The 72,089-nt window shown below is 42.6% G+C and overlaps 1 protein-coding gene across 1 annotated transcript; it reads left to right on the forward strand.

Moving 5' to 3' along the window:
- Positions 1-8,998: 8,998 nt before the first annotated feature.
- Positions 8,999-36,480, forward strand: LOC310939522 (heparan sulfate glucosamine 3-O-sulfotransferase 3A1-like; the record flags this gene model as incomplete). Its single annotated transcript, XM_083904290.1, has 2 exons — positions 8,999-9,576; positions 35,859-36,480. The coding sequence occupies exons 1-2, from the start codon at positions 9,029-9,031 to the stop codon at positions 36,478-36,480; spliced, it is 1,170 nt and encodes a 389-aa protein (XP_083760416.1). The 5' UTR covers positions 8,999-9,028.
- Between the last annotated feature and the right edge of the window lie 35,609 nt (positions 36,481-72,089).

Below are 72,089 nucleotides of genomic sequence, written 5' to 3' on the forward strand. Positions count from 1 at the left end.
TACGATTTTTTTGGATCTTTGGCTCCAGCCCCGGCATGCAATTGAAGTCTGTGGTAGGCGATCGAATCAGGAATTCTGGAATTACAGGATGCTGGCCTGTTTAAAAGCGACTAATTAAAGAGTTTCCATGCCCCGACATAAGTGAAGGGCTGACCTGTAAGAAGCACTATGAGCACCGGTGCACTGGTATTACTCGGGGCAGACAAATACTACATCCTTCAAACCAAAACAATCATTCTGAAGCATTGATGGCAATGAAGAGGTTAGGGGGAAAAAAAGCACTGCTTTTTGATTATGTACCGCAGCTAACAAGGTATAATTCAAGCCTCGGCTGTTGTTATTGAGTCGTCCCAGGCAGAAATTTAATTAGACCTCGGAGGCGTCTGAGGAAAATGAAGTCAAAGATTCACGGAGGGCTTGGATTATTTCATGGGGGGCACAAACGGGTTAGATGCTGACATTAACAAATAGCGCTGGCGCTACATTTTCCATCTGATCAGTAGATGTAAATGTCGCCCAGTGCGGGGTGAGAGGTTAGTGCTGCGCCTTGGAAAAAAAAAGCTGCCTTATTGGCAGTGAGAGATGACAAGTTTATTGTCCAAGTGACAAAGAAAAATGACCTCAGAATATAATTTCCTTCTCATCAGCCGTGTTCACTGATGTAATTTAAAACCAGAACAAGGTTATATTTAATATAATCAAAAAAAAAAAAAAAAAAAACTTGAGGCATGCATCTCCCTAGATCAGATCTAATATAACAAAGTGATCAAATAATTACCTTTGAGACATTATTTTAATCACTTTGTTATATGTTGCTTCCCGTTATCAGCGTCGCTAAAAACACATTTGCACATTATTAGTACGGCAACATAATCCAACAGCAATTCATCCAGATGACCTCTGTGACCCAGACTGTATTTTCAAGTTTGTGGGGTCCAGCTGGGACAAAAAAAATCTGACAGCCATAATGGGTTTGAATTCATGTTAAGGCAAAAAAAAATGGAATGTCTTTGAGGTAAAAAATGTGAGCAGATTAATCTTATTCCAGTCACTTCAACTGTCCATTTGTCATTAGCAATGGATCCCTCTCCAGAGGTAAGGCAATATCCGCCATGTCCAGCACCACAGTTTTATATATATATCGCTGCATCTCTGCTCATATACCCTTCAGGGAGGTCATTAATGGGAAGGAGGGTGGGCTAGGATCTCCAAAAACATTCGTCTCTCCCCATTCATCACACTGCACGCCGTCACGTTTCCTGACTCTGACAGCAGCTACACCCTCCAGTCCACGCCTTTGCTTTCACTAAGAATTATTCTTAACTTCCGCCACAATCGCACAAACGGAGGGCCTTTGTTTGTCTTGGGCAGCGTTTTCGACTCTCACATGTCCATCGCGGCGGGAGTTGGGGTTGACTCACACCTCGCTGTGGGCTGAAGACTGCACGGAGCCGAGCTCGTACACACACACACACACGCAGAGGGACACAGTTATCGCTTTCAAAGAAAATAAGTGAGGGGGGGGAATGAAAAGCAGGCGCACCGCAGAGCTTGCCGGTGTTTGATGTGCGCTCACTGTGCATTGTCACACTCCACGAAAAAAGTTGCTTTAAATGAGTCTGATTGCTATGATATCATCAAACAAGTCCCAGTTGTGGCTGCGCAACGTGCCTTAAAACCACAACATCACAAAGCCAATATAATTTCCATATGGCCTGTGATACTGCACTTTGTCAGTGATTTGACATGAAACGTGGTCATTTGCCAAAAGGAAGGTTGTTGCTGCTGCTCGGAACGCGCTGCACTACATCAGGGACTGATCCGGGACTATTTAGCAGAACGCAAGCGCCACAGAAACACCATACCAGCATTGCAGCCGAGCAGAGAAAAAAAAAACACCTGATTCAACAAATCGTCACTTTAATCGATTCTGCTTGGGCTCCATCATCACATTACGACACCGAACAGCATGAGGAGATCCTGGGCCAGATTTCAGACCCTAACCTTCAATTCCACATAGTTTCAGTTCTCATAGTTTCATAGTTAATTGAAACTCACAGTTGGTTAGATCCACGCTTTGTGATTACGCTGCCCTGTTGCGGCTAAAAACAACCCACAGCCCTAGCTGTCATCTTTGGATATATGAGCAGATAGTTATCTACAGGAAATGGCAGATCTCACTCCCACATATTGCTTTTTAATGGACACAGCACGGCGCTGCCCAGCGCGGCTCTAATGGGCTCCTATATGACGCATCATCTGCGCTGGTCATTCAGATGCCAATATCAATCCCGTATCACCCGACACCATGTCCACCAGTTTTTTGGCCCTGTCCCAGACATGAAGCAGGGTCAAAAGGGAAACAGTGCGCATTTGTTCCTGGATTGTGTGTCTCTTTGTGTAACGATGCTATCATCTCCTCCACCAGGCTCGTTATGGAGGACAAAGAGGGTCCAAGAGTCCTGACAGAGACAAAAAGGCATTCACTGATGAACATTCACATTGAATAGAAACTGTCAACGTTTTTTTTATTTTTATTTTAAATTGACAGTATTTTAACAATGATTTGGGTTATTTGTTCATCCTCCTCTCACTGGTTTCAAGTGGACATTTCACAATAGGAAAATGTCAATAGTGCAGACCAATCAAGATTTACTTAATTTAGGGTTAGGGTTAGGGTTAGAGGCTGAGCTGCCTTGGTGGAGGTCTGTACTCTGTAGTGTTTAATGTAATTATGCTGCTGCCCTCTTGGCCAGGTCTCCCTTGCAAAATAGATAGATCTTTGCTCTCAAGGGAACCAACCTGGTTAACCCTTTAAGGTAAGCACCAAGAAAAAAAGCAAAGGAATAATTATATTTTTTTAATTTACTTATAACAATAACCACAGTCAATATTTTTTATTTTTTTTTATTTTTTTTTATTAGACCCTACGGTATTACAGATACATGGCCTCTACCAAACGGTTGAGACGTCTGTTCATAATAAACCTGGTTTGCATAATTCATTCATAAGTACAACATTGATGACAATTTTGTTAGAGCTGTCGTTAATATTAGATTTTTTATAAGAAACAGTGTAATAATAATCTGGTTTAAATAGTTTGCTCCCTAAAATTTCCCATGTGAAGCATTAAGAAGGTTGAGTTTCATTACCATGACATTATTGCTGTCCTGTCTGCGATAGAAGACAAGTGAGCCATATGTGCCATAAACCTTGTCGTACCCAAAGCACCTTGTGTTTAAACCTGATTCCTGGCCTACAGTGATGGACATACACTCTTACAAATAAGGGTTCCAAAAAGGTCCTTCTACAAGACCTGAGGTTCTACCTGGAACCATTTGCTCCTGAAAAACCCTTCAGTGGTAACACTAACGGTTCCAGTAAGAAGCATTTTGATCCAGCGAACCCTTTTAAGCCCCTTTCCTGAATAAAGGGTTTTAAAAGGGAAGAACCACCAAGAACCACACATAAAAAGGTTCTACCTGGAGCACAAAAAGGGTTCTCCTATGAGGACAAGCCGAAGAACCTTATATGGTTCTACTTAGCACTTTTATTTCTAAGAGTGTACAGCCACACAGTCCTCTAACATGAACAGTTGCCTGCTGCCTGGCTCATTATCAGCAGCATCCTACTGCCTCTTGGAGGAAGGAATGTGACACAAAACATAGGCCCATGTGGAAGTGGCATCACACATTGTGTAAAAAAAAAAAAAAAAAATAGTGTGTTGTTTCATCACAGCTGAGATTCAATCTTTCCCCGTGAAAACAAATATGCGTATAAACTCTTGGATTTATAACAGAGCCGTAGTTGATGCAAAACAAGAAAATCAAGTCCTCGTGTGCTTGTGGCAAACGTCGAGTGACAAAGCGTGAATAAATGGAGCGTGTAGCTGCTCGTGTGCGTGGACATGTGGCCGTTTTGAGGCTATCTGGAGAAACAGCCCACTTCAGATGAACATTTATCTGATTAAGAGCCCAATTTATTTGTGTTTCTGTGCTCAATAGAAACCCTTCCTGTTCAGCGTGCAGCCTGCCAGTGAAGCCGAAGAGCCCGACCTCGATGAATGGCCAACAGCTGTGTATATAGAACGGGTACATTTACTCTCACGGTGAAGATTTTTTTTTTTTTAAACTAGACCCCGTTTCTGTAAAACACTGAGTCACTGCATGCACATTGTATACAAATGTACAATAAGTTTGAAGTAACTGTGTGTTTTAGTATATATTTTACATTTTCTGTTACTTACAAACTGCTGCAGCCAGGAAGTTTGGCTGGTGTGGAAAGTTGTGAAGCTGACCATAGTTCAAAAAATACAACAATACCATTTCCAACATGTACTTTGCGGGTTTTTTTTCTTCTTTTTTTTTCTACTAGCCGCATCTGTTTCTTGCCCATGTTTGCCCCCACAGAGCATGCACTCCTTTGACAACACGATCCTCCGTGCAGTTAAGTCTTTTGCAACTTGTTAAATTTATGCACCGTAAAAAAAAAAAAAAAAGGGTGAGCTCTCCAAGGCCGGGGGGGTGAATATTGCCCTGAAAATTAAAAAGAAACAGGGTTTTTATCACCGTAGACTTTAGGTCGAGAAACGTAAAGCCATAATATTGGCAATAAAGTTGTCTCCTCGAGACTGACAGCTCCCAAACCTCAGTTCATAAACCTGTCTTGAGATTATGTGCACGGCTGAGACGCGCAGTCTAAATAGTTGGCCCGCTCAGCAGTGGAAAGCGTTTCTGCATGACTATATTCTCACTGTTGATGGCGCTTTTGAGAGACCTTAAAGGACAAGAAACACGCAATCGCGCTCGGATCGTTTTTTTGCCGCTCCTTATTTGGCTTCGCCTTGGCACGCGCACGCTTTCCCATGGCATGCCCATGAGAATTTACTCAATATGCAAAGCAAATGCATCTTTGTATTCAAACGATAATAAACACTTTGTGTTTGTACTCCTATTTAAACTTAAAAAACCCCAACTCTTGCCTCCAAGATTCCAAAAAGGCTGCGTCAATGTAACCATGGCGCTGCAATTTGGATAAATGGTGAAGATGAAAGCCGAATTACGTTTTTACATGCCTTCTAGACTGCTTGCACATTTTTTCGAAAAGCACCAATGTCTGGGGTGTGTAATTACACACTTTTTTTTTTTTTTTTTCTCGAGGAAGTGTGTGTTGCTGCACAAACATTAAACCCCGATCGACTGGGTACAACATTGCACCAGGCACACCCGAGATTTAGAGTCCCTGCTAAGACGCCACTGAGCACAACAGTGCTATTAAACTAATTGATGGTCTTTATCAGCAGTTCCTGACTTTTTTTTGGCTGACAGCGTGTCCACTTAAAATGAAGCAATGTCTGACCCCCTTCCTCACATAAATGTATTTTATACGAGCAGTCAATAATTAATAATTTTCCGAGGCCTTAAAGGGCACAAACATTTACTCAAGAAGTGAGCTTTTGACATTCTTGTATTTCACCCAGGCACTTCCACAAGTCTGTTTTTATGCTCCTTATACTTTGTGTGATGTCGTATATGTAATGTTATTATGACAGGTATTTTTCTTGTTAATTGTTATACATTGTCTGACAACAGTTACAACAAATTAACAGCTTACATTTATAAGCTGAATGTAGTCCATTATTATATATAATGCTTTTAGGAAATAAGGCTATAGCTATAAATAAGCTGGGACCAGTTGGACCATTCTGATGTTTTAATACACATAATTTAATTGGAAATATTTGTCTTAAAGGTGCATTATGTAATAAATCTAAAGCAACTGGCCATGAAATCTAATAATATGTCACAGAGACTCAGGAATAATGTTCATATAACAAACTGAACTCAACAACAACAACAGTACAGCCAAAATATATGCATAAAAAAAAAATATTTTGCAGACTGCAAATAATGTTTATGTTTTGAAATCACGATTTGGCATGTGGCGCCACCTACCGCCGTCTACTAATCATTGCAGTCAGTAGAGTCTCACCTGCCGAACAACCACGGGTTGCCAGTTACGTCAGAAAACCTAAACCTAAAAGACGTCGGTATTTTGAATTTGAATGTAGTAACCGTTTTTTGGCCACATTCTTACATATGGCACCTTTAAATAAAATGTCCTCCATTTTAGAAAACGTGTAATCGAACAGAAGAGAGAGAAGAAAAAAAACATTACATCGAGTGTAAAGAATGTATTATGTTGTCTTCTTTCCACGTTAATCATGTCTGACCCCTCAAAACCTCTCCTCTGACCTTTATTTAAGGGAATCAGACCAACAGGTTGCATGGGAACCACTATATTACTTTACTGTTACATTGCCCCTTTCCCTAATTGTGTTTAATAATTTTAATTTCTCATGAAAAGACAAAAAAAAAAAAAAAAATATGGAGGCATTTAGCAGAAACGGAGGGAGAAACCATTTGACCTCTGTGAAGGAATGGTGGGTGTTATCATGGTTGTTTGAGGGGGTCGAGCATCTCACCAGTGTCAGGGAGACAGAGAAAAGACACAGGGTGCAGTTTGTTAAATGCGGGACACCCACTTGTATTGTTTTGACAACATGGGGGGGGGGGGGGGGGGGGGACATCTGGCACCGGCAATACAGCCCCACTGTGAAGGTCTCCGTCCTCCTTTTTTGGAGCAGTGAGCTGTGCAGCATTGAAGCACTGCCTGCATATTCTCATGCTAATACCTCCAAAGGCTGGAGCAGATGTGAAACATTTGGTTCTCTTCTTGTTCACTTGTAAAGAAATAATGTGGCCCCGTTATCAGTGTTTTCACTTTTTTTTCCTTTTGTTCTTCGCCGTGTCATAAAAAATGAGTTCATGGCAGAGGCCATCTTCTTTGGTGGCCCCCCGACTTAAGCTGCCCGTGCGTGGCTGAAAAAAAAAAACGACCTCGCTCATGTTTTAAAGATCGGATGAATAATTCCGGCATCGCTGAACATGCTGCTACAGTGGAAAGTTGAGGGACGGGTGCGCTAAACAAACACGTCTAAGATTACTTAACTGCGAGCACAAAGGTTACTTGAATACATTTATATGAACGATTCAGGGTTTTTAACTTTGATATGAGATATTGTGAAATGTAATTCCACTATATTTTTCGAAGGAGCTCAGCATGAAAATGTTGACTCGCGCTCAAAACGGGGGTTGGATTACACGAACAAAAGGGTTTTGCGATGTAGAAAAATCAACAAGTGTGGTGATGTTAATGTCGAATGATGGAGTTGTGCGTCGGAGAGAAACCACTTAATTGTGGTTTTCAAAGTTGTTAAACAGAGAAGACGTTCACACATCTGAGGGGAAAACATCCACAGCAGTTATGTGCTCTGTCTCAAAATATGCACTTTATGTTGATATACTGAACCACTGTTATTTTGATATTGACAAAAACCCTAATTTACAGTAAACCAGGGGTCTCAAACTCAAATGACCTGTGGGGCCAATGCGCACTATTGTGGTCAAGAGGGGGCAGGGCCTAGAGAACAAAAAGTGGGAAAAAAAACAACAACTTTTTCACACTATTGCATCATGATATCACACATATACTATATGTAATACTATTTATAATGTAAAATCGATGTATTAATATCAAAAACAGACTTTTATTTTAAATTACATTAAAGGTGCCATATGTAAGAATGTGGCCAAAAATGGTTACTACATTCAAATTCAAAATCCAGAGGTCTTTTAGGTTTAGTTTTCTGACGTAACTGGCAACCTGTGGTTGCTCGGCAGCTGAGGATCTACTGACTGCAATGATTGGTAGATGGCGGTAGGTGGCGCCACATGCCAAAACATGATTTCAAAACATAAACATGATTTGCAGTCTGCAAAATATATGTTTAATGCAAATATTTTGGCTGTACTGTTGTTGTTGGTGAGTTCAGGATGTTATATGAACATTATTCCTGAGTCTCTGTGACATATTATTAGGAGGATTTTATGGCCAGTTGCTTTAGATTTATGACATAATGCACCTTTAATAATGGACAAGAGTATTTAAAATTCATACCAGGAGCCGTTTCGGCCACTGCCTTTCGTGGCTCGGGCCCTAACAAGTGTATATATGTTTGAATGTTGTATCATACATTTAATAATGGGATAATTATGATTAAATGTCTTCTTATTACTGTTATAAAACAAAACATTGCTAGCAAACATATATGATATTCTATCACCTCACTGGCAGCCGTGCCTTAGCTACACACTGTGGTTAAAAGACCGTGAGGTCGTGGTCCATGTTTTCATTATAACATGATATTAACACACACGTGTGGCCCCTGGGCTGCCAGTTTGAGAGCCCTGCAGTAAAGTAAAGTAAATATTTTGGAAAAGTAAAGACAAATTCTCACACAATAGACGAGACAGTAAATAAATGAGTATAGACATGAAAAGGGCAGTGGAATCAGTAAATAACGGCATACAAAGTAGTCAGATGTCTGTTTAGTTCAGGTAAGTCAGGGCAAGTGTACACAATTAATCCTTCATTAATTAATTGGATGAGTTACACCTGTGTGTTTCCGGCTATCAAAATGGCTGCCGTGCGAAGAGGGCTCACTGTATTACAACTTTATATTTTGCAGTAACATGAAGACTCCCTGTAATTTGGCAGCGATGAACCGTGTCTACGTTCCCGCCTACTCGGACAGACCATTGGCTCGTGTCTCCTTCTCTCGTCCTCTCATTGGCCAGAGAGATGTGTCCGTCAAACCACCTGATACGAGAGAGACAAGTTTACAACTCCGTACACGTGCGGCTGCTACATCAGGACTGGAGTGGTGTGGTGGCATCCTACACACAGAGGAAAGGAAAGAAAATAAAAAACAAAGCCATATCATTAATATCTGTTTATACAGACTCATTTTCCCTGTTTCAGGTGCAGCAGGTATCTTTATTTTCTTTTTTTTGGGGGGGGGGGGGGAGGTAGAGGTGTCCAAACTCACTTTTTTTCTTCATGGAAAGGAGCCTGGACAATGTGCCCATAGCATGGCTGTGGCTGCAGCACCAACCACCCAGGGACCATGGCTTTTAGCCGCATCCATAAACTGGACCCCCCGTCCCGAGGCGTCTTCAGGAGAGCGGCGGTCATGCTCTGCTCCCTCCTCTGCTCTCTCTTCCTCCTGCGCTGCCTCGTCGACACCACCACCGACACCGTCTCCCCTTCGCCGGTCAGAGCCTCCGGGGGTCGGTGCGCGGAGCTTTTCGAGGACCTGCGGTCACTGAGGAGTAAGAGGCTCGTCCACGAGTGGAGCGCCGCCGGGTCGGAGTTGACGGGCTACGGGCGAGCCGCGCAGCCGCCTCCTCCGGCCGCCACGGCGGATGAGGAGTCTGTCATCCTGCCGCCTCCGGATTTAGTTTCCTCCGGTAGAGTGTCGCCGAGGTTCGCAGGTAAACTCAGTCCGCTCGGCGAGGGGAGCAAGAAGCTGCCGCAGGCGCTCATCATCGGGGTGAAGAAAGGAGGCACCCGGGCTCTGCTGGAGTTCCTGCGGGTTCATCCTGACATCAGAGCCGTGGGAGCCGAGCCGCACTTCTTCGACCGCAACTATGACAACGGACTGGAGTGGTACAGGTAAATATTTAAATTACGTGTTTATATATTAAATTAAATGTCTACTTTCTATGTATATATTAAAGTCCATATCAAAATGGGGTTAAAAGTATAAAATACATTAATGTTCCTCATCTCTGTTGTCATTAGGGCATTAAATTGCCACGATGATTGATGGTGTTTTCCTAAAAGTTCATAACTTGAAGCCAATCACTGATAACGTTTGGACTCCACAACCCAGAAATCTTTATTTAACATCTCAACCATGAGAGAAGTGGCCTAATTGCTGCTCGAAGAGGCTCCGCGGACAGTCTGCTGATTTATTACCTTACATTAAGTCTTGCTTTCATTAGATGTTATCAGGTGGCTCATTTTGTTGCACATTTTAGGGTTGACTGCCCTCAAGTTGCTGTATTTAATTTTTTTTTTTTGGGGTCGGGGCCACAGTGGAGTCTCACTGCTTGATTAGTCTGAGAATTAAAAGACAAGGATGAAACCAAGAGGATTTTTACAGGTTTCAAACAAGTTGTAATTTACATTTTCTCTTGTAGAGAATTTAGTGCATCTACCTTAAAACAAGAATCCATGTGTGTGTTTTTTTATTTACATTCTGAATGTGACTTTACCCTACATGAATTACTGTCTGTTTCTAATAATATATATATATATTTAAGTTAAATAAATCCCAAATTAACCTCTAAATTAACAGACATTTTACTGAACTGAATAAGCTTTTTTTCTTTTTTACCACTTCAGAGAGTGTTTTCTTAAATGCACTTCGATGGTTGACTGATTTTAGTTTCTGTCAGAAGTTTCAGTCAAAAGTTTCAGCGTCACACACAAACTTCTAGAGAAAGTGCACATTTACACGCCGTCAGACTCTCCCTGTCCTCGCCGGCGAGAGTGTGCTCCTCCGCTCGACTTGGGTTTTGTGATTGATTTCATCTGTCACCCTGACTGTGTGAGTGAGCATTGTGTTCACATTTCCACAGGCCAGTGGGGAATAATGGCTCTCCCTCTCAGTAGTTCTCTGTCTAATGGGGCATTGCCGACATTGCAGCTCTGTTATTAAGAAGGATTAGGGCCATAATGAAAGGTTACCTGAATGTCTCAGGAGGTATAATTCACCTTCTGATTGAGTTAACACTGCACACAGCGCCCACTAAAAGCCTGGAGACAAAACTTTTACTCTCGCTCACCGACAACTCGCTTCAAACCGCCGCGACTCTCCCCCTTCTTCTTCCCCCACCACCCCCCCCCCCCCACACAACATCCTGGCTCTCTCCCATCTCCCACTCACACACCTCCCTCTTTGTGCTTCTCTGAGTGAACATTCTCTTTTAACCATCACTCTTTCACACCCTTCTGTTTACCTATTCATCCATTGTGAGGTTTTATATCCATGAGGGTCCCATCCATCCCGAGGAGTTGCCAAGATTCTCCGGAATTTGGACCGTGCCTCCAAGGACGGACCTCGGTGCCGCTTCGCCTTAATGCTGTCCATTTAAAACAGAAGGACCTCTGGATTAAAAAAGAGGAATAAATAACTGTTAAAAAACGGCGTCGCCCTCCCCCTTTCTGCAGGAGTTCATCTTGTCACCTATCCTCAACGACGCCTGAGAGTCTTCCTCTTGATAGCTTTTGTGTGTTTTTGGAAGCTGCCGATTGAATCACGTCCATTTGAAGTCATTGTCCTTGAGAACATGAATCAGTGTGTTTTTGTGCGCTCAAGGAGAGCTTGTCAACACCAGGAAATCCATCCGACTGCGATGCTAAATGCGGTCAAAAATGGATACAACCTTGGTTTTTTGGAGGCTGCGTCAACTGTCCTTAGAGCACGACACATTACAGGTCACAAAACAAATAAAAAATAAGAATATAAATAAAAAGAACACTCTGTACAACACAGTGGCAGATTCCCCGTGACGAATCACTGTGTCTAATTTGCTTGAATTATGCAATTCCTTTCATTAACAACAGTGAATACTTAAAACACACAAGCTTCCGTCTCTGGAGATTCTTTGTTTATTGTTGCGGCTGATATGTGTGTCCTCAGCATGAATCACTTGTCTCTGTCCCTATGGGAATGTGTGGAACATACTTTTTTGCACCTCTAAGCTCTTAATGTGACGTGGCAACGGCTCGTACCATCTTTTCCAGCTCCCTCCGAATTATACCCGTCTGGCTTGTTATGGGAATTTCCATCAACTGCCTCTGTCGAGCACTCGGAGCTCTCTAATTCAGGGCGAAGGATGAAAGTTGCTGTTTTGACAGCATGGCTGTCAGAGCGTGAAACATTACATTTAGGCACTTGTAAAACTTTAGACGATTCATTTTTCCAGTATTTTAGATGGCAGTTTTTGTTCCTCAGTAATCATGCAAAAGATATTACATTCTGCAAATTAACTTGCATAGAATTTTAAATAGTACATTGTATTTTATGCATCTTTTGTGCAGAGACATATTTCACTTGTGCAAAATCAGGCCTTTTGTTAAACGGGAAACTAACACCAGTCAGTCAGTCAGTGTTTCACTGCACATTTCTTAGCAGTGTATCTGTATGATCACACACAACCTGTTGAGCTTTTGTTGTGGAAATGGACACTCGGCGTGAACAAGGAGGTCAAGCACAAACACTGTCGACTAAAGCGGAGGGCCATGCCAAATACTAGCTCGCGATTATGTTTTAGGCCTACTTGGGTTACTGAACACCCAGTTTTCACATGTCTAGACCCAGCCGCCGCCGCAGGTCCCGTTTGATGTCTGCAGACCGGTTAGATCAGGCTTCACCAGATCCCTTAATGGGTTAATTACCCTTCCAAAAAAACAAAAAAAAAAACATGTGTGAGCCAGTAAAGACGAGGACAATGTGCTTCAACTCCACCACACGCATATTTATCTTGACGCAGGATGCAGGAATACACACATTCATTTATAAACACACACACACCCTCAACTAGACTTATATTTGCCATACAGACACACTCTCAGCTGAGGCAGGCCAAATAAAATTAAATAATATAAAATAAATCACATTACATTCTTTTTTGGCCTCATTTAAAAAGAAAGTTCTGTAATGGCAATAAAAATAAAGGGCCTCAATCATACAGTAAAAGCAGCAACCCAGTGGGGACTTGTGTCAGAATGGTGTATTCATGTGCTTTGCAGTGCTTCACATGTAGATACACGTAACAAATCAAACATTTTCAGGCTTGTTTTTAATTTTTAGGGATTGCCATTTTCCTACATGAGCCTACCGAGTCAGTAGTGTTGACATAAGTCACATTTGTCAAGTGCAAGTTGCAGAATTCCCAGCATTTACAATAAGGTCCAAACGTTTTTCCAACAGTGGGTGTCAATTAAATGGGTATCCAATTTTAAACTCTGGCCTTGTTTTCAACAACTTTGGAAGTCCAGTGGAAAGCATGACACAACTCCAAATGGGAGAGGCCAGATATTAATTGTTGAAAAAAAAAGAAGCAAAAAGATGATACTTCTCAGTCAGCATTTTTATATAATAAGAAAGTTGTTGCACCAGTCACTATATACTGCACATCTGAACCTAGACCTGTACTATAAATCTGTGTTTGTGTAGTACTTCTGGTGGACAGTGCAGCTCTAGATGTAATCTGACATGGGAATACGGGAATGACCTGTTCCTCAGATATTTATATTTACTAGCTCCCTTGCACCTCTCTATCTATCTATCTAAACTAATCTAATCTAAAATATCTGAATATTTGTATTAATACTAGTGAAACACTCTTGGAACATCCTGGAATGTTTTATTTATCCTTTGTACAAACCCCTAAAATGTATCGCCATGGTCTCTTTATTGAATCTTTGAAAGAGCTATTTGTTTTAGAACTTCTCCATCACACAGTTGAGATTTTAAAAACAGATTTAACTAATTTCCCCTGTTTGATTTATTCGTGCTTTGCCGCAATGATGGAAAATATGAAGCAGTAATGAAATATACTTAAAGGTCCCTTGAAATGGCTTTGGACAGTAAGAGATTTTAATTTAATTCAACATGGAAGCGAGCGTTCCTTTTCTATTGAAAGGAGAATCCAAGCATAGGAAACCTGATGTACCTTCAAGTTTCAACTTTGTACTCTTAAATGTATGAAAGAGCTTTTACAGAATTGGGAACAGAGCATCTTAGGGAATACAGCTTTTCAGGAGTATAACTACATGTGTTGACACGGGGGCAGGTTTTGCGGAAGGCAGGTGGAGTGGAGAGGACTGGCGGAGGTGGAAGGGTCACGGTTAGGGTCGTAAAGGGCACACACACAGCGGACGTAACATGAGCACCGGAGACCTCCTGAGCACGAGCTCTGAGCTGCCTTTGGATTGTGAAAGTGATTATCGTGAGGTATAATTGTAAAACTGGGAAGGCCACCTCCTGCTGAAGGCATGCAAACCACTAACGGCTGTAATCCCCCCCGTCCTCACCAACTCCTTGACCTCCGCCACCCCCTCCAACATCTTTGCGTGCTCTCAGCAGCTGACCCAAGGAGGCCCCATGTCGGGGAGGTAGATCGAAGCAAGGGAGCGCTCCACAGTAGTGCCTGTCAGCAGCTGTCCTCTGGCATCCTGGGAATCTGCCCCCCTGATGGTTGGGTGAGGACAGGCAGCAGGTGCAGGGTGCTCTGTAGACACCACCTGGATCTCCACCAGATGCTCACACCTGATGTATTCACCTGACACACCTAAAATAAGAGCTGTTTGTTGTCTTCATTACAGCTTTGGCAAGATGAAGGGGAGCCTTGTGCTGTAGCTACGTTCGTACAAATACTTCAAGTGTCACGGATCAGGAACTCCAGGAGCTTTGATGAACACGCGAAGAAACCGAGTGTGATTGATCACGGTCAGTAGAGTCATATCGAGGCCTGCCACAGAATGTGCCACCCTCAGAGTTCACAGTGCCAACAGATGGTAGTGTAACATTAAAGTAAGATTTGCTCTTGGGTTCCCCCCACAGTTGGTTGAGCAGTATTGTTTCATGCAACTTTCATAAAATGTATGTTGACAAGCCAACGATGAAGCAGGACTCTTCAGACCAGGTATAGAGTAGCCTTTGCTAAAGCATTTTATACAAATATGACATTGTTTTGTCTTTCAATATATTAATTAATTAAAACTAACCCTGAAGAATATGACAAAATAATGATAGTGCCATAGTTTGCTTTTTCTACCCGGCTTATAGGAACTATTGCTCATTGTATGCACGTTGTTTGAATGGGATGACTTCAATAACACCACCCAAGCTCAAACACACTAGATACAGATGACTAGCAAACTGTTTGCACTTACTAGTCCACCAGGACTAGGTCGCCCTTGGTCAAGTATCCCTCTACTAGTGGAGTGAAATGGAACGCCAGCAAGTGAACGCTGGACCAATGTTCTCCCTTGTCGAGCCTCTAATTCTATCACTCTCCTCTTCGGTAACCCTCTTTGTGTTCTTGTGCTGCCTCTGCCATGACATCCACTCAGTGAGTTGCTCCACCTGTGCGATGCAGACCTGCTCAGGCTTTGACAGACGTGCCATTCACCCCTTTTATAAGTTGATGTGCCATCAAAATATTCTTGGAGCAATTATTTTGAAGGTTGAAATCCTACATTGTTTAGCCTTAAGATCAGGTTACGCTGTTTCTAGGTTTCAGTTGTTTGTTCACTTTTAGTTTTCTGTGTACACTTAGTCAGCAACCTGCTTGTCGTATCTCGTATCTCGGGCCCTTTCAGCTCAGCAGCTGTTGGCACTTTCGAGGTATTGGCCCCCACATTATGAAGCATTTATTCTTGGATTCAAATTTCAAAAGGAGGAATTGAGGTCACTTTTTTTTTATTGTCCTTGACGATGTAGTAATACATTATTCTGGAAAACTACAACGCACTGTAATCATTTCAAACATACAGTTGTGTCGGAAGTTGAGATGTTTGACCTTTTCAAAACATTGAGTTTCACCCCAGCAGCTCAGTGGTCTCTTTCCAGGAGATAACCTGAACAGCTTAGTTTAGTGGTTTCCAAGCAATGCCCATGAACCTCAGCAGTTTATTTTCCTTGAACCTTGTGGAAACCTGCCAGGTAATATTTTCTAATATCACAGCAGTTGTTGTGCCTTCAGGCACTTTACAAGCAGTATGACTGAAATGGAAGAAAAGAAAGAATCATGTTTGCAATTTTCTCCATGTGCCATATTTCTATTCATCCATGTTTCATTCCTTTCTTCTTGGCAGACTGAGGTTGATGGAAGTTAAGTGTTATCCCTCAACAAACAAAGAGAGACTGTAACCCTATCATTTGGCAAGGGAGAGTCGAGGGGCTTTAGACCAAACTGTTTCAGCTCTCTTCCTAGGAGCGAACTAAACAAACCGCAAAACAACCGCCAGAAGTCATGCATATCAAGACTTTCAGGATTTACCAGAGTGCCTTAGGATTTCAGAATTATGCAGCCAAACCCATGTTATTTGGGCACAGAAGGGCTTGGTAAATGATGCATGGATGGAGCATATATGTGTTACAGCCCTCAGTGGTGTGGATTGGCAGGGTAAACCAATGCCTCAGAATGATGGATCTCTCTTTCCCATCTTACAGGCAACAGCTTTATCACAGGATAGGGAGCCCTATGCATTTTCCAACAGAGAGAGAAAGACAGACAGACAGAAAGCGAGGGAGAACCAGAACTGTGGAAAGCCTGGGAACCAATAAAAAGAAGGAAGCCCTTTCCTCTTGGGTCCTCCATTTTCCGTCCCAACTATAGTGTTTTCTGTACCACATATTTACTTTTTTTTCTGGCACACATCTCATTCCAATATTTCAAGTCCCTGTAAAATTAAAAAAACATTTAGTCATTTACTACTCAAGGAAGCCGGCGGTCCATCTTTCTAGCCTTTAACTTCCGGTAACTGAGCAGGAAACTCATTTCAAGAATCTTTACTCTCTTTACTGTGCAAACATAGAAGTTTTTCCCCTTTTCCTTTTCTGCACATGTGCTTAAAGGCACGGGGCTGTGACACACTTGCCATGCGTCCAATCTGCAGCTGCCTGTGTGGTGATACGATGGCGGCACCAAACATCCTATTTCTGTCGCTCCAAAAAGGGCTCGTCCGGTGCCAGTCGCCTTGGCAGAGTCGGCCCTGCAGATATGGGTAGAGGCGATGCCACACAGCACCTCAGGCACAACCTTTGTCTGTATCCATGCAAAATACAGAATTACACTGTAGCTAAGCTTCAGGTGCAGGTGTGTGTGTGTTTGTGTGTGTGTGTCTCTGTCCAAAATGAGGGATTGGCATTTGCTGGCAAGGCTGACAAAGAGGCTAACACATTACTTCCATTTAGATGTTATTCCCCAGCTTTCAGCACTTCCACTGTATTCTGCATATGCCTACGAGGTGTTGAACAAAGAGTTGTGTGGCAGCGACGAGTGAAATAAAACATGTTGAAGATTAGGGTCTGGCAGTACTGTACACCCCGACCAGAAATCCTGCACAATTTTAAAACAGCTAATAATGGAGGTGGTGAATGGAGAGAAAATGATAGAGTGGCATTTAATCTGCCCTGAGAGCTATTTCATTCAAATAAAAAGCACCGTGGATCCACCGCATGTGTTGTTTTTGAAAAGCGACCTGGTTTCTACAAGTAGAAAAGCAGCTGCCCAAACAAACGTTGTGTACAGAGTGTTGTGTTTTAAGACAGGTGGCACGGCACAAAAGCGCCCTTCTATTGTGTGCTATAGCGGTTTAAGCCATTTCTCTTACAAACTGTCAATTCATATTCTACAGATTTACACTCACAGTTTCTCTTTCATAAAGTCAAACAAGCGTCATTACCCCAGCTGCTCTGTTTTTAATTTTCACTCTCATTTCATTCATTTGGAGGAAAAGATGGTGCAAAGCTTTTACTAACTACCAGCGAATGCCAGGCTGCTTGATTAAAGAGAGGAATGTGTTCGAAAATGAGTTTGCCACCCCAGACTCGTTTATTGATAGATGGAGTGCAACAGCACAGTCTACGTCTTTTTGCATAAAGATGGAAGAGGGTGATAAAGGGTCCGTGTAGCATGGAGGATGTGATTGATATGCCCACAGAGGAGTGCAGGGAAGCCACCCAGTAATTCAATTAATCTTAACCTGAACACTAGTAATTGCTACTGTAACCAGGTCCGACTGTACATTAGACATGAGGGAAATTGCTGTCACAGGAACACGTCTGGCTAATAGAAGCAGGAAGGAACATCCTCCATGCTCTGGAGTTGCACAAAGGGGCTTCTGCTCCTTCACTTTTCTCCTGTTCTTAAAGATTAGTATTTGCATGTTAATGAGAGCCTCACTGGAGAGACGTACAGACACACTAAAACATTCAAACTATTTGAATAATTCCATATTTTGCCTTTCTGCTATGGGTTACATCCCATTTGTACGCAATGTAACAATTGCAATAAAGTGTTATATGTGTTTGCTCATCAAATAAAGTCAGATCTGCACATTCTCAGCTTCACATGATGCCTTTGTGCATCAAAGGAACACATACATATCTTCATTGGCTTTATTGATCCTACCCGGTCATTGTTTTTTTTGCTCTTTTGTGTCTCTGAAGCCGATAACAAATGTTTCCAGATTGTCAGAAATCCTTTGAACACACCCTGGGATATTGATCCTATTGTTTCCTGTAAGCGCACATTGTCGGTTTTTAAGGTGTGGACCTGAAGAGACAGGAAGACCATATTTGTTTCTGAGCCGATATTATGTTTTCTCTGGAAATCAGACACCACGTGAACTTAAGAAAATACATTTAAGTGTATCTTAATCTTGACTCAAATCCTTTGAATTTGAGTTGGATCACCAAATACAGATCCAGTGCAAAGGTTTAAAAAAAAAAATTGACCCCCGTATATCTACCTTTTTGTTTGATTTCTGCAACATTTCAGACATTTTTATTTATGCAGTTGGCTTGTTCTGGGTCAGCCACAGCCAGTTTGGAGGGTGTAGGGTGTATCAACATTGTGGAGCCTGTGGGACTTGACATGAGCCCAAGTCATTTTAACCGTTAAACATGTGGTGGGGGCTGCGGCTCATTATATCATTATGTTGTCAGGGCGATTGTTAATTCTGACATTGTTGATTCACACAGTCACATCACCAGTAGGAGGAGGGAGCTGGTAATTTAACCAGTCATCGGCGGTGGACGCGCGAACATGCTACAACTTTGAACGTCGGCTGTATCCGCAGCTCCCTCCTCCGCCACACCCCCGTCAATTATTAATCCGGCCAATTAGCATGGCTGCATTATTCACCAGGAAACTGTGATCACATCATTAACAAAGCTGCCTTGCCTCATTGTGGCTCTCCCAGGCGGCACTCCCACAGTCTGTTCACCCGGCGTACACATTTGACCACCAAATTCTGTTTCCAGCACATTCATGTAGTGCCTCATTATCATTCCCCCCCCCCCCCCCCCCCCTCCGTTTTTACTTTTTCCAGTTGTTGCACACTTAGAATACGCTTGGCACGGTAATACTTAAATCATGTACACCCTTTTTAAAAGGAAGAAAAACCACTGTAAGATCGTTCATAATTCCATTTAATGGTTGTTAGTCCTGGGTAGAGTTTTTTTTTAATGTAGTACTATTACAGTGTCAATTTCATGAACAGAAACTATCATGAAACCATAGTAACAAATATAAGTAACATAATAAATAAAGTAGTTTGCAGTGATACAAATGATGGACCTGATGAAATCAATCACAAATTAAAAACAAAGTATTACTTGCATCCTCTTTTACAACAAAAAAAATGTTCAATGCAACTACAGTCTCACTAAAATCAAACGAGTACACAAGCTTAAGTGAAGTAACATTATCAAGGACCGTAACTGTGGTGCTAACATTAACACATCCCTTATTTTTTATTTGCCTCATGTTTATAGGCTTTTCATAGGTGTAAGTGCAGGATCAATGTAGTCCATCAACCACCTTGGTCTGCATCAGCAAGAACCAGTGTTCAGGCCTTTTTGCCTCGCACTAAACCCAGACAGTGAAGGCTGCACTTAGACAACACAGGTTCTGGACCACGGTGCTGTTCTGCAGAGGACAGTGCAGTGCAGGTAGCAGAGCAGCTGTTAATAAACCCAGAGCTGGTGAATGACAACTGTATTCATGGAGGAGAGCGAGTCTATAAACGGATATAAACGGCGCCAGTTACTACAAAAACCCAGAACAACAAATGATAAATAATTAGGTTTAAAATGCATTATATTGTTATGGATTGAAACTACAAAACTAAGTGTAAAATTAATTAAAAGTTGCCTGAAACAAACAAATTTTTTTTCTCTATAAATGAGAATAGAAAAAAAAAAACCTCTGAATCTTTAGCTCTGAGGAGGAAGTTATTTTTTCTGGCCTCCCACCATTTCCCAGAGCCAGCGATTGCTTGTCACTGGGATTTATGGAGAACAGAATCACTTCCTGTTTTCCCTGTGTTTACCGGACACGCAGGCGGGCGGCCGTGCATTTGATAAAAAGCGATTTATTTTCATTTGCTTATCTGCCTAATTGATGTCCCCCAGGCCATCCTGACGACCCTAATTTCATTATACAAACAATCCAGAGAAGTTTGATTAACACAAATGAGAGTTCAAGGCCCCCACCGGTTTTAAATGCTGTTCCTACACATTTAAAGTCACGTTTTCTCCACCGACTCTGTCTGGCTCAGCCCTCGTACGACAGTCGTTAATACTAACTCCCTATCACAACAGACAGTGGCAAGGGGGAAAAAAAAAGAAGAAGTAATTATTACTCCATTAATCACAGTCCAATGTTGTTGTGCCGTTACTTTCATTACCGAACTGCCTCCTGTGAGATTTATGCATTCAAAATGTCAGAATGCACGTTTTGTTTTAATCATCGCGCCGCGATTTAACACGTACCTCATACCCTTACCGGGCTGTGGCTCACTAGAACGAGAAGCCAATACGTGGCTGATTTAAAATCTTTACTTTCAACTTGATTCTCATTATGGCCGCTGAGATGCAACCGCATTGATTTTGTTGTTTGGGATTCACAACGAGCATTGATTTATGGCCCTTCTGAGACAAGTGTGTGTAATTAGGCTCATATTGTCGAGGGGTTCGCCCCACTATCGCCTCAGCTATAGTGGTCCTCATCGATGATGCTGTATATTGTTTTGCCCCAATAAATGTTGTGCGTGCGCTAATGGAGAGAGACACACGCACTCGTACATGGCTGTCTTGGGCACGTCTGTTTCTGAAATACCATTTATTACATCATATTATTTTCCACTCAGCATCAGCAGCAGCAGCAGTGAATATTCTCTTTCACCGCCCTTATGTTTCATTTCTCTTTCTTGTATCCAACTGGCTTTTAAACAGGGTCGGTTCTGGCAAAGCATAAAGCCGGCACGAGGGATTTCCCCCCTCACCCACAAAGCTTTTACTTCTGGCAATTGAGTGCCAGTGAGTGTTTCTCGCTCTCTCTGATGAACCCTTGGATGCACATTACAGCAGAAATGGCCCTTTAGAAGAGCTCTTTTGAGCCTCTCGGTGAATGTACCATCACACACACACACACACACATTTTCAAGAGGCCACGCAATAATAAACACGCTGCAACATACAGTATAACACACTTTTGCAGAAATAAATACTCGCACACTGATACATTTTTACCTACACACATATACAGTACAGTTGCTCACTGGAGCGCACACTTTCATATAGGACTGATTCAACCCTATGCTACACTTTTCGCCATTTGTTCTGTATTGCATTACAGGCCCATAATGTAAATGCAAATGTGATTGAAAGAAGTTCATAATAGCCTCCGTTTGACTGCCAGGAATACGAATGGACTGAATATGCATTTCGTTTTGCTTTGCTTCGTGTTCTCTTGAATGATTGTACACACCCAGCCCCTCCTCGCCATTGTCTTTACACTCTATTTATTTATTTTGTAATTGTGATTTGGACAGACCACATTTATTTCATGCCACACCCCCTCCCCCCCCCCCCGAACCTTCCGTATGTGAGCTACATTCGTCTTTCAAGCCTGGCAGTGTTTGACTCGGCGACGGCGCAAATACCCAGCCATTATCTCTCTGTGGAGTACTCCCTCAATGTTAATGTGTTTTTAGGGCGATTAAATCAGTGTGAAATATTGAAAAATAACCCCCTGATTGATAATGTGTGTCCCCTCCCCCCCTTGAACACATCGTTTGCCGTGTTCACGGCAGTGCTCGCTTTCCATGCGACCGCCAGGCGCCGGTGTAATAATCAGATGGGTCATGGCGAGAATTAGAACATTCGTTATTAGAGCGAGGTGGTAAAGGAGGCTACGTAGGCCCTGCCTCTATAATGGTGTAGATAAATACAGCACAGACCTGCTCGTAAAGGAATGAAGTGCAACATCCCTCATGGAGATAAATGTTAATCTATAGCTGTCTAAGTGTAAGAGCCTTTTTAGTCAGTCTCCTGGCTCAGCTCCAAGGCTTAACCATTTGAGCACCGACGCTAAAGTAATGAAATGAATTATAAGTTCTGCAGGAAGATACGTTGTCTTTACCCCATCACCTGGGATTGGAGTTTAACAATATAGCAATTCTTCTCTGGCATTAGTACTTAGTTTTTTTATTTTTTTGTATTCGTATTGCTATGAGAAAAACACAATCTCTGTGTGGTTCATTGGTTTTTCAGTGTTGTAAGTCACTGTAGACTGCAGTCAGCGCATTCACTGTTGTGACTACGCAAAGAAAACATCCATCCATCCATTATCTACCACTTTATCCTCGTCGTGGGAGGGGGGGGGGTACACCCTGGACAGTTCGCAACAACCATTCACTCTCACAGCTACGGTCAATTTAGAGTGACCAATTCACCTAATCCCCATATTGCATGTTTTTGGACTGTGGGAGGAAGCCGGAGAACCCGGAGAAAACCCCCCCACACACGGAGAACATGCAAACTCCTTGCAGAAAGGCCCTTGTTCTAACCAGGGCTTGAAGTTGTTCCAACTGGGGCTCGAACTCAGGAACCCGGGTCTTCTTGCTGCAAAGGCGAGAGCGCTAACCACTACTCCAACCGTGGGCCTGCAAAGAAAACAATTTGATTCATAATTAAAATAAGATTTGGGCAGGAGTTCCTGAGTGCAAAGCCAGTGAAGAATCATCACCTTGCCCGCCACCTTGCTTTCCCAGCAATTCTTACTGGAATGCTCAGTGCACGATGTGCCAAACAACGTGTCAGTGTCTGTGCTTTTTGAGGTAATGGAAAGCAATCGTGGGATTGAGCAACTTCATCATCAGCTGTGCCTGAGTCAGTGTTTTTCGTGTGTTGCTGTCAACAGAAGTGTTTCATCCACTAAATTGGAGCACACCTGGCCTTTTCAAGGGAGTTTGCACTCAAGTTGGCTTATTGTGCCCTAAACACACAATGATTAATTATGAGACTTAGTACGGCCCTCTAGAACTATGCAGCTGGCACCGCGACTTTGCATCTGCTGTAAAGCAAACAAGTGGATTTGGACATATGCTGAATGCTGAATACAGATATACAAACCCGATCTGATCAGTTGTGTCAAACTCAGGCTCCGTTTTCATCACAGTGTTCTTTTTCTTTAGCAGGGAGAAAGAAGAAACCTTCACTCCACTATATGCATGGCCCTAACCTCAACAATGAGGCTTTGCCCTGTAATTACTTTCTATTTCTAAAACCATCCGTCTCTGCTCACGGAGAGCTGACAGTCTTGAAACATTAGCACGTTGTCAGTGGCTCGTCAGAAGCTGCAGTTGGACATTACACTTCACATTCTCATCGCGTCCCGGATGGGGCAACCTTACTACAGTCCTCAGAGGGAGAGGAGGTGTTTTTCCTGTTATGCGACCACTTTAACGCGATGGGGCCTCCTCCTGTTGAATTCTGGGTCACAACCCACCCCTAGGCGATCGCTGAACCTGCTTTATCGCCTCCTGTGCCTCATGTGACACTCCACAGTGGGTAAGTCTACACGTTTTCATTTAAGCGACAACCTGTTCTCCATTGGCACCGCGTACAATCACCATGAGCCCTGTGCAAGTGGTGCAGAGACATCACCTGTTTGTTATGCATTCGGCCCTGCTGCCTCAACTCGGAATGAGCTACACGAAGTTCCATTTTCCTTGGGCTATTTATGTAATAGATAATGCAAGGGACGCAAAATGGAAATCACACATTCGACCATGTCTTTAATCCCAGCTCCTCTCTGGCTGCCATCCAGAATTGCATACATTTTCATCTAGAAACTTGTTATTACCAAACTCTCGACGTTTAAGGTGAAGCAAGGAACTCCGATCAAATATTTAAAGCTCTTATGTGTGAGTAAGCGAACATAATCTTCGTCTGCCTATGTCTGTTGCTCCGTGGCATGAGGATCGAGGAGGGAAAACAGAAAAAAAAACCTTGTGTGAGCCCGTTTGTAATGAGTTTATGTCAAAGGGGGGGCGATAAGAGGGAGCATTCATACATGCTAATCTCTGCTTCTTCTGTGGTGGCAGGATGGTGCGGCGGGTGCGAGCTCGCTGGTGTGCTCTCGCTGTGTCTTGGCACAGAGATGAGGGAAGCGATGCGACGGTGCCAGGCGCTTTGTATTCTGAGCTTGGGAGTGGAAGGATGGAGCGAGCTGGAGCAGGAGGGTGGTGGGGGTGGGGGGGATAAAATGAAATGGGGAGGGAAAGGTGGCACACTGAGAGGAAGAGAGCTTGGAGACAGTGTTATCACTTTTCTCGCTCCCCCGATACTGCCGTCTGCTTGATGCCTGACACTTAACCCCCAGCATTCTCTGCTCTGCCCTCTCTCACTATCTCACAGTGTCTTTCCATTTCCCCTTTCTCTCTCTCTCTCTCTATCCCTCTTTCCCAGTCTAAACAGAAACTTCAGCAGGTTTCATATGTGTTGCATCTGCGCAGCACTGTATTGCTATCTTGTTAACTTTTTTTTTTTTTTTTTTCCCCGAAGCGACGTAAGCTTAGACTCTTGACTCCGTGTGTGCGCCTAAAACTGTTTAAAGTTAGCTGTCAAATATTTTGGCTTTCATTACGTTACAGCTATCGGGTTTCACGTGGAAATTACGTGTGTTACCGACTCCTGCCCTCTGCTGCCTGCGCAGGCCATGAAACAAAGTACTGTATGAGTGTATAAACTTGTAATGCAATTTGGCGCAAAAATAAAAAAAAGCCACACTGGCTCTCCGCGGCGAGGTAGTTCACGGCGTCTGAGTGTAAAATAGAACGATGCTCTGAGTTCACAGTGAAACAGTCTGCCAGTCACATGTACTCTGATCAGCCCTGTTGGCTAAGATACTACCTGACTAATTTTGGCTTCTCTATATGCTTGCATTTGAACAAAACAATGACTCCTTTTCAGAAGTTGTTCTATTTTAGAAAATCCCAAGCGGGTTCACAGTCAGAGCTCTCAGAAGTGTGCCAGCAAAACTCAGACTTTCAACCTGTCAAGTTTTTTTTCTGTTGTTTTTTAATTGTATGTGTGGTGCAGTACTGTGTGATTTGAAAAGCAGTTGTAATATTATCAGCGCAATCTGTGTCGTCTGCGTTTGAGATGGAAATATTATGGGAGATTAAAGCAGACGCGCACAGGATGCACATGACACCCTCTCTGCAAGCTTTTCATCTTGTGTAAATGTGCACTGCTGTGGTTCAAACGGAGTAGTATAGTAACAATGACACACACACACACTGCCACACCCAGCTCTTCTTCATTCCTTAAGCCTTTTTTTGCTCCTAACTCTAAACCTGATCTCTCACTTTCTAATGCTTTCTACAGGTAAACTGGTAATAAATACCACAAAAACCAAGAGTGAAATTATGTTATAATGAATACTTCAGTTGCATCCCATAGGATCCTGGACAGATTTCACTAGTGCATCGCTGGGTTTGGTCTTTTACATGCACAGCATTTGCAGAATTGTCTTTGCACCAGTGAAGAGCCTCCTCATGTGCTCCTCCATCCCTCCCTCCCTCCCTCCCTCCCTCTCTTCCTGTACAGTGGGCAAACCATGACCCTGTTGTCAGTCACTTTTACAGGAGCTCTCCACTGGATGTTAATCAACTGTTCTGGTGAAACACAAACCCATGGCGAGTATCAGCGCCGCCGCGTCTTTCATAGCGTAATGGAAAACAGCTGCAAGTAGAAGCTGCTCGGGGGTTAAAAGCGGCTGTAAGAAGTGCAGATTGCTCACGTGCTGCACTACAGTTTGTCATCATCACCAGTGTATGTGATTTTTATGAGAGGATAATGGAGCAACACTTGATAAGAATGTACAATATGCTGCATTTATAATATTGCAAATTGGAGCTCTTTGTGTGACACCCTCTTGAGTCTACAAACTTTTTTTATCATACTGATAAATATAAGAACACCATTAAACACAAGAATGTGTTTAACATGCTGCATTTTTGGTAAACTTATAAGTGCATTAAAGGAGAGCTTAGGGTTAAAATTGTGCAGAATGATCCTCTGATGTTTACATTTTGCTTTATTTCATGCCATATGTTTTAACACAGATAAAATGATCAGAAGAAAAGCTGTTAAAAAAAAAAAGATCCTGGGGTCGTTGGTCAAATCAATATTACTGCTCTGAAGAGGCGAACTGTGCGTTCGAGTCTGATTCTGCAGCGAAAGAAACTGGGAAAAGGATTGTTTTTTTGCCAAGCCATCATTTTATAGCTGTGTTTGTAGTATGATCAGAAACTGGGCTTATGCTAACAGGATTTAGCCGTATTTTTTAAGTCATAAGCTAAGCTTTTATTTCTTTTATCGAGCTCTTAACGTTTCAGGGCAGTAGGAGCGATGGAAGCGCACTCACAGGATGTTTACGAACAAATTTAGCCTTGTAACGGAACCTCTTTTTTTTAGTGACGATCTATCTGGCATATTTTTTGCACGCGGAAATGTTTATATTGAATGTTTTAGCAGCTTGAAAATCACCATGGTGATGATGGTCCCAAAGACAAAAGCCCCCCCTCGCCTTTTGTCATGGGTAATTATTGCAGAGCAGTGCCTCAAAGCTTTCCATTTGGCTGTGGAAGAAAAAGAAATTCACATTTAATTTTGCTCTCATGCATTTGAGACAGGGATTTTTTTTTTTTTGCTCTATTCAAATCGGGCTTGAATGTAGAATTTAAATAACCATTGAAATCGTTTCAATTCGAGGCAAGTGGTCTTCTCTGATTTTCAATCCACTATAGAGAAAGGATAAGGAAAGCTGTCGAGAGACGACTTTAATGAAGCAGCCGTCACTGTAAAAGTGAACATTCAAGAGACACAATACCTTGAAAATTAGCTTTGGTATTAAGACAAAGTTAGAGGTCTCTTATCTCCCATGAGCTGATGAGACCTTTTAAAAAAGACTGACTTGGCAGAAAGAGAAATTGCATGAGCCGTTGCTAAAGCTGATCCCGCTGAAGAGTCGGGCTCCACATGCTCGGTCTCGCACTTCATGTAACTCTGAACAAGTGGGTCAGAGAAGTATGAAAAAGTAATATGGGCTCTGTGTCTGAGAAGCCACTCATGGATTAACCACGTGCACCACATATGATGGCATAAGATAGAACACAGAGCTCCTTTTTTTGGGTTATTTTTAGTGGTTAGGTTTTGACTTTACAGTCATTTGTTTCAATGGAACATGAATCACTAATTGCAAAATGTAGCCGCTTTCAGGTGGCGTGGGTATGCCAGACTCTCCAGGCAATCATCATCATCATAACTCGGTTCTGCATCTCGGGCGCACTCGGACACAGGCTTTTTACTCGGCTTACTCGCACTACATTTTGCGGCCGACGCTGAAATGCACCCATGTGGTTGCACGTTGGTGTAATTGCACCTATCCAGAAGAAAATCAAGGTATAAAGGCTCTACAGCAGACTTGTGACAGATTATAATTCAATTGCTAAAACCACCAAGAAGAGTTTTTTTTTTTTAATTCAACCAGTCGCCAACAATTTTACAGATGTTGAAGTCTTTAGCGGAGTGATATAAAAATGTGCTGCTTTAGCCTGTATGATCATCCTATATAGATTTATTACCAAATAATTCATGTAAAATCACTTCATACAGTGTTTGCGTTAGCCGATTCGGAGAGGAAGACATCAAAACATTAACATATGCACAGAGCATGTAGAGTCGGCTGACATTTGGTGCAGAAAACAAGCTTTGTGTTCTGACTCCAGAGATGGACTCACCACGTTCTTCAATGCTCTACAATGAAATCCAGCACAGACAGTCCTGGTCTGCAGAGGATGAAGAAGCCCACTGACTTTTTCTGTGCCTGTGAAGTTGACATTTGCAGTTTTTGAATGAAATGGGTCATCCGTTATTGGATTCCACTCATTTCTAGCGGAAAACAAGCCTTACAAGATCAGGGCTGTCGACCCCGGAGTCCTCAGAATGAGAAGGTCCAAGCGGAGTCACAGGTGTTGCGAGAAAGACTTATTGCTTCATGGCACTGAAACACACCCTATAGTCGGGTATCGGCTACAGGATCGAGGCAGCGGCGGCATTATTTAAGATGTCCGTTACCGCAGAGCTGGCGTAGAAGAAGCAGAGAAAACCGTTGTTGGAGGAAACGAGGGAGAGGAAACGGCTATATGACGGAGCGAGTGGCCATGCACGGCCAAACATCGGACCGGCTTTTTTTGAATGGCGAGAAGCATGGAAAATTGATGCCAACCAGCATGGACATGGCTCCACGACTTGTGTTCACCAGCTCCGTTGAAAACAAATGCACAACAGTGAGGATAAAGTGGTGGATGATGATGGAAATGGTGTCCTATGTAACTGTAGTCTTGCAAAGTTCCGGTTTAAGTAACCGAGATCAGATCTGAGTGGTTCTTGCATGAATTTTCCTACTTTGGGCTGCAGTTATAAATAGGATATTTCAGCATGTTTGTGTTTCTTATTTCTTATTTTGCTCTCTGTCCTTCGTCACCGTCACCCAGACTTCCTATCAGACCCGATTGAAGGTCTGGCTCTAGAGGTGAGTCAACCTCTGCTACTTGATGCATAAAAGGCTTCAGATGGCTTCAGTGACTGTCATGCATGCTTCTTTTTTTTTTTTTTTTTTTTTACTGCCCTCACTCACCCTCACTACCACAGTAAGCGAGGGTGAATTATTCACAAGCAAGTTGCCATAAAGATAAAGCTTATTTTTCCTCCCCTTATGCAATCAACCAGGGACTTGCACCAAGGAAAAAAACCCCAGAAAGATTCTGTTAAAAACACGTCTGATAAATTTATAAGAACATCCTGCAAAACCTACTCTATGAATGATTTAGTAAATTGCATAGCGGTTGTTATGTAGGGGAAAAAAAGAGAGGTGCAGTGTTAAGGCGGGTGTCCAGTAGGAGGATTTATTTATACTAGATTTTATGTAAAATGTGTGTGGGGGGGTTTTCAACAGTATTCGACACAGTACTCCATTTATAATGAAATTAACCCAGGAACAAATCACACAGGTCTGATTATTATTTCTTTCCAGACATTATTTATGATGTCTGTAATATTTGAGTGCATATGAATGTGTGTGTGTGTGAAATGTGGCCAGACTTTTAACTTGGAGAAATTGCAGTGGCAACGAGCCAGGACAATTTTTTTTTTTAAAACCTTGTGTTTGAGACCATTTAGATGATTTTAACAGCTATTCGCCCGCCTCAATCTTAAATCACATGAAAATCGCGACGAACGCAGCGCTGTGAGACTTCCTCTGTAGTCTACACTTGTGTTTTTTTAAATAATTTCTCTATTCCGTTTCCCCTCTCCACCTCAACTTAAGGGAGGACAGCAGACGTTACCCTCCTTATAACATCACCAGGAACTTAACATAGTTTTCTGAATACACTGGGGTCTAAATTGAAACTATGCTTCCATCTTTCAGCTTGGGTTTTTCAGCTCTCCTCCCACACACAGCCACCACATGCTCTTGGCACTAATTCCCATTCTTGCCCTAATGTAACACATACCAAATCATCAATCTCGCTCGCAATTTTCCATTTTTTTTTTTTAAAAAGCGGATGTTTAAAAAACATTTTTCATCCACAGTGACAGTGTTATCTTGTTTGTCCCCAGTGTCATGCAGGGTTTCCTAGTCGCTCTTTATCGAAAGCTTGTCATTTCCCAGAGGTAAACAGTGGACCCTGTCCTCCCATGCTGTTTTCCAAGAATAGACAACTCTCTTATCTCGTAATTGTATGTCCCTCAAAATTGCTTCCTACCCCCTACAGTTCCCATATTCTGCTCCAGTTTCACTCGGTTTCCAGGAGCCCACCCTGGATATTCCCTTCCGCAAGACCAAAGTTTCTTTTGATTCACGATCAAGATAATTATTAGATTCTGTATTCTTAACAAAGCATGACTCCCAACTATTTCAACGTAATTCCTTCATCTTCATCAAACCAAAGGCTTTTGATCAAGATGGGAGGAAATCAATGTGAACAAAACTTAAAACAAGGACCAAGGCTGTATTAAAACCATGTGAGAGACCCAGGATTTATGATGTGCACACCTTTTTCCCAAGGAAAATAAAAATACAATTTCACAACTCCCATGGTCCACCTTCTGGCACAGTGATTGTCCCTCATACGAGTCGATATGCCGACAACAGAAAACGCAACATAAATGGTTTTGTTTCGGGAACAATTCAGACATCACTAATCCCGCACAGCCATGCTTGAGGTGTAGTAAACTGTCTGGTCGGATGGAGGATTTAGAGCTTTATAGTGCAGGTGTGCAGGCAAAGGTGACACAGTGCATGAGAGTTATAAATCCATTGGAGGGAGAGAGAAAAAAAAAAAGGTTAGGTGGGCTGATCCTGGAGGATTGAGACAGTTGGGGTCGTATAAAAGACGATAATCTAGATTGGAAACATCTGTAGTTACTAAATCTTAAAACGTGGTATCGCTAAAAAAAAATCTTCAGCATCGGTTTTGGCCACCTTGCACCACATTGTTGTTAGGAAATTAGTGTCCAATAAATCTGAGCTTCTGCTGTGAGGAAGACACCCCTTATCATCCGTGTGTGTTAAAGCTGCAGCACGAGGACGATGAGGATTAGTGGGGAACTTTGTGGTTGTGTTTCTGGCATATTCAGCCAAAGGTGGGCAGTGCTATCAGATTTTTCCCCACTCCTCACCTCAGGTGAGCCTGTGCACAACTCTAGGTCCATATTCTAAAAAGTTACACACTAGAGTATATATATTCATGCTTCTGTTGGAAAGCCAGAGTCAATTGCAGCAGCAATCACACACACTGAGATCAAACACTTCCTCTTGTGTTCCCCATCAGTGCTGCCAGTGAGTGCAGCCTGCGCGGTAGATAAAGGGTTGTTGCTGCTGCACAGTGTAGTCGGAGCAGTAAAGCTCTTGAGTTTAGAGGAATGGGCTCACCCCCTCGCTGCACAAGACTCTCCACTACTCTAAATCAACCCCCCCCCCCAACCCCACCCCGCCTCCTGTCTCTCTGACCTCCGCTAGCATCCACTGACCTGGAAAATATCTGGTGAGTCCAAGCCACCAAGACTGGCGCTGGCCCTCGCTTAGCCGACAAACGGCAGAAATATTGAGCCAATTACAAGATTATTATCTGGTGGTAGGGGCAGGGGAATGCTGTGGGTGTGTATTTATGCCTGCCAGGCCTCCCTGCAGGAGGAGGAGGAGAAATGAATCAAAGCCTTGTGGAGGGGGGGGGGGGAAGTGGACAGAACTCATGCCCACTTGCCGCTATGTCTTTACAACTCCTGTCAATTGGCAGACTTTGGCACAGGTCCAAGGCGTCCTCTAAAAGGTCCAGGATAACACGAGGAAACGGGCCCTTTTCAGGAGCTTGATCGCTTGTTAGCGTTTTTTACTCCTCCCTAATTCATATGTCATGCTGTCAAATTATGGCTGCGCCCCTATTTGCAGTAAATAAGCCTGGCACATTCATACATTTATGGCTTTAATATAACAAACAGACGTGAGTCACAGCCTGCATGCGAAGGCCCTGAGCACGGTTGGCTTTGCGAGTGAATTTTTGTCCAGCGGGGAAGACGGAAGAAGTGGCGCATTGGGCTCGTATTTCAACGTAGTTGCTTTATAGACGAGGCTACAAAGGATGCATTATGATGTATTGCACTTAACTGTGTACATTGGAAATGACTTTTTTTATTAGGGAATACACTGAATGAGTCTTGGCATCTCTTGCCTGCTAGTTAGTTCCATATGAGAGGAATGACACTCACAGCATGTGTTGTGTTTTGTCATGTACACAAGCTCTTTGCGATGTTTTTAGTCATACATATATTTTAGTTAGTTTTTTTTTTTTTGCAGTACTTAAATGCATACCAGAGCATGGACTATGATTTAAAGTTAGGCCAAGGTTCATGTGCTGCGTTTCTTATTTCGGTTTGGGGTCTGCGTCTTGTTTCGTGAGTGGGTCCTGCTGCCTGTGTTTCATGCATGAGTGTGCTTAGGGAGTCGTATTTTAGCAGCACGATGAAGACATCAAAGCCAAATCTGAAAACCACAGTAAATCTCAAGCACTTGGACGGTTTGTCATCTGTTACATCACCTACTCTGCCAATAAAGTTTCATTAGAAAGCACTGAACACTTTTGTGGTAGAATGGAAAGAAATACCTCTGGGTAGTTCACTTACTTTAAAACCAAGCCTTTCTTGTTCTTTTGCCCAACTGAAACTTTAACTGAAGTTTTTTAGACGACACAGTAGACGGTTACACTTAACAACTTTTTTTTTTTTTACAGGTGTTGGGGAAAGCCTTGCACATCAATGTAACCTGAAGCAGCGTTTGTTAGGTTTGTTGGTGCAGTGTTTGAAAGAAATGAGCCTAAAAACTTCCAGTGAAGACTTCCAATATTTGCTTGAAACTGTCAGTCCAACATTTCATCTACTACTTCCAGTAAAAACAGTACATTTCTGACCAATATTTTTGTTGTTCTTGTCAAAATACCGTCTGTAATGTCGGTTAAGTACAATGTGTGGAATAAAAAGAATATCTGCACTGCCGCATTAAATTAAATTTGATCATGTTATGAATCTGTCTAATGTTAATGTTGAGTTGAGATGAGTACTTATATCGTCAACAATTAACTTTTTAATGCACATTTAACCGTTCAACCAGTCTTCTTCAAATGACTGCACTGAAAGCCATTCTCCCAGCAACTATAAACATTTACATCAGCCTGAATACATGAGTGTTTTATGACTACCATACTTGGACTTTCCAACATTCCCATCTTCATGTCTCACACAATAGTAAGGAAGCGTCACCCCCACCACCACACGCCAATCAATAATTAGTCTCTGTGTTCTTTTTTTTATTGACTGAGCATTATAGCCATTGCCTGCCTTCCCTCCCTTATGACTTTGGGTTTATTGCCATTATCCTGTATAGCCTCATCCTCGACTCGTGGGGTGATGAGGCAGCGCTAATGTGAGAGGAAAGGAAAAGCCTTGTCCTCAGCTGTGGTGTAGGTCACAGATACCGGGAGAACTTGCTGGGTCAGGTCATGGTCAATGTCGCCAGCGTATGTCAAGACATCGGTGCGCCCCCGTGTTGCTGCTCTTGCTCTTATCGACCACTTCCTGTGCGTCCACCTCCCCCCTTGTGCTGACCCCTGTGATCTGTGATCTGTACCACACAGAGAAAATCCACTCAAGCTACTCAGCCACATAAAGTGGATGTGTTTTGACACTGGCCTGGAGGTATTGACTGATGGCTTTTAGATCAGTTTCACCCCCGTATGCTGAGCTCAAACCCGGCAGCTGTTTCAAATCCAGGAACAGCCACGCGGAAAACTGGCAACGATACTTTTGCCCCTGTTATTGTGACTCTGACTTTGGTTTTTTGTTTGATTGTCACAATGTCAATCCCAAATATTTTGCAAGGATCACTGATCAGTTCCATATACTGTATGTTGCAAAGCCAAATATTTTTTCATTTAATCAGCATTGCCTGAGAGGAGACTGTTCTCGCATAAACAGCAATTCTGACTCTTATCCATTATGAATTATCCAGCAAAGTAAAAGTAATGCGGAGTTGTTAAAGAGCCATGAAGTCCACAGAAGGAGACAGTCTGGGGGTTTTAAATGGGTCAAGAAAATGTCAGATTATAGAGCAAGATGTTTTCTTTAAACCAACTATACTGTTCCAAAGGAGTTGTGCCTGATTTTAACCCAACGTTGATCATAGCAGAGTCAGATCAGTTTAATTTGTCTCATGTCTTGTTCTCAAAGAACAGCTTGCACACCCTTACCTTACCCACAACCCTAACCCTGCACAACCCTAACACAATGGATGGAAGTTGTTTCACATTGGCCGAAGAAAAAGAAAAGCCCACTCACTGGAACCAGCCGTCACATTTTGTCACAACAGCTGGTGTCTTTTTTAAACGTGCACTTGTGTTTGTTTGTAAAGCTTTGGCCTCATCATGCCTCTCACTGTGTCTGTTAAACGGAGCATGGTTGTTTACCAGCGCTTTTGCAAGGCGGAAAAAACTGTGCCCATCACATCAGACAAAGACACGCGTCGGTAGGCGCCGAAGCCGCACTGTGATCGCACGTGCCGCTGTTTGACACTGAACGATTCTGAACAACACACACACACCCGATGTCTTCAGCGCCCTCGGGTCCAGTTTTTTTAAATTTCACACGACCTCTCTTCCTTCAGGTAGGTCTGTCACAGGCAGCGGACCACCCTGGGAGGAGCTGGGGCCACTTTGTCAGAGCCAGTGCTCGCTTTAAACCGCAACGGCCAAGCAGATGAATAATTGACGCCTGCATTCTGTACTTTGGTGAATTTTAAAGCTGCATTCTGTAGAGGCTCTAAATGGCAGGGGGTGGGGGGGGGGGCATTCATCGTTAATCATTCATGAGCTGCTTTTACCCGCTTTGCTTAGAGTCACTGTCCTGGAGGCGGGTGAGCGGAGTGGAAAGTGGAGCAAGAGGATAGGGAGTAGAGGGGTGGCGTGGCCGAATGGATTAGTTTGTTTCCCCCATCCTTTTTTTTTTTGAGTTTATGGTAAAAAAAGGATTCAGGCAGAGTTGGGTTCTGGTAAATTCCTTTTTGCCCTTCCAGGTTCTAACCTCAGGGTCTGCGTAGTTGAACGCTTCTGTTTAAAATATGATTTTCATCACTAGTATTACACATTTAGAGATGAGCTAATATGATAGTCAGTATTGGTACAGGACCGAGTCAAAATCACCAGGATATGGGATAAATAAAAATGTAAACATGAGGACTGAATCTACTCGAACACTTGGCCCGGCGCGGGAAAAAGAGGGTTTCGAGAGTGATGTGGTCGACTTGTTTTTCATGCGCTATGCAAATGGCGAGTCAAGCTAAAGACGGATCATGATAAGGCTGCTAATTATGATCAGATGTCATGTTTTCAACCCGTCGCAAAGCAAAATGTTAAGTTAAAAATATATTTTCTATAGTCCAATATGGATATATAGATAGATCTAAAGTGGAAAATAGGTTATAAAAATGACATCATATGCTATCAAAATTGACCTAAAACTAATAGTTGAGACCTCGGGAAAACATTTACTGATTTTCTAATCAACTTCCACTCTTATGGAGTTCATTTTGCAACCAATGAAGTTGCCCCCTAGTGGCTATTCCATATATTCTCATTTCCTTGTTGGCATCAGAATGGCCGTGGAAGACTATGTCCATATATGTTCTATGTGTTTCCAATTTGTAGCCAAAAGGCAAAAGCACAGGAAGGTGATCAAGTATGCTGAGAGAGGCTTTCGGCTCAAGTATCAATATTTAATAGCTATCACTACCTTAGTGATAGTGATGGGTATGGAGATGGCTATTCTTCCTGTTGGTGCCATATGAGAGTGAAGAACACCCTCTTTTAAATGTACCCAGGGGATTCCCGCTCTTGATTTCACAAACCCTGTGGCCGCATTAAAGGAACACTTGACACAGCATCAGCAAGAATAATCTTTACATCCTGAGACGAGGCCGAGCATTGCGCTGTGCCAAAAAACTGCAAATCAACACTTGGTCACATAAAGATCAAATAAATACCCTGCTCCAAGCAGAGCCAGTTAACAGTGTTATTCTAGATTGATTCAATTTAGGGTTTTTGATGACTTTGCCCGAGTTCATCCACTTGTAATGTTTATCGTAATAAGAGAGGTTTTACAACTGTGTCAGTTGCTCGTTGGTAACGGAGTCAGAGGTGCAGCTCAAAACAAATATCTCATTTCCTTCTCATTTTTTTTTCTTCTGCAGAGAGCTGATGCCCAAGACCCTGGAGGGCCAGATCACCATGGAGAAAACACCCAGCTACTTTGTGACCAGAGAGGCTCCAGCCAGGATCTCCGCCATGTCTCGGGACACTAAGCTGATTGTGGTAGTGAGGGACCCGGTCACCAGAGCTATCTCAGACTACACACAGACGCTGTCTAAGAAGCCCGACATTCCCTCATTCGAGAGCCTCACCTTCAAAAACAGGACTACGGGGCTCATCGACACCTCGTGGAGCGCCATCCAGATCGGCATCTACGCCAAACACCTGGACAACTGGCTGCAGTATTTCCCCATGGACCAGATCCTGTTTGTGAGCGGCGAGCGTCTCATCAGCGACCCAGCGGGGGAGCTGGGCCGCGTGCAGGACTTCCTGGGGCTCAAGAGGATCATCACAGACAAACACTTTTATTTTAACCAGACCAAGGGTTTCCCGTGCCTCAAGAAGGCAGAGGGCAGCAGCAAGCCTCACTGCCTAGGAAAAACCAAAGGGAGGATCCATCCCAACATTGACCCAGAGGTGGTGCAGAGGCTGCGGGACTTCTACAGGCCGTTTAACATGAAGTTCTACCAGATGACAGGGCGTTTTTTTGGATGGGACGACTGAGGAAAAAAAAAAGTCATAATATTCATGTAAATATTGTTATACTCATCTGATCGATATACTGTAATCTATAGGTTGTTAATCTCAAAACGTTTTGTTTTGCACAAAAAAACCGTTTCTGTTTTATTATGTTATTATTGTCTCAGATTTATGATTCTTATATTTTTCTAAAAATTGATGCTCTATTTTGGTGAAATAATTCCGTTTTAATTTAATTTTTTTGTCTTAACATTGCACTGTAGCTCTCTTAAAAAAAACTTATAATACATACAGTGTACAGTATATTCAGATTATATTAATATCAAAAATGCATCAGATTACAATGCAGATTTATGGGTTTAATATGAATCGTTTTACTTAGAAAACTATGACTTTATCATTGTGACATTCTTTTTTTTTTTTTTTTTTACTTTCATAATGTCACTGCCAACAGATATTTTTTGACTTTGTTGTCAAAATTGTATACACAGAAATAATAGCCGCTGCACTAAACCCGAAGCAATATGTGACTGTTACAGGAGAGAGAGAGATGTTCAATCTCTCCTCGGCGGCACCCAGGATATGCAATGTTTCACACGTTACATTTTTCATCATCAAAGCTGCCTCTAATCCACAATCATAGGGACATTTTCAAAGGATGATTGAGTTGTTGAAGGATTTTTCGTCATCTCTCTGCTGCATCTGAGGAAACTTTTCCTTATATTCGTCTTTGGCAGAGAGAGAGAGAGAGAGAACTATGGAAGCCAGTGCTTGAAGAAGATGGTTGAAATCACACTGGGGCTTTGGATAAAAGCTCTCACTGAGGAATTTGATGCCATATTTTCAACCTACATAGCTGCTTTCAAGTTTTCTAGCAAAAAAAAAAAAAAAAAACCTTAATGTATTTTTGAAATGTATTTATTCAAGAGGTACACACATGGTATGTTTGTAGTTTTGAATAATTCCTCAGCGATTATTTTCTCCCCATGCTTTTTGAAGTTTGTTTTATACTGAATACTAAAAACATGCTATCGTCGTTTTAATTTCAGGTTTCCAGTTTTAGTCGCAGAACTGAGATTATTATTATTTCAAGATCAGTTAATGAAGTAACAAGGCAAAGACATCACTGACTGTTATTCGAGCAACAGTGCCTCCAGTGGAGGGAAGAGACCTCAGAAGGAGTCTTCCCCAAAAAGTGTGACTCGAATTTCCACAACTTGCCTTGTGAATTGAATGCACTTCATGTCACTGGTCTCCTTTGCCATGACGCTGTGTGATTGTGTGTGTGTGTGTGTACTTGAATTTGTTACCTCTTTAGGACCTTTTATGGCATAAACACTGAGTTTGTCAGGACCAGTAGTCCTCATGGAGACCAAAACCTGGTCCTATTGAGACAGAACCTCATTTCTAAGAAACTGGATGAGTTTATGCCTAAGATTTGAATTAGCCTAAGGGCTGGGCATTACCTGGTTATAGTCCAAATAGGTTCATTCTGTCTTCTTTGTGCTCTACTTTGAGCTTGAATTTGATTTAGTCAGACGGGTAAAGTAAGATTGTTTACCTTGACGTGTTTCAGCTAACAACTGTAGCCTTCGTCAGACGTGCGACTCGTCTTGCTCAGCTTTCCCTGACGACTACTCTGTCTGACGCCTTGTCATTGTTGTTGTAGGAGTGTGAAAAAGAAACATCAGGGAGACGCAGCGAAAGGAGGAAGCCGAGCAAATAAGACCATCAACCCCGGATGCTGTCCTTGACAAGGCGTGGGGACATTAGACGTCCCCCTGCTGTCTGACAAACCTGTATAAGGAACAGCTAAGTAACATCATATATGACCAAACATATCCAGGTAAACAGGATAATGTTACCTGTCTGACTAAATGCAATATAAGCTCAAGGATTACCTGGTTATAGTTAAGGTTCGGGGATAAAGTTTTATTTCGGCTGTCCAAATGAATGGATGTCAATGCAGCGTCCTAAAAAGAAGAAGAAGAGCTGTGTGAGATGTGTTTGTACCTGGAGAACATATGAGAACAATGGCTGAATAGTTGTTCCTAATTGCTGTCTCCTTGTACTGTGAGCCACTTTCCAAAAGCAGATGTTGAGATATATATATATATATCTGTGCAGTTCTGACTGTTGTTGACTTCCGAGTTTTAGGGATTTTTTTTTTTTACAGTGCACATTGAATAAAATAAATTATATGCTATTGATTTATTTGTACTGGCCTTTTTGTTATTGTTCTGTTGTGTTTCTCATTACAATGACTCGACCTCAAAAATGAATGCATGAGAGTACGCGCGAGTGTGAGTGGATGCCAAATCCACAACTCTAATGAGAGAACATTACAGTTCGTTACAGTGCTGCTCACACGTATAACAAGCTCCGCTTCCTGCTAAATTGCAACCACACGTGCTGTACTCTTTCCTTATCGTCCTCCACTGTTACTCTCTCAGAATTCTGTTAAGATAGCGGGAGCTTGAAAGCCCGATTTTGATTTGACACAGTATGTTGTAGTACTAGAGCTTCAAAATGCAGTTTCAGCCAACATGTAACATCCAATTTTCTACTGCTTTATCCTCCACAGGAGGTTTGCGAGGGTGCTGTGCCAATCTCAGCCTGACATAGGGCGATTGGCGAAGTACACCCTGGACAGTTCGCCAGTCCATCGCAGGGCCACAACCATTCACTCTCACCCCATATTTCATGTCTTTGGACTGTGGGAGGAAGCCGGAGAACCCGGAGAAAACCCACGCACACACGGGGGAGAACATGCAAACTCCATGCAGAAAGGCCCTTGTTCCAACCGGGGCTAAAACCCGGGACTTCTTGCATTTAACATGAAAGTAATTTTAATTTAGTACAATATCTGTTTTAGAATTCACAAAGTGGTTAATAAGAATACGACTGAAAAACAGAAAATGTGCAACCATGAAAAACAAAATAGTGTCCCCTATAAGACACCAGGATAAAGAAATAAAATAAACATTCAGATCTACTGCATTATTTAGACACACTGTTCTGCACATTCTGTACATGTGCCAGCTTTTCCTCTCGTACAAGGATTTTGAAATCTGCACCAACGTTTCTGAAAGGAAGTCCGATTCAATCCAGCTTTATTTATACAGCACGGAAAGAAAAGCCAAGAAGTATGAATGACTTTTAAGACAAGTGTTAAAAACACTGTGGGGGGGACGTCTAATCATGGAGCTTATTCAACAATTTGGGAGTTTTCAGATGCTCTAATAATCTAATCCTCCAGTCTGATCTTCCAGGACGATTAACTAGGCAATGTGATCCTTTCAAACTCAATGTCTAATGATCAGGTAGCTTTACTACGACAGTTTTAAAATAAAGATTAATATGATCAGTGGCCGGCTTGCTTTAAGGAAGCAATTTGCCCATAAATACATTGAGATATAAACCCCTTTTAAAACCCTTGAAAACTCTCTAAAGAAAATGGAGCTGGGGTAATCATTGAACGCTAAGTACCGATACATAGTGTACGTTTAATTTCACAAGCTTTTAAGCATGGGAAATAATTGGCTCACATTTAACGCTGCTGGGAAGTCTAATGATATACAAACTTATGTATGTACATGCTTCGCCACTTTCCGAGCACGCCTAACTTCCCCTCATGATGAGGAAAAACATCAAACCTTAAAAACCCATTAAGTTGAGAACATGGACTCGAAGTGAGTCAGACTCAAAAAAGTAAGACGACGTTTTTTTACACATGCTCATGTTTTCCAAAAGTGACCCGCCCTCTCCGTCCCGTCTTCACCTTTTCCCCCCTCGACACTGTACCTGTTTGTTTTTCTTTGCTTAAGGAATCCCTTGGCCGTTCCCTCCTGAGAAAACCCTGTCTACAAATGTTTTAAGTGTATTTACGCTAGCCCTCTTCATGCTAAAATAATGTGACTTTAACAACCTGCACTGGGCCTTGGGAGCAGATGGGGGAAGCGGAGGCTGATAGCCATTTGTTGACTTGTTCAATTTGCTTGTTATTCCTTCCTCAAGGGGGGGGGGGGGCGTGGGGAGCAACGGGGCCTCTTCGTCAGTGGTTACTCACAGTAATGAACAGAGACAGTTTTCATCCTCCCGCTCAAATCTCTGAAGGGCGGCTCACTATGAGAGAGAGAGAATGCATCTGCTGCGGGACGGCGCACAGACCACCACTGTCAGAGAGCATCCAGCTCAGTATCGCTGGCATGGACGTGTGGGGAGAACTTCCCAAGTCCATTGGGTGAAAAACAGCTTGGAGCATGTGGTGGGTTTGTTTGAGGGGCGGGGCAAGCTGCTGCAGAAAGACAGGCATTTCTGGCAGCCTTGGAAAAGTCTTTGATCGGCCTTTCATTCTTCTGAAATTCCCCTTTTGCTGATTTCATTGATATGGCACACGCCCATACAGGATATAGGCTGCATGTATACAGTTAGCTTGCAGGATTACGGCCGGGTTTTAGAGGTAGGGTTAGAATTGGGTTAGGGTAAGGTTAGGTATATGTGTGTAGGTCTTCAGTAAGCTGTGTGGACCAATATTGTCAAACAAACGTATCTTTGTGAGGACATTTTGGCTGCGTCACACAACTTTCAAAAGTTCCTTTAATATCCTGACTAATTTGTTCCTACTACTTTAGCCTGAAATACACATATCAAATATCCGATTTGTGAGATTTTAACCCTTAAAAAACACTGTTTTTTATGAAAAAAAAAACTACAACGGGTCAATGATTGGCAGAAACATTTATTTTGATGCATTGTTGTTTTTTTGTCAGATGTCAGATTTTTCTTTGAAAAACTGACTAATTTGTTCTTCGTGGCAGAATATGTCACCGTCCCAAAAACTGCCATAAAATACATTTCAAGACTGTGTGGACCAATTGTCAAGCAAACCTATCTTAACTCATTGGCTGGCTGCCATTTTCAGCGCAAAACTGCCAAGCGTTTTACAGCATTTTGACTGATTTTCCCAAGAGCCACAAAACAGTGTGTTCTATGACTATGTAAACACCAAAACTACCAAAAGAAAGAGTGGACTCTCTTCTTTCACCAGACGTCATTGGCAGTTAACGGTTGGATTTGAATTGATGTCATTGGCAGCCAAAGTGTGTTAATGAGCAAATGTTGACCTTGTGAGGACATTCATCTTGACTGGTTCACACAACTATAACAGGCTTTTTTGAGGATTATGACCTGGTTTGAGGGGTTATGTTAGAATTTGACTTCGGATAAGAGTTAGTATAATTAGTTTTGTTGGTTAAGGTTAGCATAAGGGGCTGAGGAATGTATTATTCCAATGAGTGTCCACACAAAGAATGCAAAACCAAGTGTGTGTGTGTGTGTGTTATGTAAGATGATGAAGTAAAGGGATCAGAGAGAGATTGCTTTGAAGAAGAAGGCAGCAGCATTGAGAACAGAACCGTTCATGTGCATCTTTCCCCGTGTGCACGCATTTACATACATACATACTGTAGATCCAGCATGTGGATTCGCTCCTCACGCACACACTGACCCACCGGTGTCTACACACGAACACAGTCACCACCCACTTCTTACCCTGCGGAGGGACATGAAGGAGATCAGACCTCTGTTTTCCCTAGGTCTCAGAGGAGAAGCCCTTAATCCCCGGCCTAGTATGGGCAAATACCTCCGGCAGGCACGCTCCACGCACAGCCTTAATCAAAACAGCCAAGAAGAGGGTGACCGAGTTGCACTTTCAATTTCAAGTCTTCTTCATCTGTCGCCCACAAAGTATCGTAAGGAGAGATCTTCAGACTTTAAAAATAACAGCATTTCAAGTCTTATCTGCATGGTGCACTATGGTGTTTTATGCTCCAGGCAGGTAAACATGCATTTATGTTAAAGAGGTCATTTATACCCTATTTCTCCAAGTTAACCTAGTTCCCTGGTGTCCTAATGAACATGTCTGTGATATTCTTTGGTCAAAATACTATAAAGATGAAGCACCACAGCAGTTCAATCACTCTGCCAAAACAGCCCTGTTCGGAACGCTCGGTTTCGTAGTATCTCTTTAGGTCCACCTTAAAAAAAAACTAAAACGAAACTTAAGGGACAGGAAATGACATCAGCCACAGAGGCTACTGGGAGCTAACAGCAGTTAGCATTTGGAAAAGTGATCATTTGCAGGCTCTAGCAGGCACATTGCCGTCATATATAACACTGGACAGATAAATCCTCTGAGGCTGGAAGTTTGTGTAGGACTCTGTGCTGCACTGTGGAGCCAAGATTAGAACTTTTCGCTGCCTTCCGGTTTTCGGATACCGTTGCCCTCGCCGGCACTCTCGCGCGTTTTACGGACAAAGCTCCGCGAGACAACAATTCCAGGAATTTAGCGCATTGTGACGTCCCAAGGAGTGCGGAAGTCAACATCACGTGTGTCATCTCCTGTACTTAGACTGACGTGGATCACAAAAACATGAGTGAGTGATCTTTTTTTCACACTTTGCCGACTGATAGGACCTCCAGAGTCCTAAATATAAGGATTTAAATGATTAAACAGTTGATTTAGCATAATATGTCCCCTTTAAAGTTTAGGGTTGGAATAAAGCATAGCACGCAACAATTCAATAGTGATTCATATGGAGAGATGAGGCCATGTTTTTCTCAGAAAAGTATTTTTCTTCCATATTTTTATTATTTTCGGAGCCACACATCAGATTTTCCTCGATGTGACAGAACAGAGAGATTGTGGCCTGCAGAATGCATACCGGGAATTTTTTTTTGGAACATTTCTGCAGCCATTGTCGGTTTTTAAAATAAAAATAAAAGACGTTCTCATGAAAACGACCAATTGTTCCCTTCGCGATGAAAAGCCATGTCGCTAATGCCTTGCATGCCAGTAATAAAACGAGGCACTGCTCTTTGAAATGTCACTTCAGGGCCTGGAGTACAGCAGACAACACACAAAATTAGCAATTAAGATCAAGTCTGGGAGCAGGACTCTTTCCAGACATGTGTGTTTTGACTTCGGAGTTTTCACGCATCTCTCCGTTCGGAAAACCTTCTCGTAAAAAAAAAAAAAAAGAGCTGCTGCTTTTCAGAGTGCCGATAATTGATCCTGACGCATGATTAAAGACGTGTTCATGTTAAGCTCAAATTTTCCTTCCTCTGGATGAAAAGCAGGGTGACAGGACTCTAAACAAGAAGTTCCAGATTGTCTGAGGGGGTTGAGTCCAAATATGTCCCCTGGGGAGAAGTTTGCCCTGTTAGTGGGAAGTTTTTTTTGGAAGCTCTGCCACTCAACGCTGGAACTTCTTAGTCACACAATCATAGAGTTCATCAGCACGGACATGAATATCAGGTTTTTCTGAGGTTAAGGAACACGCGAGTGAATGTGTTATTGTGCTTTTTTTGTGAAACAAAGACATAGGCAGGTTAAATAATTGAGATTGTAGTGATGTAAAGATCACTCCCACAGTTTTGCCATAATTTGCAAGCAAAGCTTTTTAACTTCTTAGTGTTTTTTTTTTTAATGTAAAACCTTGTTTTTGTTGAATGGCGCTTATTTGCTTTCTTGAGAGATTAAAACCACTCTTGTGTTAAATGGAGCTGTTTGGCTTAACATCATACTTATACCAACAGGTATAAAGCTTAAACATCTTTAGTACATTTAGACATTTTCGGAAATTGTCTCATTTTGCTCGAATACCAACACGTCAAGGAGAATCGCTCGCACGCTCGATATAAAGCGAAGGCCCCCGAAGGCAAGTGGCTTGGCTTTGCATTAAGACTGGATGCAGGACGGAAACAGCCTTCAAGAATACACTGACCAAAAGCTTGTTAATTTAATTGTGGATTATCTGCTACTTGTCAAGAAATAGTCACAGCTCATAAGTCTCCTCGAAACCACAAAATTGTCATTTGAGCTGCAATTTGAGGTTTCGTGGGGAGGAAAACAAGCAATGTAATGTCGCATTCGCCAAAATGTCTGTTCTGTTCTTGCATTTATTTATTTTCCTGCGGTCTGTGTGACCGTTGTGATTTTTCGACAAGAATAACATATAGTATTTGTTGTTCTTTTTTTTCTTATTTCTCACACGTGTAAAAAGCGTTTGTGAAATGGCAGCTGGGAGAGACTTGGAGTTTTTAGTAAGAGACTGAAAGTGGCCGAGAGATGGTGTCTGATAAAGAAGGGGGCGAATTAGCCGATGTGGCCTGAAACAAAATGGCCTGAATAAATCATTACATGCTTGTTCCTTGTCACTGCACAATCTCTGTTTGCCTTATGAATGATTGAGGACTCGCCCCTGCTTACCTCCCACTCATTACAGACATTGTCCCGTTTGCACTCGACATTATACTCGCACGTCTTTAAACCCTAAACACTTCGGTCAAATAACAAATGACTGTCAAATATTTTCATCTGTCAGCTCGCGTTCAAACACACACAACCCCATGGACGGTATTAGTCACGCAGAAACAACACTAAATTCCAAACACACAAAAGCACACGCTGACGCAAAAAAAAAAAAAAGAAGCCTTGTTAATAATTGACACTGTCAGAGTGCCACAGCGCTGAGAGAAGGGACAGCATGCAAACACACAACGAAAAAAGAAAAGTCAAGGCTCGACCAAGTAATTATTTATCACCCAAGGCTATAGCCGTGCACGCAAAGTGTTACTGGAGAAAGCCAAACATGATGAACTATAGCCTGGAGGACGGCACCGTGAAGTGTTACGGGGCCAATTCAATATATCATCTGGGACTGCGTGTGTTTTTGGTGGAGCAGGACGCGGCACACACACGTGGGATTGATGCAAAGATAGACGCCAGGCGGTAGGGAAACCTGAGCTGTTGGGTCTCTGCCGCAAGCAAAAGGAGGTGAATTTGTCCTTTTGGGCCAAATGAATTCGATTTAGTCGGTCCCTTTTTCAACCTATTTTGGAAAAAAACGCTCGAGAGGCTGTTCTTACCGGGAACCCTATGACATATAACACTGTGTGTTTATTCAGCGTCACTCCCTATTCTGTCACGCCACCCATTTCTTCATTTAGCCTTTTAGCTTCAGGTTTGTCTTGCTCTGAATAATGAGGGGGCCATTGAAGGTCATTTTAAGAAAGTATGTATGAGCCATAGCTGCTACAAACAGTGGCCCTTCCACTCACACATACATGTGACAGCGATGGCAGTTTGTTACCCTTTTTCCAAAACGAATGTGTTGCCGTAGAATTGTGGGTACAATCAGGTGATGGATTTGTTTCTGGCGATGCCCCGTAATCAGCAAGTGCCCCCCCAGGCATGAGCAAATAAACGCCCATGCAAGGCCCTCGAGGCCAAACAGTTCATGAAGAGTCCCAAAGGAAGTCTCTTTTTTTAAACATATATTTTATGCCAACTGTAAACATACGGAAAAGTAACATTATGTCAGTGAAACTGCAACTCTTGGTAGATTTACAGTTCCAATGATCAAGCACCACCAGAAGTCCACAGTATTGGTGGTGATGAAACAGCCTCCAAATCCAGCGTAGGTCACCACAAAGGCTTGGTACGGCCCTGATTTGAATGATCACATGCGCTGTCACAAGTGTTTCTCCACACAATGACCGCTGTAAGGTTTGCTGAGTGTGATGTATCGCCGGCTGGCCTTTGGAAAACAGTCATAAACCTCGCGGACGCCTCTCGACGTGGACACTCTTTTTTTCTCAGCATGCTTTGAGGTCATGCTGGTACTTGTTTTTTGAGGGGGTTTTTTTTCACCAGGGAAAACCTCGTCAAGATTAAAAAACACTTAAGCAAAGCATGTCGCGGTCACAACACAAAGTTAGTGAGATGTAAACACAAAATACTCCGCTACAGTAATTATACACCTCCTCACTCTGCATTTAAATGAAGAGAAATGGAGTAGAAAACAGTCAGTCGGACTACTTTATGATATTGGAGAAGGTAATTTATGGTCATCTGTAATGTATGGCACAGGCCATTGCTGCGCAGATGGGAAGCAAGAATCCCTCCATGTATTATGAGCTCTGGGTGAGTTTGCGTGACGATACTGTACTGCCGGAGTATGAAAGGGAGCATGTTGGCATTTGCATCTGTATCTGTTTTTGTGCTGCACAGTTTATGTGTGTGTGTGTGTCAGGTAAACCATCCAGGTGGACAGCAGCAGTGGGGCTCAGGTGTCCCGTTACAGGCAGCAGCAGGTGAGCGAGGCCTGGTCCCGAGGTCACCCGCGAGGACCCTGCCCTGTCGTCACCTACTCCCGGGCTCCGCTCCACGCTTGCCCTGTCATCGTCATCCGATCCCAGCTCGGCACGCATGGGAACGGCGGCTCGGGCAGCATGACAATGGGGCTCTTTTAATTATCCGGGACAGTGTCCGCACTCAAGTGATGAGGGCTAAAATGTTTTTTTTGCGCGCCAGTCATGAGACGAGCAGCTCAGGCATTCAGGCGTGCAAGAACTCAAAGGCACGGTGATAATTGATCACATTGTAGACGAGTGTATGCGACACAAAGGCCGCGTAGGTGAGTAGTGTTACTTTAAGCTCACATTACCACACTGGAAAAGCCTCGCAAGTATGGCGTATTTACAATAAATTTGCCCATGTCCACTCTCTGCAAACATACCTGGTCTGAACCACACCTCAAAGCTCCATATATTGTCTAACAGACGCCACATTTAATCATTTTCTGACACAGCCACAACAGAGGCCTGCAAAAAGCTCTGGACAGAAAATGCAAAATACTTTTTCTTTTTAATAGTTAATATTAAGAGCCCATATAGAGAAGCATTCATGCACAGATACAATTCTTTTCACACTGAATTGTTCTTAATTTGGCCTTGCTTAGGCCTCGGTTAAGGATGTATAGTCCAACGTCCAGCACAGGGCAAAGGTCGGGACCATAGATTTGACTTTGACTCTATGTTCTGGGTTCCTTTCAAGCTCCCATAGACCGGAAGTTCCAATTAACACTGTTTTTTGGTGTGTATCTGCGTTATTACCTCGTTTATGAAGCCCTAAAGTTTCGAAACAGTTTAGCCACTGCTGAGAATGCTGTGTTTTATTGAATTGTTGGGCTCTGCAAGCGCTCTGAAAAAGCCTGGTATCGTTAGGATGTAAGGATCACTTCTCCTGAACAGCTGATCCTCCTGCTCCGGGCACTAGTCCGGGCACATCCGTTTGCGTACATTGAACCCCATAAGAAGAAGAACGTCCGTTGTGGAGGTGTTTCACTTGCGATAGTGTCTTTTAACTCTGGGTCTGACTCTGGGTCAAAGTCGTAAAAGGGAAATGCGGCGGGGAGTCATGACGAAGCTATTTTTAAACATTGTTAAAACAATGTTTTGATAATGAGTAGCAGTGCATCCACCGTTCCAGAGGGGGGAGCTGTGCTTCTGAGAGCTGGTGTGCTGATTACGTCACTTCCAGGTATTGGCCAATCACAAGACAGTTGGGAAAGCTGTCATTGGCTGGCCAATCACAACACAGTCTGTCCTCTGGGGGTGAGATTTCAGTCTGAAACTTCAGTGCTTCAGTGAGGAGAGATTTTCTATCGGCTCGTTTTCCAGCAATTAGGAGGTTTTTTTTTTACCATAAAAACAAGTTAATGTATGTAAGTAGACCCCCATAACTCACATATGTGATAGGACCACTCTATGGGAGCGTGACGTCATGACTGGATGCAAGCTGCTTGGTATGGAGTAAGTTTCTCGGGGTTGTGGTTGTGATTTTCTCGGAGAGCAGGTCAAGCGGGTTAAATGTCAGACGGAGCAGACTGTGTGCGACAAGCTGGAACGTGACAGGATACGGAGGAAGTGATCGGGCAGGATAAATGACTGAGCAGGTAGATCTCTCGCAGAGGTATGTCGGCCGTAGTGTTACAACAAACAGCGACTGAATGATTGAATCGGAGACAGACCTTAAATACTGCAAACAGGTGAGGGGTTGATTGATAGAACAGGTGCACAGCAGAGTGCAGGGTGAGGACGTGACCTGAAACCATGCTTCATACACACTTTTTTTCTGCTCTCTCTTTCTCTTTTTGTTTCTGTCTCTGACTACTTTAACCTTCAACTAATTTAGGGCCATGTACCATATAAAACACTGCATACAAAATAACACTGAGGGACATATTACGAATTAATGAAAGACAGGGTTAATTTGTTTGGCCTCGTTTCATTTGCGGACAATTTTTCCACATCAAGATAACAACAAAGACAGTATGACTGAAGGAATTCGGTTTGTTATTACACCCAGGGTTACAGCATGGAGGGCGAGACATTCTTTTACTGTTGCTTCCACGGCTCATGCAATCAGGATTTGGTCCGCCACAGAGTGAGAGGTTCAGGGCAGATACTATGTGGGACAAATTAAACAGGCTTTATGCGCTGGATCTTAAAGCATGGGCTCTTCAGCTCACCAAGGAAATTGAGTTTGTGACCGAAAAAATGCACTTTCCTCTTAACCCCCCCCCTGACCAGCCGTCACAGATACACAAACTTTCCCTTTGAAGGCTAAATGGGCAGAAACGAGGGAGGATTGGCTGTTCTGGGGAGTTATGGAAGCGCTGATCCTATTACCCGTCCCCCCTCTGAAAAATGTGTCTGCGGGGCCCAGGAGCTTTTAACCTTTCGCTGCTCTGCGCTTTGATTCATGGGGGCCGTGGTGCTCTAGTGTTAATGTTGCTTTTTTGTCAATAATGCACCGGTCACCGGAAAATGAAGGAAGTATGTGCTTTTTGACCAGGAAGTAAGTCTGACTCTGTCTTTCTGGAAGTGAATGAATTCCCTTTGTACAGAGAAAAAGGAAGGCGAAAACAATGAGGGAGTCCCTTTTACAACAAGAAACAAGCGTTGACATTAACCTACGTACACTCATAACACATAACAGAAGTGTGCAATGAAGCAGTGGAGTCAGGATGCGCGATACAAGCAATTTTGATTAACCAAGTGTAAACAAAAAGATGTTGTTGTTGTAATTAAACTAAGTGCACCTGTAAAACATGTTCCATGGTTACAGTTTTCAATGGGAGTGTGGAGAAATTATAGAGGCCTTCAAGCGAATGATCAGCAGGGAGTCTGACAGAAACATCTCAGTGAAGACGTCAAACTGTGATTCCGGAATGAGACATTCTGGAATCCGGAGCGTTAAAAGACACAATGGAACAGACTCAGACAAACTCACAAACATGTTTATTTGATAGGCGTGAAAATGTCTGTGGCACAGAAATGTGGATGGGGTTGTTCAAAGTAAGTGCAGTAAAAGTTGCTTAACCCTTAGAACAAAGAGCATTTAGGCTGCTTTTTCCCATCACTATATTAAAACATATACACAAGAATATATGCGCAATATAGATCTGTTTTTCACCACAACCTAGAGGCAATCAGCAATTGGCAATTAAAAAAAAAAATTCACCAACAATATAAACACACCTGAAAAGTACTGTGTAAATTGGAGATACGTCACAGTTCGGCTATTTTTTTTTGTTTTTATGACCAGTTTTTTTCCAAAATGGCCAACTTCTGGGTGGGCGGAGCTAATGAAAGTACATTAAAAATTTGTTTGGAATCATAAGAGCAACAACTGTACCAAGTTTGGTCCAAATTAGAACAACTATGGGTGACTTATATGCAAAAGAAAAAAAAGAAAAATGTAGCATTTTATGCACATTTGACCACTTTATTTTACATCAAAAATTCCTCAAGAAAATTTGGACTAAGCCTAGCACACTCATTAAATTTCGTCCCGATCGGACCACTTTTGTCTGATCCTAACCCAACTTCTGGGGGTGCTACAGAGCCCTGGGGCTAGGCACGGGCTGGGGCCCTATGCGCTATATCGCATTTTTTGCCTACCAGACCTCAATGCCAAATTTCAAATGTTTTTATGCACGTTAACCCCCTCAAAATTGAGTGCAACGTCGGAGAAAAATTACCAACTGAACAGAAACAATAGGTTCCTCGCCACTACGTGCCAGGAGCTGTTGGCCCTGGTACGTTTCATGCTCGGGCCCTAATTAATCATAACTTGGACTCAGCAACACATAAGAAGTTAAGTTTGAAGACACACCCCAGGATGTCCAAATAAGGAGTTTTGTATTATTCCCATGGTAATATACCAAGAGTGCACCTGTGGCCCAGATCAATGCCACGTGAGCACTAAGGGTTAAAATGTACCAAACCAATGCACGTGGCTTTTCAGACAAGAAGGGGTTGTGGATGCAGCAACACTGATGCAAACGTGGCATCTTTTCAAGCTGCTTACAATATATATTTTACAATAGGAAGCAGAGTATGCAGGACCACACTTATGGAAGTGACTCGTCTTTATGAAGCTAGGGTATTAAAAAATTAGTTCAACAACATGACAAAATCTGAAGAGTCGTAAAATTTTAAAAACAGCTGACGAGAAGAAGAAGGATTGCGTACGACCGAACATTTGAAGGCCTGCTGCTGCTTTGTTGTTGACAAAAAGAGTCTATTTCGTGACAATCGCCCGTGATGATCTACTTGTGTGGCAGTTTCGCAACTCCGCCACGCACCTCCGCTAACGTGTTAGCTCAAATACCACGGAAAAGCTCTGAAAACAGACATTAAAGCCGCCTAAATCCCCCAAGTAGCGGTGAGCTTAGCGTGGTCTCTGAAAGGTATCCAACCATTTATGTGAAACCTAAGCACTTCTTGATCAAAGGGTTTCAGAGGACTGCGGGGTGAATGAGGAGCCTTGTCAAATTCTCACTTGATTACCTTTTTTCTCGTGTGTGTGTGTGTGTGTGTGTGTGGAATTAATGTCTCTACAGACAGAAATCTTTCACCAGGGAGAGCAGATTAACACATCAAATCCCGCCTTTCAATCAATAGAAGGGTAATGGAGCGATTGAAAATGCTGCACGCTGCCAGCACCGAGCACACGTGGTAGATTTAAGTAGCATTCTCTTTCACGCGAGCAAATGTAGTCACTGTGTTAGAACCTCACACGATAAGACAATTAGAGACTTGCTCTTTGTAGGAATGTTGAAATCCTGTAAATGACTGTGGTTTGATCATTGATAGGAGAAGCTCAAAAAGAGAATGTTTTATGTCAACCTAATAGGGAAAATCTGTGATCGCCCATTATTGTTGTGGTGCTGTGGGGCCTCACGGCAAGACGGTTCAAGGTTTGAATCCCAGTTATTTCTGTGTAGAGTCCTTATCATCATCATCAAACTTTATTGTCCCACTAGGGGAAATTTGCAAAAAGCACATCCTTGTGAAAATAACTACATAATATGACACTATACAGAAATCACAACACAAAATAAACAATTAATCAGTTCACATGAGGCTGCCACATAAAGAGAACTTGCTAGAGAACTTCCTTTAAGCATTCTAAATATAGGCGATCGATTTTAAACTTTTTTATATTGCTGCTTTGATGACACTTTTCGAAAACATGAGGCAGCTCTGAAGAATATTTCTCCTGAGTCATGACCGGCAGTAGCCGCAACCAGTAGAGTTTGTATTTGCACAAACTTGACCCCCCGACCTCCTCCCGCAGCCTCACGACCCTTCTCACTGACCCGTCAACAAACTAATTTGTCAACAGTGACCTTTCAGGTCTGAAGCACTTGCACTTATTGCAGCTCTCCTCTTTTTTCCCCCCCCCCCCAGCTTTCTCTCCTCACAATCAATACGAAAACTTTTTGAAATACTTAAACAAGAGAGGAGAGAGAAAAAAAAAAAAAAAAAAAAAGAGCCTCGGTGCTGACCCATAAATATTAATGCACGCTGCTGCCTCTGTTTTATGCATGTTCGATCTCAAAAGTTAATGTGGTGTTTAACAGCTTGTGCTAAACTCGGCTCTTTAGCATACTTGTCATATCGGCGGCACGGCCCGACTATAGCGGATCTCGCGTCGTTTTTATAAAGCGGGGGTAATGAGGACGATTACACGTGTCAGTGCGCAGTTTGTGCGTTTAAAAAGTCACTGCTTTTCGTGTGACACGGGTATTTTGGTTCCGACTCCCAAACATTTGCACTTGTGAAGCAAACTCTGTGACACCTTATCACCCAGATTATATGTGTATACAGTAAACTGTGACCACAATGATGGTCTACTCTTAGTCTTCGTTTAATAATTCTACACTGGTGAGTTAGCACTTAATCTTTAAACTTAGCGTTTAATGGTCAGTAAATGGATAGCACATAATAGCACACGGACAATTGTGAAAACTCTAATGAGAATATAACACATGTTTAAATGCCTCAGAATTTCAAAATGGTTTGTTTATTTCTGGAATTATATGTATTTATTAGATTGGATCATCAAAAAATAAAAGTTTGGATTTCACAAATCTTTAACCCTACTGTTAAAGAGTTCAACAGTTAAAATCTTCAAAAACACATTAATGAATTCGATTTTTGGCTAATCAATTGTATTTTCCCCTTTATATACTGTAATATACACTTAACGTCATGCCTCTTTTTGCTTATACAATCAACTATATTGATTATAGATGCTATAAGAAGAGGGTGTTACAGTGAAGTGACAGACTTGGGTTGGGTTTTAATTTTGTTAAGAAAACAAAAAGATAGGAATGAAGAGAGGAGAGAAAATCCATGACTGGCTCGTGTACTTCATGACTGATTACGGATCCTGTAATGAGGCCAAAATCCAGCGAGTTAAGTCCCAGCAGGAGAACCATTGTAGAAACAGCTTGCTCCACAGTTTTTTTTTTTTCCATATTAGGAGCACAGTGAAAGTAAGAAAAAGATAATTGAGGAAGTTCTGTTTCTGTGGGGGAAACCATTGATGATTTAACATTCATTAGTTTCTTGTCTTCGTCATCTTCAGTCCTGCACATTCATAAGTTGGATAGAAAACAAGACTTTACACTAAAATGATGGCTCCTCACCTCTGATTTGTTCTGCTTGTGGTCCACGTGGGCATGAAAGCTGAGTGGTGGTGGTTGTGGCGTTAAGCCCTTATCAAAAGCACAATACTTCCACGCACATGTGCGCACACAGCAACGTGGAACTTGTGTCACGTACGCGGTGCCTTTGTGCCTCCTTGGCATTTGCCGCTGCTTTTCCCGCAGCAGAACTGGGGAGAGCCGCCCGCATTACCGCTGACGCTACCGCGATCCTCTGAGGCCTCGTTCCTCCCATTCACTCTTTGCAAGCGCGGGTGAACACAAAGCGGCATTTTAAATTTGTCAAAGCAGCAGAGGGGACTGTGTGAAAATGTGATAAGACAAAACAACTGCACTATAAGCACCGGGGCACAAAGGAGACTGTGGAAGGTAGAAAGACAGACTTCGCTGGGCTTCGGTCTTGACAGATTGCATTTTATAAGGCGCTTCAGGGACTGATTTGCACAGGAATGCAATGTGTAGCATGTTAGTGAATGGCTATAATTAAACTATTTCTTAAACCGAGCTCCTAAGAGGAAAGATGATGGGCAGCAGAACTTTAAAGTGCCCTTATCTTATGCTCATTTAAAGTTCTTTGAACTTTGTGATCTCCAGCAAAATAGAGCTTTAATATGTTCCTTTCACACAAGTGTAGAACAGTAGAATAAATTAACTTGTGCTCAGCGGGTATTATATTGCATAATTGTGATGAATTGCACGTTAAATTGTCAATTAATTCAAAGTGCTGTATCAATACCGCCCTGTTTTTACAGTAAATCTAGTAAGAGACAAATTAAATAAAAGCTTGAAGAATGTTGAAGTCATCCCTTTCAATGCCAAAAAAGCTGGAGATCAAAAATGACAGCCATTCCTCCACAACTTTTGGCATTCCAAATCTAGACAGTGAAAGCACTGATTCATGCCCCCGTTCATGCCAGTACAATCTTTAAAAAAGGTATTTTAATGAATTTCTGCCGGATCCAAGTCATTATAATAAATCAAGGACTCTTTGTCGGAATGAGACGCTACCTGAAGTTATTGTCATTTAAAAGGAAAAACTGCACAAAGTTGTCAGCGTGAACATATGGATTCAGAAGGTCAACGAAAGGCGAGGAGAGCATTAAGAGGCATTCAAACATTCATAGGTGCAGTTCTGAATGTGTCGCGTGATGGAAGGGAGTCAGAGCAGGCGGAGAGGCAGGACTCTGGCACCGGCAAACAATCCATTTGTTCATGGCACAGGCGTTAATGGTTGAGCACCTCTGAGCCAGAACACATAAGGGAGCGCTTTAATCAAAACTTGCATCGCATTACCTCCACAGATCTAGGCAAACATTTGCAGAGAGCGGGCAGGAGGTGAGCGTGAGCCAGTTAAGTCCCTCAAGCTTGGAGATGATGGAGGGAGGGGGGAAGGGAGGAGGGAGGGGGGGTGTAAACTCCAAAAAAACAACCTGGGTCCCTGTGTTTGGACCACATGTCGAGGGGAAATGAGGAACGTATGCAGTATCAGGATGGTGGCAGGCAATGGAGGTTTGAACACGGAGGTGGGATTAGGTCTGTCAATAGACCACAGTGTGGCTGATCCTGTCAGAACTGCACCGGGGGTTAAAGACCAGGAAATCAGTCACACACACACACACACACACACACACACACACACACACACACACACACACACACACACACACACACACACACACACACACACACACACACACACACACACACACACACACACACTTGCTTAGTGCTGTGTGGGTGCAGGCTCTTGCAGACCTTCCTCTGGTGGCTTGATGAGGTGTCTTAGCTGATTAATGCCACACAGAACTTTGGAGGTCATTTCCAGGACTTTAATTAGGCTCAGGCACTAACTAAATCACACTTGCACAATTGACTTCTCAGTTGAGTATCTTCAATTAGGCTTAGCTGAAGGCCTGGAAACCTGATTACTGTGTTTACTTGAGTAGCAGTCCCAAATTTAAAGGTCAAGAGGGGACAATAGCGTATCGGTTACCCGCTGTAGATACAAGGAGAGCAGAGACAAAATGAAAAGTTATGCAGGCCCTTTAGTAGTTGTGAGAAAGGCAAAGGTTACTTGGGAGACTCATGCGAAGGCTAGACACACCCAAATCAGATTAAAAAGCCAAATCCTTGCAATCTGAGCAAGTCTATGGAGAGGCTGATCCCATTACGACAATGACCGCTCCTCCCGAAAACCTACAGGAACTGGCTTTTTATGGCCTCTAATTAATTGACCATCAAATCTGCCCACCAGCACATCTGTGACATGTTATCTTATTTGCTGATTCATAGCTCTTCCTGTTTGCAGGGGCTTTGTTCAAATACACCAGGGTTTGTCGTTACATGACAGAACAGAGATGAAGGATCCGTCGTGCCCGAGGCCAGGGGAAGCTGCTCACGAAGGAAATGAAATGAAGGAGTTCTTGTTTGCTGTCAGTTGTGTTTTTTTTTAACCTTTTAATTATTATTTTACCATCGTGTAGTCACGATTTTGCTTTTATCTTACACGGTGCTAACTGTCTTTGTGCTCTTATCGACACTGTTTTCACCAGGAAGCTGTTGTCAGCAACTAAAAAAAAGTTCTAATAAACTTATTGCATGCTGTCAACTGCAGACAGACGATGTTAGCAGCTAGCTTGAGAACATAGTGGAGCATTTAGCAGCTAATGAGCTGATATCTCCCTCAAGAGTTGGTGGAAGGCGAATCAAAGCAAATAGGAGAGTAAATCCTGGGCTTAAGCGTGATCAGGTGAAAAACAGGACTCTCCAGCGTGGCCAACCCCCCCCCCCCCCACAAAAAACCCAAAACATTCCATTCACTCAGCAGCTCATAAAGTTATGCTATGAGTGGAATGCAAGTTTGTCGTGGTAGCTGCTGTTAAAAGCTGGAAGCTTTCATGATTCCTCATCTTAATTTTTTATTTTTTTGCTCCTGCTACTCTGCAACTGTCCACCAGATGTCCTCGGACTTTCTTCCCTTTTCTGCACACCTGTCCTGCCCCGCCCACTGACACACCTGTTCCCATTTCCCTCATCAGCTCCACTGCAGCTCAGTTTCCTTTGTCATGTTGCGAGATTGTTGTGTTTCCAAGGACTCGTTGATTCTTTCCGTATTCATTCATTCCTGAACCCATCACCCCAATCGTTTTTTTTTTCTCATTCAAGCCTTCAAATGAAGCTCGTTCTCCACAAACGCATCCAAGAAAATAATGTAAGATTCATTCTACCTTTTTTTTTTGTTTTTTTTTCATCGTAGACCTAATGTGGATCACTCTATGTAGCAACAATATCATTAGACCAAATATGTTTTTGTGATCATTTGGAAAAATCATGATTGATTCCCTCTCATCCTGAACCTACTGAACAGTTTAGATAAGAGAGGTGACATCAGTACGTCTGCTCAGTGTTTTCCGTGATCACAGTTTCATGATAAACCCCACAAAAAGTTGTACTTATTATAATAACATGAGATATCCAAGTTTGTTTTTGCTTTAATGTTGAATGTGTCATAGAGTGACAGCATTATTTTCTTCTTGCTTGCTTGTCCACATAGTAAGACCTCACAGTTTCAGCTGTGCACATGTGACAATTTCTCAAGTGCAATTTAGGCCCCCTCCTAGAAAGAGTTTTAATCCCCTGTGTCTGTTTTGTCAGTCAAAACACACCGAACATCACGCTGAAGATGCCTCAAGTGCCTTTTCACTTTGACTTTTTATTGAGATTTATTGCGTTTTAGCTCAAAGAGCTCGAGCAGAGAATGACAGCTAATGGAATTGTGAATAGGAAAAAAAATATATTTCATTCCTAGTTTCTGCTTATCGTCTCCCCGCTGACTGCTCCCGCGTTAGGCAGCACTGCTAAGAGCAGACTGATGAATGAAAGCTGCCGCCAAGCATCACATTGGATTAAACCATGCGGGTGATGAATTTGGCCAAAGTACCCATGGTGCCTACCTCTCTCCCCCCTTCCTGTCTCTGTTTCCATCCCACGCCCGCTCGCAAGAGTTCATCAAGTCCCTTCAAAGCTCTGTGCGGTCAAAGGGAACATGTTTTCTTTCCTGCTTTCACCATTTTATGAACGACCGCAGTGTATTTCCCATGTCTGATCACTCTCTGTGTCTCTCCTCCCTGACTCCTTTTTCCTGTTTCCTTTCTTCAAGCTATCCTCCTCTGCCAGTGATGGCCTAATGCTCAAAGTATCTGGCTAATGTTTTAAATGTGCAGTTAAATACCCATACTCTGGTTACAGCCATTGTCTCCAGTAGATGCCATTCATTATTTACATAGAAAAGAGGTTTGGGAGGAGCCCGGGTGCAGAGATGGAGCAGCAGATGACAACAGCAACATTAGTCTGATCACAGAAGGGATATTATATCTTGTTGAAGAGAAGCGTTTCATAATGTTCCCTTGTGGGATGTTTTAATGCAGCTCAGAGGAAAATACATTTGAATTGTTGTTGTTGTTGTTGTGTTTGCAAGGAGGTGGGCGGGCTATGATGGATAAAGGAGGAAAAGAGATAAACATCGCAGAGCTACAAATAACGTCTATGTGGCAGATTATATGAAAAAGTAACTGACACTGTTTTCCTGGTAGATGAAGGAGTGGTTCAGTTTTGTGTATCCCCATGGAAATAGTCAAACCTCGGATGGGCCTCTTGAAATGAAACACCATTGAATTATGTCATAGTGGAATTATGCATTTTGTAAATAACTATTGGAACAAGGGATGGTAATGATGAACCGTTAATTGAAAGACCCGGGTTCGGGACCTGGTTGGAACAGGGGCCTTTATGCATGGAGTTTGCAGGTTCTCCGGTTTAACTCCCACAGTTCAAAAACATGCAGATTTTGAGATTAGACAAATTGGACACTCTTAATTAACCGTAGTGGTTGTTTGTCTCTATATGGCCCTGTGATGGACTGGTGACCTGTCCAGGGTGTACCCCGCCTTTCACCCTATATCAGCTGGGATTGGCACCTTCACCATAGTTAGTGATAGCACTGTAACTGCTGGAGATTAGTTGAGTTCATCCATGATGCTATTGCTTGTGAATCATCATCCGGGCACTAGTCCGGGCACATCCGGTTGCGTACATTGAACCGTAGAAAAGAAGAACGTCCAATGTGGAGGTGTTTCACTAGCGACAGTGTCTTCTGACTCTGGGTCAGACTCCGGGTCAAAGGTGTAAAAGGGATTTTTAAAATTTGTTAAAACAATGTTTTGATAATGAGTAGCAGTGCATCCACCATACCAGAGAGGGAGCTGTGCTTCTGAGAGCTGGTGTGCTGAATATGTCACTTCCACGTATTGGCCAATCACAAGACAGTTGGGAAAGCAGTCTGTCTTCTGGGGGTGAGATTTCAGTCTGAAACAGTGCAACTGATGAGAGCTTCAGTGAGGAGAGATTTCTATCGGGTCATTTATAGCAACTAGGAGGATTTTGACCATAAAAACAAGTTAATATATGTAAGTAGACCTCCATCACTCACATATATGTGCGTTAGGACCACTCTATGGGAGATTTAACAACTGATTGATTATTAACTCATTCAACTAACAGCCAAGAAAAATATGCATCAATGTTGCAACAAACCCCTCACGACATGAGATGGTAGGGTTTTATTGTGATGTCAACTTCGAGGTTGTATTTGTGTTTTTCTGTTTGCCTCACTGAGCCTAAAGCCTGGCGGTCCACATGATTTTGGGCTGTACTTGACAAAATAGGCCCAATGTGAAACCATCGTGGTCATATCTTTAATTGCGGCTCCTAAGCGGTGGTCCTAGTCACACTTTGCGGGCGGTTCAAAGAAGACTGATGTCACAGTCTTGCAACCAAATATAGGGTGTGACAAAATTCTGACCATGTCAGAAATGTAGAATGGCCATCACACATCTCACCATGTGTGTGTCGCTACAATCTACGTCTACTGATGAGAGTCAATTCAAATCTAACATGAAATAACATGTTAATCATTGTGACGCAGTCAAATACAATGAAGGCATTTTTCAGGATTTTTTCTCCTGCAAACATAAACAGAAAGATTGCAATTCATCATCTTCTGCAGTTTACCACTAGCACCTGCTAATGATGTTGCCAAACCTGCATTGCAGCTAGGGATGTAGCTGATGGCTTGTGTCATAGCCTAGGATTCGATGGGTGTTGGCATCGTTCACTCTGAGTGCGTCACACTTCGTGTCTTAGTCAAGTTTATTCGATCCATGTAGCGCAGTGTGATTTATAAGGATCTTATAAGATTGCTGAAATCTCTGTAGGAGGCACAAGACTAATGATGATGACTGTACCTCTAAAACCATTATCCCAGTCAGGAAAATGATTCTCGATCTGTGGCACAATTGTAAACTCGATGTTTTTTTTCCCAAGCATTTGTATTTTGACCTCTGCGCACACATCTGTGATGACGAGACATTTGAACTGGCAAACGAGGACAAAGAAATGACAAAGAAAACAAAACAACATAGTGGTGGAACATCCTGTAACATTGTAGAGTTGAAGGTTAACGGCCAGGTACTCGCGTTGAAGTGGACTCCTGGAATTCCAATAAAAGTCATCATGGTTTTTTTGTGTGTGTTCAGTATCCTGTGTTTGGACATGAGGGAGGAAGGCCCGCTGAGATCTCTTTCTCCAGCAGATGGAAACTTGTGGGTCCATTAGGCTGAGATTCACGCTTCAGCAGCTTCAGTCCAGAATGCTGCAGAATCTATTGATTCTACCATGAAGAGAAAATTACAGTCCAGACATCTAGTTTACAATTCTTAGGCGTTTGCCACCAAAAAGCCATCCTATTTATGGGATAGTACCCTTCCAAGGAGGTTGTTTTTTTATATTTTTACTCTCAGATATTTGTGGCCTGAGAGTGGAGAGATGATGAATGTGTTGTACATTCTCTTGTATTTCCACAAACAAGACATTGTTGCTCCGTTTCGTTAAAAGTCCATCAATCAAAACAGCAAAAATTACAGTGCGTTCTCAGGCTTTTCCTCTTCACAATGAGCTGTTGTTGATCCAGTTTGCTCCCCATACCCATGCCCTGTTGAGGACCCCAGCAGGTGTGAATCATCCTCATGCCCTGACTCCCCCCCCCACTCCTGCTGGTTGTGAGCCAGTAATGGGACGTAATGGGGCATGAACTGAGAGTCTGTCTGGTAGGTAGGAAAAAGCAAAAAGGGGAATAATGCAATGCAACGCAGTGATGCAACCGCAACTCAGCCGTTGCAGCTACATTGCAAGGGATTGAATGTGCTTCAAACCAACATGTAAGACCTGGATGTAAAACCAAATCAAATGAAATCACAACCCATGTGTGTTTTTTTTTACCTGTGCTAGTGCTGAATGTTGTCGTTTTAGAACTGCAACACTGCAGCGCAGTAAAAACAGTGGGAGGTTTCAATTAAGGTACGTCTTATCCTTCCTATCTCTGCCTTAAATATTGAACGGTCTCGCAAATAGGACATTTTCTGTCATTGCTGAGGATCCCGATAAAAATGTATCCGTATGTGTCTGAGAGGGCGGTCACATTCAGATGTTAAGATCTGAACATGTATACAGTATAGCTCAAGTAATTGAAGCCATTTTTTCATCTTCAACACGCCCAAATGCATGTCCTCATATTTTCTGCCGCAAAAAGTTCTATTCTTGGTTCCACAGTGCAGCACAGAGTTCTACACAAACTTCCAGCCTCAGAGGATTTATCTGTCCAGTGGATACATACATAGCAATGTGCCTGCTAGAGCCTGCAAATGATCACTTTTCCAAATGCTAACTGCTGTTAGCTCCCAGTAGCTTCTGTGGCTGATGAAATTTCCTGTCCCTTAAGTTTCGTTTTCCTTTCCTATCTCTGCCTTCTATATTGAACGGTCTCGCAGGTAGGACATTTTCTGTCATTGCTGAGGATGCCGATAAATATGTATCCGTATGTGTCTGAGAGGGCGGTCACATTCAGATGTTAAAATCTGAACATATATACAGTATAGCTCAGATGCATATGTGTTTATGCGCGCCGTTTAAAAAGGCAACATCGTGCTCTGATGGTGATGGCATCTTAATGAAGCCTCTCAGCAGATCTGTTTTAAAACAAGCTGACCACAAAATATTGCCCTGATTTGTTCTCAAGGAAGTAAATGTTTGCCTTAATGTATATATATTATCAGACTTGCCTTCATGGTTGTTGTTTCCCTGAAAGGAGAAGACTCACAAACTATAGGGACATGTTTAGAGCAAGGACAGAGAAGGGACTGGGAGTCTGAGCGAGGAGGAGCAGCGGTTTGTTTGAGAATCCTATCGGCTGTTGGAACTCCTGCATGAGCTGCTGCTGTGAGAGAGATAATAGTTTTGTCCCTCCTCCAGGCTCCCTGTCTGCTTCTGGTAAAGCTAACTGGCCCGTTTATGAGACACCAGGAAAGGTGGGGGGGGGGGGGGGGGTGTTTTGGGGGTTGGATGAAAAGATTGGAGAGAGCTTGCTTTGATTCTGGCCTCGGGTGCTGAGCGGTGTCATACTGCCTTGATTTGTGCTGGCAGTGAGGAGGCACTATTTCATGCCTTGTTGTGTGGTGGTGGTGGTGGTGTTAGTCAAAGTGGCCGTTTTATCAACCTGCGTGTTGCTCGTTTGCGTCCATGTGTGCGACTGTGCGTCTCTCCACGGCTCACGTCGTGTCCTGTCAGTCCCACGTCTCACTTGCGGTTGCACGTCGGTGGTGAAAATGATGAATATGGCCAGGAGAAAGTGAGTTACTGTGGGGAAACGCAGACCGAAATGACAGCTGGAACGGTGGAAGAATAATTAGGCAGACGTCTGATGGAGACAGAATGTAATAAACATTGAAAATTCTGCGGGCATAATTAGCAACGGTGCCAAAAAAAGGTTCATTCGGTATTAATCACATAAAAAAAAAAATTCTGAAAATAGAACACTACTGGACCTCAAGTAAAACAAGTTCACTAGTGGATCACCACCGTCTTCTCTGCTTTATTTACATGCACTCAATGTCATTAATAAGACTTATCTAAGTTTCCCTGTGCAGCAAAATGCTTCAGTTAGGTTCTTCAGCAGTGACGCAAGTTCCTTGTTGGGTGTGTAGCGTAGCGGTGCAGAGTGGCCAGCACACAGCATACCTGTGGTGTTTCGTCTCACTGAGAAGAATTGGGTGGTGCGGATGCTCCAAAACAGAGAGGTTAGAGCAGGATGGAGTCCAAAACTGAGGCGAACTCTCACTCTGGCACCGAGCTTTGGATTTCTAGTACAGCATGTGGAAGTGCTTTTGGCTTGGATGAGCAGTCATAGAGAGAGGGGGGAGAAAGAGAGAATGAAAGAAAGAAAGAAAGAAAGAAATGAAACAACCGGTGGTGAAAGCAGCCTCTGCACAAGGATAAAGGAGCTGCAACAAAACACATTACTCTTCATTTTTGTCACATCCACCTTGCCAGCAACCATATGGCGGCGAAACAACAAGCCGCGGAATCATGACGAATGCAGTCAAAAGGAGAAAGTGGCGACTAATTTGTAACAAAGCAGCATGCATGCAATCTTACAATCTTTATATTTCGTTTTATTCACCTGGTTAAAGCATTTCATATTAGATTAAAGCACTGCTGTTGGATCATTTCCCTTTATCGTTTTCGTTGTGTCCTTGATTTGATGTCATTTCATGGTTTTACACATAAGCCACTGTTAAAATCCTGACCCTTTTAGAGCAGCTACCTTTTTACTGGCTTGACCTCCTCCCTGTGACAAAGCCGCCACTTGGGGCTATGAAAGGCCTTCAGCAGTGCTCAGGGTTATCATCAAGTCCATCCAACACTGTCAAAGCTAATATCAGTGTCACAAGGGGTGTGCAGATAGCCATCATTTTCCTCCTCCCTGCAAAACCCTCTCATCGGTCCCTGGAGTGGAGGCTCAGCTGTCTCCTAAAGCCTGTTTTTACTTCACCCCTTTGCTTTTGTCACAACATTTTCATTACATTGCTCAAGCTCTTAATAACTCCCCGACTGAGACTAAACACAAGGTCAAACAGGATGTTAAGTGGACAAAAAGACGGAGAGGCGGCGCAGGATCTTTGCCATAGTTACTCTCTTAATGCATCTAATGCAATTAGCTCCACACCACATTCATCTTAGATGCAAAATAGAGTGTTTGGGGTTTTTATTTAGCAAATGAAAGCTCTCTGCTCCTCTTACATCAATGACAAACACCTTGTCTCAAAGTCCCAAAAGCTGTTCCATGTTAAAGTTTGGTAAACAGTGGATAAGAAGTGAGCACTGAACTGCACTAAAGCCAAACACTAAAACACTAAAACCCATATTTAACTCTGGAGTCACTCCAGGTCCCAATTCCACTCGGTACATACAAGCTTATACTCTCAATGTAACTGCTGAGGGGACAATCTGTCCTTAGGTTATGAGACAAAGAAATGGACAACGACCTTCTGTAATTATACTGACTTAAGTTCGTACATCCAGCTTGTCCTATGTTATTTTAGTTTCATATTCTACTTATCTGTTTATTGTCATTTTTGCACCTTTTTGTGTTTTAGTCTGATTGTTGGGGCAAATATACATAAACCTGAAAAAAGCAGTTCAGCAAACACATTTATGTAAAATAATACACGACGTGGCTCATGTTCTACTTTAAAATACCCCCAGGACTTGAGGTCATTATCATTTCTTGTAGTTATCTACCATCTTAATTTGTTTGCTGTTTCGAGTAACCTGAGCATTTTTGTCTGGCTTTAAGCATCGGTCTGAAAACTCAGTATTGGCAATAGTGCATGCGTGTAACTTAGAAAAGCTGCACCAGAGCAATAAATAACAATATTATAACTGTAACGTCATGCCTACAAATACAAGTTCAATAGAAAGGTTCCGTCTGTTTGTGGAGATTCTAGCTTTTGCCACTGTACAGTAAAGTGGTTTTGTTTTTTCAGTTTTTTTTGCAGGAAAATAAAGAATGAAGTATTTCTCTGATATCCTGAACATTGGCTGAAATTGTGTTTGTTCACGAATTCCTGCAGAGACTGTGTTATCACAGCTATTTGCCTCCAGAGCGCTAACGACCTAGATAAACCCAGGAAAAATAAAAACTAATGGCTACGGGGGGAAATGCCAAGTTTTCCGATTTTATTAATTTCCAGCGATTATGAGGACTATTGCACTAAAATATTCTGTTGCCTCTTGGATCGTTATAAATGAGATGGATGGGGAGACTGGGGCATTTTCTCCTGGATCAGCCTTCTCACATTAGGCGTTGAGTCATTATCAATATAAAGCCATGTTGCTCATGTTGTCTGAGGGTTTATTTCCTGCTTGCGCTGCTGCCACCTTTGCGGCACAGAGTGCAGCAGAGAGATGAACTGACTAAACCTCAGAGTTGTGTGTGATTGTTTTCCCCTGACGTCCAGAGGCTTCTGAGTTTGATTAACTTGTTTACAAAGACAGAGAATAGAAACGGGTGTCAGCGAGTGGAGAGACACGTTTGGATTGAGAATAAGAATGAACAGAATTTGCATCAGTGCTTATTCCGTTCATTCCTTCAACCTTTGGAGAATGTTGAATTTCCTTCGGTATCAATAAAGTATATCTATCTATCTATCTATCTATCTATCTATCTATCTATCTGTCTGTCTGTCTGTCTGTCTGTCTGTCTGTCTGTCTGTCTGTCTGTCTGTCTGTCTGTCTGTCTGTCTGTCTGTCTGTCTATCTATCTATCTATCTATCTATCTATCTATCTATCTATCTATCTATCTATCTATCTATCTATCTATCTATCTATCTATCTATCTATCTATCTATCTATCTATCTATCTATCACTGTTGTATTACAGTGTCTGGTGAGTGAAGCTGGAACATCAGTTCAGATTATATTTGTGTGTGTGCAACAAAGAGAGCATTTAAAGGTCCCATATTATGCAAAATCAACGTATCATTTAAATCCTTATATTTTTCCACTCTGGAGGTCCTATCAGTCGCCAAAGTGTGAAAAAAATGACTCACTCGTGTTTTTGTGGTCCTCCTCAGTCTAAATGCAGAAGATAAAACGCGCGATGTTGACTTCCGCGCTCACTGGGAGTGCTGGCGAGGGCTATCCGAAAAAAACCAGAAGTTCCCGAAGTCCGCGAAAAGTTCTATTCTTGGCTCCACAGTGCAGCGCAGAGTTCTACACAAACTTCCTGCCTCAGAGGATTTATCTGTCCAGTGGATACATGTTTTATATGACGGCAATGTGCCTGCTAGAGCCTGCAAATGATCACTTTTCCAAATGCTAACTGCTGTTAGCTCCCAGTAGCCTCTGTGTCTGATGTCATTTCCTGTCCCTTAACTGCTGTGGTGCTTCATCCTTCTGGTATTTTGACCAAAGCATGTCCCAGACATGATCATTAGGACACCAGGGAACTAGTTTAACTTGGAGAAATAGGGTATAATATGAGACCTTTAAGATTATCAAACTGTCCATCCATCATGACTCCCATGACAAATCTGCAAAATAAAGTCCACAATAAAGCACGCAGTTAAGATAATTTTGCGGCCGTAATATCAACCTCTAACACTGACATTCAGCTTTATTTGTTAGGTGTTTGTGTGCAGCCTTTGGATAAGACTGAGGCCATTTACACAGAGCATTGTCTTGTGGTTTGGGGTTTGCAGATGAGATAAACCAAAGTCTGCATCACCGGCCACAAATGACTTCACAGTTGCCAGTCACATTTTTTCCCATCACACACGGCTCGTCTCTTGTCTCCTATGGAGGATTAAAAGGCCCCTTTGAGCAAATTAACATATTTTTGTAACATTTGCAAACCAAATCAAACATGTTAAAATGGGACTCGCCGTGGAATAATATGGTCGGCATTTCCTTTTTCGCAACAACAGCAACACAAAGGGGAATTTGTCCCATTAAAGCAGACATCAAATAAGTAAGCATGTCTTTTGTACGGCCAGATGCCTCAACGTTATAGTACGCTGCGGTGACATTAGTACAGTCATTTTAACAACTTCCAAGCTGCATTAAAAATACTTGCGATACACTATTTATAGAGCCCTTCATGGCAAATGAGGAGATCCAGTATTTTCTTGATTGCACTAAATATAACTCCTTGGCTATGTATCGTAAATGCCCTTGAGCTTTTCCTAGTGCTGATAACAATTCTTCACTGGCATAAGGAAGATAAGAAATACCTTGGGGCACCTGCTCCAACACACACACACACAAACACACTCCCATGTGTAGGTTTTGTGAATAGCCTTTCGTACCTGCTAACATCCCCTCTCCTGTCCACAACCACAATTAGATCAACTTTCAGTATAAAAGCCCTCCTTTGGATTGTTGACCAAGGCAGCAGATGTTACGTTGGCCTGTTCACGCAGACATGCTTGATCCAAGATGATTGGCTGTAATTATAGGCTGTAAGCCGATAGTGGTGGGGGGGGGGGGGGAATAGGCAGCCTATTGAGATGTCAGTCCTTCCCAGTGTGTATGAATGCGTTCAGGCGCTGTCACGGGTTCAGCTTCAACAGCGTTCGAGCCGACAGAGGAGAGAGAGAGAGGGAAAGAGGAGGTACCTGTGGTTTTAATAGGAACACCTGGAGAAGAGAAGTGGGTTAAACAGTGAGTGGTTTGTAAGTGTGTGTGTGACTGTGTTAAAATCCGAAACATATTTATACATTTGTCCTGAGTTTCATAAATGTTTCACATTTTGTAAGATATAACGTGTTCATTCATTAAACTAATTTGAACAGTGCCACGCCAGCTATACAGTCTTTATGGTGAAGTTACGTTTTAAAAACGAACAATGCTCTTGCTGTGCCTTCACATTTATGGTAAATTGGTTTGTATTTGGGGCCACATGGTTGGTGTGTAGTGGTTAGCGCTCTTGCCTTTGCAGCAAGAAGACCCGGGTTTGAGACCCGGTTGGAACAAGAGTTCTCCGGTTTCCTCCCACAGTCCAAAAACATGCAGTACGGGGATTAGTTAAATTGGACATTCTAAATTGACCATAGGTGTGAGAGTGAATGGTTGTTTGTCTCTTTGTTTGCCCTCGCCATATGTCAGCTGAGATTGACCCTCATGTGGAGAATAAGGTGGTTGAAAAATTGATCTTTTCTAGTCTCTATGACCACTCAAAACTGCTTTACACTGCAGCTGTGTCCCTGCATGAGCAGAAGACCTATTATTTTATTTTCATCCATCCATCCTCTACCGCTTTATCCTCCACATGAGGGTCGCGGGGCAGTGCTGGTGCCAACCTCAGCTGACATAGGCGACGAAAGGCGTGGCTAAACGGACTGGAAAGATCGCCAGTCCATAAAAAGGCCACATATAGTGACAAACAACCATCCGCGCTCACTCTCACACCTACGGTCAAGTGTCCCATAATCCATAATCTCCATATTGCATGTTGTTTGACTGTGGGAAGAAACTGGAAAACCTGGAGAAAACCCATGCACACACGGGGAGAACATGCCAACTCCATTGTATTTTCATAATTAACGTAATATAATATAATGTAATATAATATAATGTAATATAATATAATATAATATAATATAATTTAATATACTATACTATATCAAGTTGAAAGCTATTGTCTCCATATGCTGTCCCAGGAAAAAAAGACCAGTTTCATAATTATTTATATATTATTTATACATTTAAGTACATTTTTGCAGCCAAAAAAAAAGTTTAAAACCTACTGTTACATCATCATGTTTTATCATCTCCCTGACCAAATCATCAGTTTGTTTTCTTTCTTTCTTTCCACTCAAAATTAAAAATAATTTAACCAAATTACTATATGGAAAAGAGGGAGATTAAGGAATAAAAGGATGAGAGAGAGAGAAGTATATAAAAGGGGAGGGTGGGGGGGGGCAGAGAGCTGTATGTTGGGAGGCACCTAATTGTCTACTGCAGCATGTAATGACAAGCTTACTTCACATCAATCTTTCATTATTAAGAGCTATTTCTGTCTCGGTGCAGGAGGCAAACGGAGTCACCCTCAGGATGGCACTGAATTAGGAGGAAGATACTGTGTCTGTGACTCTTGGCTAAATAAACGAGGGGAAATAAGGAGCGGACGAACGTGGAGTAACATGAAGTGGTTTTAGCTTCATTAAAGTGCAGAATTGGTCGTCTTGGTTTTTGAAGTTTACTGCTAGCTCCACAAATATATTATATTTGATATGTTGTATCTGGCGGTGAACTTGATATGTCTACCAGTGTAGTTCGCCTTCTTATGAATCAATACAAATCTCACTTTTGACACTTAAATTATGACTAATCACCCAAACATTCCAGTATGATCAGATCCATATGTACCATAAGTTTAGGCCTCAGTGCACTTTACATGAAGAGTTGTCACTTTAATTGCCTGTATTCTTTTCTTTACATGGCCAAGTCAATGTCCAGTGGGTTTCAGCTTGAGGTTTAGCTTTGAGAACACTGCCCCCTATCTTTGAAAAGTGTATAGCAACACTTCCTTGCGAGTCTCTGCTTCTGGTACAGAGCAAAAATGTGATAGATGAGATAAGAGAGGATGAAACTTTATCTGAAAGCCTACTTCTTTGTTTCGCGTGTGTCTTGCATATTCAACCGGCCGGCTATTCGTGTGAATCGGTGAAACACCGACATTGTCATGAGTGGGTGAGAATGAGTGAGTGAGGCACTGTGTTGTTGCAGGAGGAGAGATCAAGAATGGGTAAAAACAGAGGGAGGGAATTATAATAACCCCACTGGATAACATATGCTTTGACTGGAGATGATTACCTCCTCATCACTGCTCTCTATATTTATCCCACACCACCCTGCACTCTCTGGCTCTCTTCAGCTTGTAGCTCCGCTCCTCATCCGCTGTCGGCTCTCTGCAAAAATAAGCTTCAGTCTCAGAGATACACGTTCACTTCTCAAAAGTCCTGAGGAGATTAGCGCTTTGAACTGGCTCCATTTCATCCTCCGTATTTTTCCTGAGGAGTAAAACTACATGAGATGACAAAAAAAAGTAAACTTCTAACTTAAAAAAAAAAACCTTTAGTTTAAGCTACCATAGGCAGCAAAAGTTAATCTGGAACCTGGATTCAGCAACCATTTGTCATACATTTTAATAAGAGAGAATATAACGTCATGTGCTTTAGTTTTAAAGGGGAAATAAGTAGTTTATAGTGCCATCTAGAGGAGAGGCTGAAATTTACAACAAAGACCTGCTGCTCTGCTCACCCCCTCCCTTCCCTGAGCGATACGGTATCCGCAGCTGGTCAAATGTCGTCCTCGTTGTCTTTCTCCGTGTCAGCAGATGAGGTTCGTGAGGTGAGGGAGAGGGCGAGCTACCGCGGCCGTAGCAGACGAAGCCGAGAGAGAGGAGGCGGGACTTCTGCTACAAGTAAAGAGACGCTTGATTTGTTCTCTCGCGTTTGTCCTTACAGACTCCGGTAGAAACATGGCGTCTCGCTGCTAACAGTGGCTATGCAACCGCGGTCCGCGGTCATGTTATTTAACATGACTTTTTGAAACACTACGAAAATGAAACAAAAACTATTATACAGCGACTAGACAATGCAGGAGCACATAATATGTATAAAAAAGTGGATTTTGGGTTATATAAACCCATAAATACTACATATTGTACCTTTAAATGTTACTCTAAATCAGGCTTCTCTGTGTGTGAAAGATAAAGGTTTATCTAAAATGTACAGGAAGAGGATTTATCAGAGAGACGGAGCAGACGTTAGTCCAGTGGCAGGCATCAGGACTTGGTTGGTAGTTTGAACAGTCATTGAGGTCTAAATAACGACATTAACCTTGGTTAGCGGCCTTTGCCCAAACAGAAAAGCCCTTGTTGTTCTTTTGCAGCACACGGCGCCCTAAACTGAAAGGTGCTCTGCAGCTGTGCAGCACTATGGTGGCCTGTGATCTCCATTGTATATGCAGATCGTCAGGCAGAGACTGTTTTCCCAGCTGTCTTAGGCACGCCAGGCATGAGAGAACAGCAGAGGAGTGACGGATCCGTATCCCTGAGGATTAGCATGCAGAAGACATCCTGGTGTTGAGCAGGAGCAGATTTAAAAGCACTTTGCAGATAATCATGCAACTCTGAAGTTTGGTGGACTGGAGGGATGAGAACCTGCAAAGATGCAAAGGGCTTTTTGGTGGAGAGAGGTGCCCTGCTGGAGGAAAGAAAACACAATCTCATCCCTGCACCCTTTGAACTATAGGAACCACCTGCTCTGCCTTAAAACAACTCGTCTGGATTTTTTATCATTTCGCTGCTTCACTACTATAACACATGCTCGCACAAGGAATCGTTGCATGTGTTGCTCAAGGGGAACTCGTAGATGTTTTTCTCATGTGGTCGTCCACATGTTGAACATTAAAGGGGTCATATTATGCAAAATCAACTTTTGAATCATTTAAATCCTTATATTTGGGACTCTGAAGGCCCTATCAGTCAGCTAAGTGTGAAAAAAGATGACTCACTCATGTTTTTGTGGCCCTCCTCAGTCTAAGTACAGGAGATAAAACAAGCTATGTTGACTTCTGCACTAAATGGGACGTCCCAATGCGCTAAATTCCTGGAATTGTTGTCTCACTGAGCTCCGCTTTGTCCATAAAACATGCGGCGAGGGCAACGGTATCCGAAAACTGGAAGTCTGTGAAGAGTTCTATTCTTGGCTCCACAGTGCAGCACAGAGTTCTACACAAACTTCCAGCCTCAGAGGATTTATCTGTCCAGTAGATACATGTGCCTGCTAGAGTCTGCAAATGATCACTTTTCCAAATGCTAACTGCTGTTAGCTCTCAGTAGCCTCTGTGTCTGATGAAATTTCCTGTCCCCTTTTTTAAGGTGGACCTTAAAGGCGGACCTATAGAGATACAACTAAACAGAGCGTTCTGAACACGGCTGTTTTGGCAGGGTGATTGAACTGCTGTGGTGCTTCATCCTTATGGTATTTTGACCAAAGCATGTCACAGACATGTTCATTAGGACACCAGGGAACTAGGTTAACTTGGAGAAATAGGGTATAATATGAGATCTTTTTATAGGATGTTTGTGAGCGTCATGACGTGAAATATCACATCATACATTCCGTACACGTGAGACTGGGCAACGGCCTTTTGTTTGCAGTAATATTACTGAAGAACATTTTTTACTCTGCAGAATGCCCATTCTTTATGAATCTGTAAACGCTAAAACGCCTAAAGTGCCTTGAGATAATGTGAGCTGATTTGGTTTATTAGTGCAGGATATTTATAAGTGGCATTAATGAGTAAACTTCTCTCTCTGTTGTGTTCGTCTAGACGTCTCCATCACTTAAGATATGGAGGCTGTCGGTAAGAGATATGTTCATCAATTGCGTTCATCTCAGCAGGCATCAAAAGCCCCCACAACAGCAGCCTCCGTCACGCCACAGGTGGAGGATACGCTGTGAAATGGCGCCATTGTCAGCTCTCCATACCATCTGCCTCACTTTTTTTCCAGCACCCCCTTTCCACTGCCACTTGTTGTCGTCGCGTCACAGCAACAATGGGCTGTCACCTTGTAATGAACCCTGAGGGTGCAAGGCACTGATTTAAAGTCCCATTATTGTCACAGTTCGGAGAGACTGTAGGAATGATGGCTGCGGTACGGTGGCTCGCATGGCTCTGAGCACAGATGGTGCTTTTTCACACAGTAAATAGTCACTAGGTAAATTGTTTGTGTGAGAAGCCTGGTGGACAATAAAAGTGAAAGTGTGCGCGGCAACAGATTGGCGTTTTTTGCTTTTCTC

Source organism: Microchirus variegatus, assembly GCF_963457635.1.
Source record: "Microchirus variegatus genome assembly, chromosome: 17".
NCBI classification, from domain to species: Eukaryota; Metazoa; Chordata; class Actinopteri; order Pleuronectiformes; family Soleidae; genus Microchirus; species Microchirus variegatus.